This window comes from Nicotiana tabacum, chromosome 20 (genome assembly GCF_000715075.1).
Source record: "Nicotiana tabacum cultivar K326 chromosome 20, ASM71507v2, whole genome shotgun sequence".
Classification (NCBI taxonomy): Eukaryota; Viridiplantae; Streptophyta; class Magnoliopsida; order Solanales; family Solanaceae; genus Nicotiana; species Nicotiana tabacum.
The window spans coordinates 133,201,521-133,273,609 of NC_134099.1; the positions used below are offsets into that span (position 1 = coordinate 133,201,521).

Sequence of the window (72,089 nt, forward strand, 5' to 3'; positions counted from 1 at the left end):
ACTCTTTCCATAAAGATCAGAAAACCCAAGGGAAAAATAAACCTTCTTTTTCATCCTAACACTCTTTTCTGTTGTTTAAGAATATGTGAGGCATTAGCTTTTTGATTGAGAGACAAAATTACCAGCACAAGCATGACCGAATAAACAGACTTACGGACCGTTACATTAACGTTGTCAACATGGTCACGGTGAGACAAACCATTTATTATTACGATAGGTGTCAAAGTAAAAATGCAGTGATGTATCATACGGGCTAACAAATGTAGTAGCCGGAATCCGGAGGTCCGAACAAATGTTTGGAGAAGAAGCTAGTTTTAGCAATGTGCTTGAGTATTTATTACTTTTGGTTAATTTATGAGTGATCACTAAAATTTCTCTATCACTAAATTACTTTTTGCAATGAAAAAGGTATTCCAACTTTACCTGAGTTTCATGAAAGTCAATAAGCTATTGTTTGTAATCAAAAGGTCGTTCAACTTTGTCTAAGTATCACAAAAATTGATCTTGACAGAAATTGGTCGTCTAAAGGTTTAATAGAAAACCCAGCCCAGCTATCTCAACTCTCTATACATAAGTTTTGCCCGGGGGGGGGGGGGGGTGGCGAGAATTTGGAACCACATGTGATGAAGGGATTTAATTGAATACCTTTTTTCAAGACATTATAATGTATAAATAGGATAAAACATATATTTGTAATACAAAATGTGATAATGATGTAGGTAAAGGAGTTTTGAATAGATCTTAAGGACACATACCCTACCCGCTAGGGGTGTACATGGACCGGGTTGGTTCAGTTTTTATCAAAACCAAACCAAACCGATTATATCGGTTTGGATTGGTTCGGTTTTGTCGGGTTTTTTGGATTTTCGGGTTTTTTTGTTACATGAATATTATTTCAATCTTACTTTATTAAAATTATAGATAAAGCTTTAATAAGTGAATATATGTTTAGTAAATATGAAAAAAATTGACAAACATATGATCTATTAAAATATTCTAATGGGAGAATTTTTTTAGTAACACATGATAGTTATTTTCTTAGTCATTTAACAATAATTTTTCATTAATTTACGCTTTTAAGGTTAATACATGAGAGGAATCTCAAATATTTCTACATTTTCTAAAAAAAGATCACTCTAAAGTCTTAAAAATATAAATAAAATTTATATATTTATATGTCGGTTTGGTTCGGATTTTTTTACTCAAAATCAAACCAAACCCAATCGGGTTTTTTTATCGATTTAATTTGATTTTTCGGTTTGGTGCGATTTTCCGGTTCGGTTTGAACACTCCTACTACCCACACCCACCTTGGCTAAGACAATGCCACTCCTCCCAATTAATCTTGTGCATGCGAGCACGTACGAATACATAAATATTTGCCTCCTGCATTAATTTTACATAATTTATCTATCTATATCTATATATCTATATCTATCTATCTATATCTATATCTTCTATATCTATACTATATTAAAAGCACGAAGGCCCTTAGCGAAATGTCGTTCGCCTTTTTTACCCTTTAAAATTGGAGTTCACACTAGACAAAATAATCATTTAATTATTCTCCTAATATTTAGTTCTTGAAATTGACTAAAGTTTTTGTTATTAAATTATTTTCCATTGAACTAGGTAGGAAACCCTAAAATTTAGGACTTTAAAGTCAATTAAAACTTTACTTAACTTAAATATTTTCCTTATTTGAATTATATATGTCACATAATTATAATTCTTACATGTTGCTTTCATGGATATATATTCTATGAAAAATAAATAAATAACGTGTGTTTTAAATAAAATTAAAGTAAATAACTGATCCATCAATTTTATGCCTAATATTTAAAAAGGTACGTAAGAAATAGTGCATTTAAGTCATAGTTTTGATTTAAATAAAATGAAAACATTAATGATAATTCATATTAAGGTGGCATGAATTTAGACTTTAAAAAACAATTGTGACATTCTATTTTCTTTTAACAATAAGGACGTAGAATTTGAAATATACTTACAAGTTTTGTCCATTTTTATTGTCTAAATATTAAGAAATAATCAAATGATAATCTTTTTTAAATGTGACATTATTTTAAATGGTAGAATAAGTTAATCAATATATATTTTGTACACAAAAATAGGAATATAAAAAGAACATATATATGTAATTGGTCGCGAGTAAAAGTACTTTAGAAAGAAATTTTAGGTAAAATAAGATAATAATTGAGCAAAAAAGTAATAATATAAAAATTGTTAATAATAATCGAGTTCGGATGCCTATATGATTATTAAGTTATTAATAGAATAAGGTTACAACTTTAGCAGTACCGTAAAATGAGTAAAGATAAACAAAAATTAATTGTTGGTAAACTATCTTACATAAATTTTTTAATAAGTAACATGAAATATACATGCAATGTACGTACCCAAGTCCTCAAGTAAAGTTGAATGATTTTTTTACCTTTCAATCAAACACTACTCCTATAACTTTTTTTGTACAATAAAGCAAGCAAGAGAAACTACTGAAGGAAGAACTATTAGACTAGATCAAACTCCTAAGGAAGAACTACTCTTAATTTTATATAATAACATAAACATATTTTTGAATATTATTTATTTTATTTATAAAATTTTACTTTTCATTAACACGAGGGATTCGCGCAACGCGCGTATGCTAAAACTAGTTTTATTATAAAAGCACGAATAATTTAGGTTAAATATTGAACGATTAAAATATCTCCGAAATATTGATCGACTTTTATAACCTTAATCATTTGTATAATTTAAGGATATAATTGTAAATCAGCTAAGGCTGAAATTATTTTTGATTTAAATTATACATATGTGGAAAAAGTATGTCCCATCCAAATTAGCTTTGAATTCGTCCTTCCGCACCAATTTACTACTACCCCCATCTCCAATATTTACTCGTTCTCTCTTTGCAGAGTTTGTTGCATGCTTCTTCTTGGACAACATATCCTTCTTCTTTTTGGACAACAATATGCTTTCACTCAGTTATTTTTCTCCAATTTGTATGGGATTTAAATTTTTTGAATGAATTCATATACAAAAAGGATAAACCCATATTGTTATAAAAGAAGCCATTGTTCTACATTATTTATCACAAACTTTTTTGGGAGTATTAGATATAAATTGTGGATTGTTCTAGAAAGAAGCAAAGTTCTCCAAATATATTATTAGTTCTTTCTACGTGTGCCAAGAGGGCCTTGGGCAACCAAGAACAGCTATGTGTTGAGATTGATTAATCCTTTTTACTGTTTTTAGTTATATTGATTTCTCACCGCTATCGAGCCATGCTTGGTCATTGAGAATGGTACATGCACTCTAGTTTCTATTCTAGAACTCCAAAAATATGCTTTTATAACACATATTTATGTTGTTGAGAGATTTTTTAAATTTTGGAAATTATTTTATCTATGGCTATTATATATCTTCTATGTTCTTATAGAAGAACAAATATAATGTTGATCTTCCAAAATATGCTTGAAATTTTTTATAAGAACTCACAAGAAAAGGGCACAATTGAAAGTAGTACACTTTAGAATAAAGATTTGTATTAAAATAGGGACTTAACCGTGGAAGAAGTAGTATTTGAATGGAGTAAGAATTGGTTGTGAAGAAGGTATTTATCATTAATCTTGGACAAACAAACCTTATTTGAAATGAGATATTTGCGACAACGATCATTCCTTCTAAAAAGCTCAATCATATCAGGTGCAATAAGGAACTTCTAACAGCTTGAATTCTATCAAGGTAACTTTACCTTCTTTTTTTTTTGTACTTTTCCACTGGAATATTCATTGATTACTATCATTATTAATATATTATTTTGATTATTATTTCATCATCTGATAATAGTTATAGGGAAACATATGAAGTGTTGGGAAAGTTGGGCATGCACTGGCCACCATTTATCAGCTTGATTATGTATGTTTTGTGTCAAACAATTTTAGTATAAGGTTTTTCGTATTTTGACAACGAATCTGTGATTGTAAGGCAGTGATTTTATTAGTCTAATGTTACCCTTTGTGTTGAATGTTGATTAGCATATCTTTAGTCATATCTATTGGTCGAAAAGTTTTGTATTTTTAATTTGACAACTAAAGCTTGAATTATTGTTGCTAATTGCAAAAGTGTTTTTCTTTTTGGCTTTTGTTAATATTATAAATGTTCCAATTAACTTGACTTTTTATTATTAGACTTACATAATTTTTTGGAAGAAGCTGTGAGATGCACCTTATTTTGGAGATCTCACACGGGATTGAAGGGAAGATCGATTCTAGAAGGCATGCATAAAGAACTCAACAATATTTGTGAAGGAAGAGTTTTATAAATTGAGGGAGATGATCAAGTTGGAATATTGTTTGGTGGTGGGCATACACAATTGGAACGAGAAGAACTATTTAGTATTGGCTATTTTAAGGTAGTATTTATTTATTTATTTATTTATTTATTTGCCAAATATACCTTACTGTGCAATGAATGTCGAACATCGAAAACTAAAAGAAAGTCTACCTCATTTAAGCATACCAGAGTAGAAACCTTTTGAGCATTCAACAAGAATAATGAAACATGCATAGGTAGTCAATCACAATTTTAGATTATTTTAAAGTTAAAATTATTTAATTTTTGTAATTTTTATGAAATATGGATATAATTATTATTTTTGGCAATACAAACGCAAATATCTCATATAATGATCTATAAATTATAAAATAACGTTTATTTTATAAGGGGTAGTCGAGTTCTACAAATAACTAATGAAAAATTAGTGATGCAGAAAAGTCGCTAACCTAATAAGGCACAATGGTTCTTGTGGCTAATAGACATTGCAAAATAATCAGTTAATGACGTTACATTTAAGGGCGAGAATCACTCATTTCGTTTGACTGGAATACTGCTCACAGTAGTCTTTCTTTCCCACTTATTCATACAAACTAGTATTAGTACCCGCACGATGCGCGGGCAAAAATCATATCAAATTGTGATGTAGTTATTTGAATCATGTGCGAATAACCTTAAAATATAAACCTTTGAGATAAAAATTATATAATATTAGATATTAGTTATGAAGAAAGATATGAAATTATTGTTCAAATCTCCTAGTGGACAACCTATATTTTTTTTTATATTTGTATTAGCATAATCCTTAATTGTAGTACTTGCATTTCATTTTGCTGTCAATATTAAAGAATACTAAACATGTCATGTTGTGATCTGTCTTGTTTGAGCACATGAGATAATATTATTTTAACAAAATTCTTACTATCACTTTATTTTTATCTGAAAGACTGAAAGTCAAATATGTCTTATTTATCACATCATTTTTATGCAAATTCTTTTTTTTTTATTCTTTTCTTATAGTTATTGTCTATTTATTAATTAATATTATTATACTATCATATAAGTTTTTATTAGCTTAATAATTAAATTAATGTCTTGCTTATTATCCTTTAATAGTCCTTAATAAATATAAATGTTTTATTCTTGAAATTTGGTATATTTTTATGCTTGTAACCTCTTATTCGAAATTTTTTAATCATTTAAATTTATAAGTAATATTTTAAAATATATTTTAATTATTTTATTTATTTATTTTTATTTAATTTAAAGTATAAGTATCCTCACACTACCTCTATTTTTTATACACTCTTTTCTCTACTACAATATTTTAATTAGTTTTTATATTACTATTTCACCTATAACCAAAATAATATCATATTTTATTTTAAATTGTAACTTTGAATTAATTTATTTGATTATTATGTTCCAAATGTATTGAGTTCTCTTATAATTATTTTTGTATTAGCTGTAGTTAAATTTTCTTTCTTTTTAGCTTTAAGATGCAAATTTAGTTTTTAATTTTTATTAGTAAAATTACCTATATTAAAATTTTATTTTAATCATAAAAAATATTTTATAATTATTTTGAACACATTATAGCTGAATGTTGTAGCAATATTTTCACTATAATATTATTTACTTATGTAAATTGTCTTTCTCTTTTAGTTTTAAGATAGAAATTTATTTTTAATTTTTATTAGTATAATTGCCTATATAGAAATTTATTTTTTATTTTATATTTTATTTTTCATAAATAAGACTTCAATTTTGTGGTATTATCCCTAGTTTGAGCATTCTCATCATAGTTTTAAGAACTCTAATCTCAAATTCAAATAGTTTTTCCCTTTCATTTTGAATAGTAATTTTTTAGTAATTTAACGTAATTTAGATATTTTTTAATCTGATATATAGTCTTACTATGTTTTATGTGGCTTTTCATTAACTTGTAACTTTATTTAATATCATTATCAACTACTATTCTTTAATATAATATAGATAAATATATAATTTTTTAATCATAAAATAAATATTTATTTTGATTTAAAAATATTGCTTGAAAATTTTAAATTATTTAAATTTTAATAATATTTTTAACTATTATATATTTACTTTATTTTATTTTCTAAACTCATGATTTATAAATATCCTCACATTATCTCTAATTTATTTTTATTATTCAATATTTTTAGTTTTTGATTTTGTATATTAGACTTGAGTTACGTGGACTTACCCATATTATGACTTTTTTTATCACAATATAAAAGACTTTCTTATCTCAAATTTAAATTAGTTTTACCCCTTTTCTCTATGATAAAAAATCTGAATTTTTTTCTCTATTTAGTCTTTATTTTTGATATTATATTATTCAATTCCTAATATTATTACATTGTCATGTGAATTTTTATTAGCTTGTTCGAATTTAATATATATTTCTATCACACTCATTCTAATATAATATAGATAAAAATTAAATAACTTTCTCATCTCAAATTCAAATATTTTTTTATCATTCTACTTTCTAAATTGGACCGCATTTTCAAAAATTTATGTTATGCTTTCAAACTTAAACTAACTGTACTCAATTCAAATATTAATCATACAAAAATATTTTCTTAATTGTTTGAATAAAAACTTCAGCACTTATGCCGAAGTTATTTGTGCATTTTAAAATTTTAATTAATGTTTTATTTTTTTTTACCCAGTGTAATAGGAAAACTTCAGCTTTTAAATAATAACAAAAAAACTTCAGCACCTATGCCGAAGTTTTTTGTGCATAGGTGTTTTAAATATTAAAACACTCATATAATGTTTTAATATATTTTTTTTAGCATATTTGTCGGATTAGAATATTAGAATTCATTGTTAAACAGATTTAGAATGCAAATTCAACATATCAGTGAAGTTCGTCAAACAACTTTAATCAATCAATCAGAAAACATATAATTCAAAAACTATTTTGAATTCTGGAGATGAATTTGAATACTTACAATGTATTTGAATTTGAATTTGGAATTTGAATCTGGTTGCGAGAGGCGATCTCAGGAGAGACGGATTGATGGAGGAGATCTGGAATTTGAATTTGGGTATGCTTGATGCAACTTTTATATGTTTTGGAAGGGGTATAATGGTCATATTATTACAGATTTTTTGTTAGTTGGTTACGAAATCAATAGTTTTTAAAAATAGGGTATATGTTAAAAGGTGGCATAAAAATAGGGTACGGCTGCAAATCACATTATATCTAAATGTTGTAGTAATATTTATGTATAAGATAATTATTTGCTCGATTTATCAATATTAATATGACTTCATTATTATTGTTATTAAAATATTTTTATTTTACTGATTCTTTAGTTTTTTCCTTCCCTTATAAATAATTTGTATACTTTAATAAGATCTTATTTTGCAGCTTAAATTTATTAAATTTTTAAACTCAATAAATCTTTAATATCTTAAGTAAATTTTAGTTTTATTTATATTTTAACTTACTCCAAAATATAAATAGTCATAGGTTATCTCAATTTACGTATCTCTATATTTTTATTTTTTCTATTATAATTTTTTAATTAATTTGTTACCTCCATATTTCTAGCTTTAAGATGCAAATTTATATTTCTAGCTAATATAGAAGAAAATCTATGAGTTGATCAATATATAGATATACATTTGTATCTATATATTGATCAACTCATAGATTTATTTAGATTATGTATAAGATTCATTAAACTACTTCCATTGATTATGTTTCCATTTATAATTTCTAATTATTAATGTTGTCCTAAAATTGCCAAGTGGCTTCATTTTAGCTTGCCACTTGGCTTAACCACAATGCATACTACTCTCCTTTTAATATAACTAGTATTTGTACCCGCGCGATGCGCGGAGAATTAAAAAGAATAATTTACACTGTATATTTTAATTTATTAGTGTTGATATCATCTTTACAACCAAACATTAAATATATTTTAAGACTCTAGTAAAACTTTTATTCCGCATCCCTAATAGATATTCCATGAAAAATAATGATACTATACAATTTGTTTGATATGAATGTTCTATAATAAATAATGATGCTATAAATTTTACTTCATATAAAGCCTGTGAGTAACATCAGTTTAATGATCTCTTTAATTTTTCATCTTCTACATGCCCTTGATCAATTTTCTTAAATATGTTAGTATTTTTTTAGCAGATCTTGGACTTTAAGTTTATTACTTAATATACTATACTTTAACTTTGATTCATCATTGTATGCTCATTATGAAGAATACACACGCATAGGAGAAAAAAAGTGAGAAAAGATTAAAAATGTACGAAATACTGCAAAAACGAAAATCTCAATTCTCATAAGCATTCGAGATATATGAGTAATTAACTAAATGCCAGTATGTTACTATTCTCATGGAGTTATTGAGATAAATTTCAGCTTCCTTCAATTATCCACATTTAAAATACATATCAATGAGTGCAAATTCACTTTGCAAGTATGGATCAACCTTCCATATTTTATTAACTAACATGTTTGAGCTTATCATATTTTTTTGTATCCTCATTTCATTGACACCAATACTTAAAAGACGCCCTCTTCTATCTCGATTGGGAAATTGTATATGAACAATAATCAGTTTAGATAAGTTATATATGTACAATTATAGTAAAAAAACGATTACCTGTTTGGAACTGACCATTCGTTATATCACGCAAAAGTAGGATTGATTCTCTTCATTTTCGATTTTGCTCCATCTGCCATTTGTGAGATCAACACCTTATAGAAGAAATAGTGAAAGATAAAACAATTACCGAATAGTTCATTCTTATCAACATCAAGTTGATTTATCAAATGCTCACAAGGTTTAAAGTTGATGATATCCCAACTAAACTGCAGAACATTAATTTCAACCACATCCGTCCTATGAGAAAACGTCAGTTTCAATTTATGTTTGTTGATCTTAAATTTCATATCGTTTGGTCCAACTACAAAATTCTTCATAACATACAATCTCATTTCATGTATTTTTCTTTTAAAGATATGTATAACGGATCATCCAACAGTTTCATAAATTCGATCTCCTTAAAAGAAATTAAGTTAGTAGGAGGTCATGTCATATAAAGATTATGCATTATTTTGTTTGTAAAAACCCACAACATACTAATGCATCAATAGGCATGAGTATACTATCGCTAATAGTAAAACTGGATGACACATTGTAATATTAAACATACATCAACACCCAAATAAATTTTTTATCTTGGCAGCATGGATAAAATTTGATCATAACTCTCTGACTAATGGCTTAGCCGTTTGAATTCAAAATCTGCCAAGAAGAAAAAATCCTTTTCTGTTATGAATTAAGAGTAAAATTTGTACAAACTAACATAAGAAAACAATAGTTAATACCAAACTATAAAAGTAAAAACTCACAAAATCAGCAAATTTCATTTAATATGAAAAGAAATACAAATAAACTCGTCTGTAAATTAAAATCTTGAGTTATTTATGTATTCAATCACATATGAAGATTTCTTACATAACTCATAAAGAAAAATACATTGTCAATGATAAATTTATATTGCCTAACACCCGTTCAAATTGTAACTGAAATCATAATAAATCTCTATCTAGACCCTAACAAAACCGTAATTAATGTGGATTAAATATACGCATAAGTTGAAGAAAATACAAAACAACTTGAATATCCACATTACATGGTAATGGAAAAGTTTAATAGCACTTCAAAATATATGCACCTTTTCATGCTGAATAAGTAATTCAAGGGGCTGTCTAATTTATCACGATATGGAACGTGCTATATCTAACAACTCCAACCCATTTTGATACTCGATATTTCACTAATATAGTTAATGGTTGCAACCATATTTTGTAATTTCTAATTGATTGTAGGTTTGTTTATTATGAACTGTACGTAAGGTATTTTGTAGTAGGTCATATGATTAATATATTAAAAACTATAAGCAGCAAAACCCTAATTAAAAGAGATTTGTAATAGTATTTCCTTATAAAGATCAGTGTCAACTCTAATATGCAATATATAAAAAACAATTATTAAGTAAATACATAATTTTGAAGATTTTGCATAAGGAAAAAAATATTTAATACTAATTTCTTAGATAAATAAGCGACATCTCTAATATGCAATTCATTAAAAAAAATCAATTATTAAGTAGATACACAAATCTGGAGAATGTTCAAAAGGAAAAAGTATTAATTTTATTTCCTTATATAATCAGTCATAGTTCTAATATACCATTCATAAAAAAGTATTTAATTATTAATCAGGGAAAAAAATGGAGGACATCATTCAGTGACCCTGTGATCGCCTCTAGAGAATGTTTCTTCAAAAGGAAAAGATATTTAGTAATATTTTCTTATATTAATCGATGACAACACTCTATGCAGTTTATAATTATTAATTAAATTAGATAAACAATTTGGAGAATGTTCAAAAGGAAAAGGTATTTAATATTATTTCCTTATATAACTCGGTAACAACTCCAACACTTCTTTAACAAAAAAATTAATTAGTAATTAGATACAAAATTCTAGAGAATGTTCCTTCAAAAGGAAAAGATATTTAGTACTATTTAGTTATATAATTCGGTGACACGTTATGCAATTCAAAAAATCCAATTATTAATTTGATACAAAAGAATATCAATTAATAACTTTTATTAATGTTATAAATAGAATCCAACAAATTAAAGAATTATTATTTCACATTAAAATTAATGTGTAAGATACAAAATTAAATTTAATTGATTCTTTCTCAAAAAAGGATAACTACCATAACTGAATTATACACAAAATTTAATTAAAGATACTTATAATAATGTATATTGTACACAAATAATATCAGATTCAAAGCTTGTACTAAATAAAGAATTATTATTTCAACTTAAAATAAGATACAAAACAAAAATTTAATTGATTTTTTCTCAAAAAAGGATACCAATCATAATTGAATTATACACAAAAATTTAATTAAACATACCTACAGTAATGTATATTGTACCCAAATAAGATCAGATACAAAGTTTATTTGGTTATACACAAAACATTCTCTAGATACAAAATTATAGAGAATATTTCTTCAAAAGAAAAAGACATTTAGTTAATTAAACATACCTACAGTAATGTATATTGTACCCAAATAAGATCAGATACAAAGCTTATTTGGTTATACACAAAACATTCTCTAGATACAAAATTATAAAGAATCAAAAAACAAAAGAGGAAAAGATATTTAATACTATTTATTTATACAATTCGGTGACACTTTATGCAATTCAAAAAATCCAATTATTAATTAGATACAAAAGAATATCAATTAATAACTTTTATTAATGTTATACAAATAGAATCCAACAAATTAAAGCTCAGATTAGCGGTGGATTTCCATTAATTATAAAGCTTGATCAAATTAGCGATGGATTTCCATTAGTTACAAATATATAGATATATATATATATATATATATATATATATATATATATATATATATATATATATATATATATATATATATATATATATATATATATATATATATATATATATATATATATATATATATATATATATATATATATATTTGTCTAATATCTATTTAGATTATGTATAAAATTTATTAAAATACTTCCATTAATTATGTTTCCATTTATAATTTTTAATTAATAATGTTGCCTAAAATAATTTCCAAATGGCTTCTTTTTAGCTTGCTACTTGGCTTAACCACATGCTTCACTATTCTCCTTTTAATATAATATAGATATAGATGCATACTACTCTCCTTTTAATATAATATAGATTGCTTAATTGTCCGAACACATTATATCTAAATGTTTTAGTAATATTTACGTATAAAATATTCGTTTGCACGATTTATCAGTATTAATATGAATTTATTATTCTTTTTATTAAAATATCTTTTGTTAATTATTTAATTTTTCTCTTACCTTATAAATAATTTGTATACTTTATGTAAGATTTTATTTCAGCTTGAAATTATTTAATTTTTAAACTCAAATAAATCCTTAATATCTTAAGTAAATTTTAGTTTTATTTTATATTTTAACTTACTCCAAAGTATAAATAGTTATAGGTTATCTCAATTTACGTCTTTATATATTTTTATTTTTTTCTATTATAGTTTTTAATTAATTTTTCACCTCCATATTTCTAGTTAATATAGAAAAAAATTTATGAGTAGATTAATATATAATATATATATATATATATATATATATATATATATATATATATATATATATATATATATATATATATATAAATATAAATATAAATATAGATACAAATATACATATAAATTTAATTATAGATATATAGATTAGATTTATCTAAGATCTATTTAGATTATGTATAAGATTCATTAAACTATTTCCATTAATTATGTTTCTATATATAATTTTTAGTTATTAATGTTGTCCTAAAATTGCCAAGTGGCTTCATTTTAGCTTGTCATTTGGCTTAACCACAATGCATACTACTCTCCTTTTAATATAATATAGATATAGATAACCAATTAAAAACTAGCAGTAATAATAAAATATAAATGGTACGAAGTAGCTAATTAAAGAGAACCATCTTTAATATCTTCATATGTTGCATGAAATTAACACTTTTATGGTTATAAATTTCACATATCTTGCATAAACTATTAGATGCATCTATTGTTAAATATATATTTTTTACTATCGACTATCTTACATTAATATTTTAATTTACAGTTTTTCTCATCTTGTGGCTGGGTATTACGTGCAAGGCACGTACATAGAGACTAGTACTATATTAAAAGAACGAATACTTTTAGCGGAATATCTTTCGTCTTTTTTACCCTTTAGAAATAGTTTCACATTAGACAAAATAGTCATTTGATTATTTCTCTAATATTAGAAATATTGAATAGACATTTTATAGTTTCCTAATATTTAGGAATTTGATATTAACTAGATTTTGTGCATTAAATATTTCCTAATTTGAACTATGTAATATAACATATTAGTATAAGAAAAATTAATAACAAAAAAAATCACAATATTTTGTGAAGTGTTTCAAAAAAGTCGTTTACCAGTCCTTTTGTTTGTCATACATTTCAAGCATTAATTCTTTAAAAAATATTAGGTAATTTGGGTAAAGGTTTTGAGTACTTTCAATTCTTTAAAAAATATTAGGTGTCTTTTTATTTGTATAAGTTAAAAACTATTGAGTGTTTTGACCTTTTTTTAGGTTTAGGAATCTTTTTAATAAAAAAAAATTGACCAACTAATTTCTTGTAAGAAAAATATTACTAATTATTTATAATATGTTTGGTAAAAAATTCATTATTATATATAAATATATTGTTTAAATTTTTTGAGCACTTTCACTTCCATTTAGGTCTAGAATTTTTTTATTTTATTGTAAAAATCTCGACCACTTTTACCACAAGTTTAGGAGTATGCGTTTATATATGGAATCCTAATATTTAGGACTTTAAATTTATTAAAATTCTACTTTATATAAATCCCTCATTATATTTTGTAACATGACTATAATGCATCTTTTTTTTTTTCATAATTCTTTTCTTTTTGGTTACTTAAGAGACACAACAACATTGTGAATGAATATTAGAGCCATCCAATATGGTTTCATAACCCTTGTTTTTAGTATTTGTTAACATTAGCTCCCGTAGATATCCAATATACTGTCTAGCCCTTTCTTGGTTTAGGATCTTTTTAATTCCGTCAAATATTAAGTTTCTGATACCAACTTGTCACGACCCAAAAATCCCTCCAAAGAAGTCGTGATGGCACCTAGTTTCTAAACTAGGTAAGCCTAACATTTACTGTAATAATATGGGTATTCACTAACTTTAAATTAAATTACTCTGAACAAAATACAATTCCCAAAACCGGTAGTACAAGTCACAAGCCTTTCTAAGAGTAGTTATATAATATGATTACATCACTGTTCCGAAGCAAAGGGAACAAATGGAAATAAGTACAATTGAAGGTGACTCTGAGGACTGCGAATGCTATAGCAGGTTTACCTTGAGTCTCCACCGCAACAAATAGCTACCGTCGATCAAAGGCATGGATCTGTACACAAAAATGTGCAGAAGTGTAATATCAGCACAACCGACCCAATGTGCTGGTAAGTGTCTAGCCTACCCCGGCGAAGTAGTGACAAGGCTAGGACCAGACACTCACATAAACCTGTGCAGTTTATAACGTACAAAATAATATGAAGCAAATAATAATAATGACAATGATGATCAACCAATGATATAAATAGCTGGCAACAAGAACACCAAAATTGCTTCTCAACAAATAACAAATACAAGTGCAATCAATTAATCAAGTCCTTCAAATATAAGTCTTTCGCTTATAAATCCTTCAAGTAATAATCTCTAAGATAATATATTTTTAAATAAATATATTTTGAATATATTTCCTTCAAATAGATATCTTTCATATAAGCATCTTTCGAATATAATTCTTTCGAGTAAAGGTCACCTTGTGACACCTCATATCATAATCATAAATAATATAGGTCTCAGCCCACTTTCGAAATTTCACAGCACCTCGTGCCCACATTTATGTCACAACCGCACGGACAGCTCACGTGCCATTAAATAAAACCATAATATTTTCCCCGGCACCTTGTGCCCACATATTTCTGTCTCACATTGCACAACAATATTCTCATGTTACTCAACTTATAGGTTCCATAACCCAATACAATTAAGAATGTTCAAGGAGCCTCATTCACTTAACATAAAGTAGAGTACATCTCCCAACGCAATTAGGAAATCAACAAGAAAAGATGACGTTATTATTTATTTATTTCTGAAATCATTTGATAAAGAAAATACCCTTTTCAATTATTGTACAATATCGAATGAATTAGTACCTTTAACACGAGAAATCAATTGAGTTAAAAATGTGACAATTTTTTTGAAATTTGGAGTTTTGAACACAAACAAATAAATAAGGCAAGGAATCGTAAACACTAGGGATTCGATGGGTCACAACATTAAAGGGACCAAACTAGTTAATACACTTGAATTGTTAATAACAAGTAAACACATCAACAGTGAGTAGGAAAACAATAGTTGCACGGCATCATCCTTCGTGCTTTTACTCCCGTTCTCACCAAATCAATCATATAAAGTACACGGCATTTTCCTTCGTGCGTTACCTCACATAATGATGGCACAGAATGATCCTTCGTGCATTAACATTTATATCATGGCACGGAATGACCCTTCGTGCATTAACATTTATATCATGGCACGGAATGACCCTTCGTGCATTAACATTTATATCATGGCACGGAATGACCCTTCGTGCTTTACACTCTTTCCTCACAAACAATAATACACGGCATCACCCTTCGTGCTTTATCACTCTTCCTCACCCAAGCAACAATCACAAACAATGGGGCGAGGGAATAGACAAGGCTAAAATAGGAATCCCGGCAAGGGAACAATAAGTAAACAATTTAGATCCCGGCAAGGGGACAACATTAATAATATAAATTTTCCGGCAATAGAACAATTGATGCCTCTTTCTCTTTCTTTCACTTTCATTTCATAACTCACTCTAACACTTGAGCCAATGCTCCAAAGTATGCAATTATCTCATAAAATTTCACAATTCGTTTTATAACTTGAGTCATTGCTCTTCGAAGTTCAAGAACCACAATTACTTCATTAACTTTCCCGGCAAGGGAACAATGCTATCAAAACAACCATCCCAACAAGGGAACAATACTATCAAAACAAACATTCCAACAAGGAAACAATAATAATAATAACACATGAAGCGCAATAAACTACAACGGAGTCACAACAATTATAATACAAGACTCACGGGCATGTTCGACCCCCAACGTATAGAAACTCGTCACCATGCCTATACGTCGGACACATCACATAACAAGTAGCAAATATACTCAACTCCTATTCCCTCAAGCTAGGGTAGACCAAACACTTACCTCGAACTTCCACGGCCAACTCAAGCCTTTGCCTCGCGAATTCGTGTCCGAAATTCTCAAATCTAGTCATAAACAATTCGATTTAGTCAATAAAAATTATAAGAATTAATTACATATGAATTTCTACATTTTCCATTAAAATCCGAAATTTAACTCAAAATTGCTCGTGGGGCCCACATCTCAGAATCCGACGAAAGTAGGAAAATATGAACACTCATTCAACCACGAGTCCAACCATACCAAAATTATCCAATTCCGATACCATTTGGTCCTTCAAATCATCATTTTACATTTTTGAAAGGTTCCACAATTTTCTTCCCAAATTCCATCTCAAATCACGAATTAAATGATGAATTCAGTGATAGATTCATGTACTCTAACCAAATCTGAGTTAGAATCACTTACCCCGACCAATTTCTTGAAAAACCTTCGAAAAATCGCCAAAATCCGAGCTCTCTAGGTCAAAATATCAAATAAAAACCCAAAAGTTCGTATTTATAGAGTACCCCTCGGATTCCGACACCGCTGACCGCACAAAAATGACCGCGGTCCGCGCAAAATCAGCAGGGTCCGCGCAGAAACGTTTGCGGTCGCGCAGGCCTTGCTCTGCAGGGACATGCTTTAGTATTTTGGCCATAACCTTCTCTACAGATATCCAAATTGCGATATCTTTACCTTTATGGAAACTAGACACGAAGGACTACAACTTGTATTTTTGAATCACCTCAAAATTCCTTGTGAATAAAAAGATAGGAGCTTCCGAAGTAGGACGAGTGACCTGCAGATTCTTCCCCTGCGCGGCCGCGCGTCCAGCGCGAGAAGGAGCGCGGTCCGCGCCGCCACTGCTGCCCTATCCATTTTTCTAAGTTCCGGGATGTCTGTACTCGCTCAAAACTCACCCAAAATACACCCGAGACCCTCGGGACCTCAACCAAAAGCACTAACATGTCTGAAAATACATCACGGACTTAGTCGAGGCCTCAAATCACATCACATATCATCAAAATCACCAATTATGCATGGATTCAAGCCTAAGAACTTTTTTAATTTTCAAATTTCACAACCGATGCCAAAACACATGAAAACTAGTCCGAATGACCTCAAGTTTTGCAGACAAGTCCAAAATGACATAACGAAGCTACAGAAACTCTCGAAATTCCATTCCGACCCTCGGATCAAAATCTCACCTATCAACCGGAATTCGCCAAAATACTAACTTCGCCAATTCAAGCCTAATTCTATACCGTACCTCCAAAACCACTTCCGATCACTCTCCTAAGTCACAAATCACCTCCCGAAGCTAACCGAACCATCAGAACTCACATCCGAACCCTCTAACACATAAGTCAACATCCGGTTAACTTTTTCCAAATTAAGCCTCAAAATATTCTTTATATTTAGCTCCGAATCTTCCGAAAACCAAACTCGACCTCACATGCGAGTCATAATACATATTACGAAGCTGGTCGAGATCTTAAGTCGTTGAACGAGGCGTTAATTCTTAAAACGACAAGTCGGGTAGTTACATTCTCCCCCTCTTAAAACATACGTTCGTCCTCGAACGTGCCAAGAATTATTCTGAGGACATTAAATTGATGTTTCTACTTTTACACATATGCTCGTTGTTGATACCACATTACCACATTCAAATAAGTTTGACAATACCATTTCAATTGAGGCTATTTCTCTTACCCGTATTTGTAAACTTTAAGAGCAAATTTCTTACCCTCCGAACATTTCCAAAAAGGTCCGATTTTTTTCACATCATCACACGATCTTAGTCTCACCTGGCTATAGCAACTCGTGCCTACGCACGCATCAACCTTTTAATAGCGCTTAACGGTTGTTCCACACTCCCCCACTTCGGGTCATTCACCCTCAAATAAGAAGTAGAGTCCGCTCTCAAACACATAATGTAACTTATCCCTTTCTTCGCATATCTTAATGTCCCAAATGTTTCTAACTCCCAAAATTTTCAGAAATTTCGGCAGAGCCTCCCCTGTAATTGGGCATATCCACCTGTCAGAGTAACACCAAAATAACTCCTAACAACACATCTACAACCCAACAAGGCACTACAATGTATATATCAATAACACTAATCTCAGCATTACAAACATGACATTATCACAATGATATCTTGACATAAAACGCATCATATGTATGACCTTAACCACATCTCTGATCTCATTAGTTGTTCACAATCAATTACAAAATCGTCAATTAACCTCATGTTAACCAAAATCTCATTTCAATTCCCTTTTTTTTCCACAACACTGACAACCAATCGCGAGGCATGAAAACCTCATCATTATTTACCCAAATCAACGAATCACATTTAACGCCACCTGGGCACTCACCTCGTAGGTCAAAACTCAATAGTTACAACACAAATATGGCTAAATATGCACAGAATCACATAAGAAAAATTTATCAAATAAGCCTAACAGACATTACTACCTGTTAATACTACAGTACAAATTTAAATTTCACAAAGGGAGAATTTAAACATATAAATTGTTCACCACAAGGACCTCGTCCTTATATAACTTCCACTATGGCTTGTAGCCCGTTTTAAATATTTCACATCATCAAAAAAAATGTGAGGATCTCGTCCTCAACTCTGCATCACGAGTAATTGCACATTGTGCCAACTGAATTCTTTCCATTTCTTTTCTTTCTTCTCATAAATTCCGATAAACATCATAACACAGAATGAACCCCCATACCAATAGGGCGTACAATTCATAAAAAATGAAATCAATTATTCCGAAATCACATCAAATCCACTGTAGTGAGTAATAGAAAGTAATTTTTTTTTCTTTTGGAGTTATAGCCCTTAATAGTGTACAAAATAAAATGATATACATGGGCCAACATCATCAAATCTCCCAACAGGGATAAACTTAAAAGTGGGTCACAAAATTACGAAGCTCACCCATAAGCGGAGCATAATAGGAGGACTCGCCTCAATTTTTAGAACCAAATCAAATTAAGGAAAAATATTCTTTTTATAACAATCGGAATCGTACCTGTAACGACACCATCTGGTGTAGTGGCCTCAACCACATCATATCAATTATATCAATGGGTCGGGCCTCCACATCTTAGGCGTCATCTACCCGCTCGTCCTCTATCTCTAACTTGTAGTGTATGTAGATTAGTAACTATAATGGAGTGTGTGGATTGACTGTTCTGATAAAGTAGGTTTCTCCCAAGTCTGGGACAATTTCTCATGATGTTCCTAGTATCACCACATTCATAACAACTCATCTACAGTTCGGCTGCTCATTCTGAGTCTGTGCCGGATAACTAGAATAACCATTGAAGGAATCATATGCCAGTGGTGCATTAAAAGATGACTGTCCCATGAGAGTGCCATGATTAATTGGAGCACTACGAGTATTCTGAAATTGTTTCCATGTCCCTGCTAATACCGAAATGTAGAATTATTATGGACACAGGAATATCGAAAGTCCCAGCATCTTCCTATACAAATCTCAGCTCTTACTCATATACAAGTTTCAGAGAACCTTTGAATACCACATAAATACATCTCAGGCCAAAACTGATATGACACATGACCCCACAATTTGATCGTTGATAGTGGACTCCCTTCACTTAACACGAAGCCATATGAAACATTCCGATGATTCACAATACTAACCTTTATCGCTCGTACGACACCGGTCATGAGACACCTCAAGCTATTTATTTGGCGCATGTCATCCTCGTGACAATTAAACTTGCTTCCTCCAGTGTCTTGGCTTGCTAATATGTACCCTCCGCCAAATAGAAATCCCATACAAACCACATTATCTCTAATACCACCAACTATCTTCGGATCTACATCCACCCCGTGACCATGCCACGATTGTGATGATTAGGCAACTAATTAAGCCCTCTTGAGATATTACTTATCAACCAAATGTCAGAATCTGATGCACCCCCATACGCGCAACTGAAAGATCTTTTTGCGCTTCTATATCTTCAATTCTGAACGACACGTGGTAACAATGGTTAAGTAGCCCTGACTCTCTTATAACCTTTTACGGTATCACAAACCATTGGCGTAGTGCGCAATTCCATACATGAGTGGATGCAAAATAACATAAGATATATGCTTCAAGATGAATAAATGTTGCACGATAAGGGATGAATGAAGTAGAAATTTTTCCTACTAGTTCTGTAGCCTCTCGAAGATAAGTACAGACGTCTCCGTACCGATCCGCAAGACTCTACTAAACTCGCTTATGACTTGTAGCACCTATGAACCTAGAGCTCTGATACCAACTTGTCACGACCCAAAAATCCCTCCAAAGAAGTCGTGATGACACCTAGTTTCTAAACTAGGTAAGCCTAACATTTACTGTAATAATATGGGTATTCACTAACTTTAAATTAAATTACTCTGAACAAAATACAATTCCCAAAACCGGTAGTACAAGTCACAAGCCTTTCTAAGAGTAGTTATACAATATAATTACATCATTGTTCCGAAGCAAAGGGAACAAATGGAAATAAGTACAATTGAAGGTGTCTCTGAGGACTGCGAATGCTATAGCATGTTTAACTTGAGTCTCCACCGCAACGAATAGCTACCGTCGATCAAAGGCATGGATCTGTACACAAAAATGTGCAGAAGTGTAGTATCAGCACAACCGACCCCATGTGCTGGTAAGTGTCTAGCCTACCCCGGCGAAGTAGTGACAAGGCTAGGACCAGACACTCACATAAACCTGTGCAGTTTATAGCGTACAAAATAATATGAAGCAAATAATAATAATGACAACGATGATCAACCAATGATATAAATAGCTGGCAACAAGAACACCAAAATTGCTTCTCAACAAATAACAAATACAAGTGCAATCAATTGATCAAGTCCTTCAAATATAAATCTTTCACTTATAAATCCTTTAAGTAATAATCTCTAAGATAATATGTTTTTAAATAAATATATTTTGAATATATTTCCTTCAAATAGATATCTTTCATATAAGCATCTTTCGAATATAATTCTTTTGAGTAAAGGTCACCTTGTGACACCTCATATCATAATTATAAATAATATATGTCTCAGCCCACTTTCGAAATTTCACAGCACCTCGTGCCCACATTTATGTCACAACCGCACGGACAACTCACGTGCAATTAAATAAAACCATTATATTTTCCCCGGCACCTTGTGCCCGCATATTTCTGTCTCACATTGCACAACAATATTCTCATGTTACTCAGCTCATAGGTTCCATAACCCAATATAATTAAGAATGTTCAAGGAGCCTCATTCACTTAACATAAAGTAGAGTACATCTCCCAACGCAATTAGGAAATCAACAAGAAAAGATGACGTTATTATTTATTTATTTCTGAAATCATTTGATAAAGAAAATACCCTTTTCAATTACTGTACAATATCGAATGAATTAGTACCTTTAATACGAGAAATCAATTGAGTTAAAAATGTGACAATTTTTTTGAAATTTGGAGTTTTGAACACAAACAAATAAATAAGGCGAGGTATCGTAAACACTATGGATTCGAACACAATGGGTCACAACAGTAAAGGGACCTAACTAGTTAATACACTTGAATTGTTAATAACAAGTAAACACATCAACAGTGAGTAGGAAAACAACAGTTGCACGGCATCATCCTTCGTGCTTTTACTCTCGTTCTCACCAAATCAATCATATAAAGTACACGGCATTTTCCTTCGTGCTTTACCTCACATAATGATGGCACGGAATGATCCTTCGTGCATTAACATTTATATCATGGCACGGAATGACCCTTCGTGCATTAACATTTAAATCATGACACGGAATGACCCTTCGTGCTTTACACTCTTTCCTCACAAACAACAATACACGGCATCACCCTTCGTGCTTTATCACTCTTCCTTACCCAAGCAACAATCACAAACAATGGGGCGAGGGAATAGACAAGGCTAAAATAGGAATCCAGACAAGGGAACAATAAGTAAACAATTTAGATCCCAGCAAGGAGACAACATTAATAATATAAATTTCCCGGTAATAGAACAATTGATGCCTCTTTCTCTTTCTTTCACTTTCATTTCATAACTCACTCTAACACTTGAGCCAATGCTCCAAAGTATGCAATTATCTCATAAACTTTCACAATTCGTATTATAACATGAGTCATTGCTCCTCGAAGTTCAAGAACTACAATTACTTCATTAACTTTCCCGGCAAGGGAACAATGCTATCAAAACAACCATCCCAATAAGGGAACAATACTATCAAAACAAACATTCCAACAAGGGAACAATAATAATAATAACACATGAAGCGCAATAAACTACAACGGAGTCACAACAATTATAATACAAGACTCACGGGCATGTTCGACCCCCAACGTATAGATACTCGTCACCATGCCTATACGTCGGACACATCACATAACAAGTAGCAAATATACTCAACTCCTATTCCCTCAAGCTAGGGTAGACCAAACACTTACCTCGAACTTCCACGGCCAACTCAAGCCTTTGCCTCGCGAATTCGTGTCCGAAATTCTCAAATCTAGTCATAAACAATTCGATTCAGTCAGTAAAAATTATAAGAATTAATTACATATGAATTTCTACATTTTCCATTAAAATCCGAAATTTAACTCAAAATTACTCGTGGGGCCCACGTCTCAGAATCTGATGAAAGTAGCAAAATATGAACACTCATTCAACCACAAGTTCAACCATACCAAAATTATCCAATTCTGATACCATTTGGTCATTCAAATAATCATTTTACATTTTTGAAAGGTTCCACAATTTTCTTCCCAAATTCCATCTCAAATCACGAATTAAATGATGAATTCAGTGATAGATTCTCTAACCAAATCTGAGTTAGAATCACTTACCCCGACCAATTTCTTGAAAAACCTTCGAAAAATCGCCAAAATCCGAGCTCTCTAGGTCATAATATCAAATAAAAACCCAAAAGCTCGTATTTATAGAGTACCCCTCGGATTCCGACACCGCTGACCGCACAAAAATGACCGCGGTCCGCGCAAAATCAGCTGGGTCCGCGCAGAAACGTCCGCGGTCGCGCAGGCCTTGCTCTGCAGGGACATGCTTTAGTATTTTCGCCATAACCTTCTCTACAGATATCCAAATTGCGATATCTTTACTTTTCTGGAAACTAGACTCGATGGACTACAACTTTCATTTTTGAATCACCTCAAAAGTCCTTGTGGATCAAAAGATATGAGCTTCCGAAGTAGGACGAGTGACCTGCAGATTCTTCCCCTGCGCGTCCAGCGCGAGAAGGAGCGCGGTCCGCGCCGCCACTGCTTCCCTCTCCATTTTTCTAAGTTCCGGGGTGTCTGTACTTGCTCAAAACTCACCCGAAACACACCCGAGACCCCCGGGACTTCAACCAAAAGTACCAACAAGTCTGAAAACACATCACGGACTTAGTCGAGGCCTCAAATCACATCAGATATCATCAAAATTACCAATTATGCATGGATTCAAGCCTAAGAACTTATTTAAATTTCAAATTTCACAACCGATGCCGAAACACATGAAAACTAGTCCGAATGACCTCAAGTTTTGCAGACAAGTCCAAAATGACATAACGAAGCTACAGAAACTCTCGGAATTCCATTCCGACCCTCGGATCAAAATCTCACCTATCAACCGGAATTCGCCAAAATACTAACTTCGCCAATTCAAGCCTAATTCTATACCGTACCTCCAAAACCACTTCCGATCACTCTCCTAAGTCACAAATCACCTCCCGAAGCTAACCGAACCATCAGAACTCACATCCGAACCCTCTAACACATAAGTCAACATCCGGTTGACTTTTTCCAACTTAAGCCTCAAAATATTCTTTATATTTAGCTCCGAATCTTCCGAAAATCAAACTCGATCTCACATGCGAGTCATAATACATATTACGAAGCTGGTCGAGATCTTAAGTCGTTGAACGAGGCGTTAATTCTTAAAACGACAAGTCGAGTCGTTACATAAATAATGCCAACTGTTGCATTATATTTGTAGGCTCAAAACTAATGGTTATGGTAAGTTTGGCTAGAGTACGGATTTGGTTTTTAAGTGCGCTTTTGTATTGTCTGCATTAAGTATGAAGGTTGCGTTCGACAATTCTGAAGAAAGTTTGAATCATTCTTTTTCTCTTTATTATGATCTTACCACTTGCGATCAATTGCAGTGCACTAATTTTAGTGCTGGACCTAATGAAGTAGAACTACATTGTGTGCTCCTAGTTATAATTCCGTTTCTACTATTCAAACTAATGTTTGAAATTAACTATTTAATTTATGTTTTTAGGAATATTTTCTTCTTGAATTGATGCTATTAATCTTTGCATTATATGTTTATACATTCATAAGTTTGACTATATATAGCTGAAGTTATTATGTTCTTCATTTTTCATTTTCTGTAAATTTACTATTTTGGAATTTTTGTTCCTTTTACAACTTTAAATCATTAATTCTATCTAAATACGGTGATTAACCAAAGAAAAAATTTCATAGTTTCTTTGATTAAATATTTTACTTGTAAGTTATTATTATTGTAAAGTAATAAACATCTAAATGATTAAATGATAAAGAGTCATCATTTTTGTTTCAGCATTAAATAAATATTTTGAAATGTTTAGGATCGACAACATCGTTAATGAAAGAGATATTAGATTAGATTCAATAATATACTAAGATATTATTATCTCATACAATAAAATACCTATAATTAAAATAATATATAACTAACTTAAATGATCTGTTTATCTTTGCAAATTCTGAAAATATCCAATTACTACATCTATGTAATCACGTTTATTTTTTTCACTTAAATAATTCTTATTTTAACGTTATTTTTTTATTTACATAATTAATTTTCTTGTATAAAGTTTTAGTTTACTGACGTTATATACACGTACACTAAAACTAGTCTAACTAAATTAAAATATCTAAGTTTTCAATTACCATATTTGAACGATTTTTTAAAGTGTTATGTCCAACAAAAGTCGGATCGCACGAGCTAAATTGTAGCCCGATTGGTTGGTTATGAACAACGCTTTATTGGGAGTTTATATTTTGAATCTTGTAATTTCCTCCCCTAAGCCCTTGCAATGCATAATTAAAAAAAATGAGTAAAATTTTACGTTCATGTTACATAAATAATGTAAAGGGATCAAATTATTGGAAATTTTTTGCTTATGGAGAATAAGAATGAACTTGAGGCGTGTCAAGGACACTGTCCTTAAGGATATTTTGTCCACACAATAATGAATAAAATTAGGCGTATCCCCCAGGATTCAACAAGCTCTTCCAGTTATGAAACTGGGAACAGAACTAGCAGAAAATTCAATAGAGAAACCCAGCATATAGAAGGAAGATGATGAATTAGAAAGTTATGTTTGAAAGTGTATCTTTATCTCTCCAAAGACCATATTTATATAAATGTTGCTCCAACGGCTAAATAATAGATAGTTAACGGCTAATAATGGCTAGTTTGACTCTATTAATTCTAATAATAACTTACTAAATAATAATTATATGTAAATAATATTTCAAAGAGAAAAGTTTTTTCAAGTCAAGAAGAACATTACCTTTTGAGATATCACGAATTTCCCAACAATCTCCCACATACCTCAAAAGGGATATAGAAAATAAATAGTAAATAAAGAAAGAATGAAAGAAAGAGAGTATAATTTGCTCGGTTTCGGTATAATGAAATTCATTTGGTGTCTTATAGACTATGAACCAGATACATATAAAATAAGATTTAACTTAGAGGATAATTAGTGAAGCTAATAACTTCTATGAACCAAAAAATTCTTGTTGTAAGTTAGGGACCTTATTCATCATATTACATTCCCACAATTCCTGCTGTTATCGCGGTTTTGCGTTAATAGGCCATGCGCGCGCCTGGTTTTCATGAGTGCTCTAGAAATTTTGCCACAAATTTCATAGGAGCGGCCCCACTCCACACTCATATAGGTCCATCCATCAAGTGTATTCTGCAACGCAATGCACCACCTACAAAAGGCTATGGATTATTGGATTAAGAGTTTAATAACTCAACCACACATTCCTTGAAGTCTTGCACTATATACACACATGCACCATTCGAAGAAACATAATTTAATAGTGCATATTTGATCAACTAATGACTTGTTATTACCCATATGAACCTACTTCATAGGATCTCCAATCACATAGGTTGGGTTACCATCGTTGTTAATATATCTCAAATTGGCAAAAGTCTCAACCCCTCGATATTTCACTTATAACTCAAAGGATCGACCAAATCCTTTTTGACTACATATAAAAATTCTCATCTCTAAATAATTGCTTTATGACATTATATCTTAAGAAAATGTGTCTACTCTTCCCATTGGAAGATTTATTTTCTTACAATGGTTATTGCGCCTTGGAAATCACAATTTATCAACATTATTATTGTCGGTTTAACTGTAACAGCCCAGCCCGCTAGTGATATTGTCCGCCCTAGGCCTAGGCCCTCACGGGTTTAAAATGCGTCACTAGGGTCTAAGGTTTGTTAACTTATACACCCAGCATCCCTCTTGTATTTTGTCGATGTGGTACTCTGTCTGAAGTCTGGGATGTTACATACACCCCCTCTTATGGACTCAGCGTTCTTGCTGAGGTTTGCCCTATCGCATGGGATTTGCCTAGACTCAGCACTGAGGTTTGCCCAGCCTAACCGGATTTGCCTAAACTTAGTTGAACTCTGACCCACATCGGTATGGCTGACACAAGAGTGGCTCTGATACCATCTGTAACAGCCCAACCCGCTAGTGATATTGTCCGCTTTGGGCCTAAGCCCTCACATGTTTAAAATGCGTCACTAGGGGCCAAGACTTGTTAACTCATATACCAAGCATCCCTCTTGTGTTTTGCCGATGTGAGACGCTGTCTAAAGTCTGGGGTGTTACATTAACTCACCAAGAGGTTGGTCAATCAACCTCACTTCTAGGAAATTTTAATACCACAACACCCACCAAAAGGTGATAACACAATCACTATTGAGCTTTTCTCATCTGAATCAGAGATTCAATATCATCACTGTATCCTTCTAATACAGTAAAAAATTTGCACACAAAATACTAAGTCATAGTATTTCTCAAATAAGGCAAAAAATCATCTCAAATTAAATAAAACTTGACTTTTGTACAAGTGCCTTTTGAAACATCTTTCAACACATAAGAATTTATTTTCATTTTGTATCTTCCATAGTCAAGTACCAAAGTAAAATTTTCTAAATATAAAAGCAACTTTAACTTCTACAGAAATATCTCAAATCAATAGAAATCGGGTCATAATTTAATGATTTCTACATCACCCAAATGGCTAAAAACCGAAAGAAAAATAACTTTTCAAGGCCAAAAATACAACATATTTTTTATCTTTCAATATAAATTTTCACTACAAAAAAATCTTATTTTTTAGGGCGTCATTATAATTTTAATGAAGAATTTTTCCTAAGTTTTTCCGTCTCAGGATCAGGCTATATAACTCTGGACATGGTCCCCCACATTTTCGAAAATTTAAGGTTAAGGAGATTGTGACGACCCGGCCAGTCGTCTCATGAGTTACCGCTTCGTTTTCCCCATTTCAGCTTCTTTACGCTTCGTTATCCGTGTTTTATGTGATCGAGTTGATTAGTTCGAGTTCGGAGAGGATTTGGTAAGAAATGAGACACTTAGTCTCTTTTAAGAAGGCTTAACTTGGAAAAGTCAACCGGGTGTTGACTTATGTGTTAGAAGGCTCGGAAGTGAGTTCCGATGGTTTGGTTAGCTTCGGGAGGTGATTTGTGACCTAGGAGCATGGTCGGAATGGGTTTTGGAGTTGTAGAGAAGATTTAGGCTTGAATTGGCGAAATTGATATTTCGTCAAATTCCGGTTGATAGGCGAGATTTTGATATTGGGGTCGGATTCTAATTCCGAGAGTTGTAGTAGCTTCATTTTGTCATTTGGGATGTGTGTGCAAAATTTCAGGCCATTCGGACGAGATTTGATAGACCTTTTGATCGGAAGCATAATTTAAGAGTTCTTGGAGTTCTTAGGCTTGAATCCTATGTTAAATTGGTGATTTGATATTGTTGTGAGCATTCCGAAGTATTGAGCAAGTTTGAACGATGTCATGGGATGTGTTGGTGCAATTGGTTCGAAGTTCTGGGAGTTCCGGGATGTTTTAGTGCAAAAATCATAGCTGTAGCAGGTCTACAGGGGTTGCAGGCCCCGGAACTCACTCACGCGGTCCGCACAAAAGTAAGTGCCCCCGCATTGAGTGCTGTGCGGACCGCACAAAAGCGGGCGCGGGTGCGGTAGGCGTCGCGCGGACCGCACAAAAGCGGGCGCGACCGCAGTGGCTGAAACCTGAGGGGTACCAATAAATACGAGGTCTTGGATTTTATTTAATATTTTAACCTAGAGAGCTCGGATTTTGGCGATTCGAAGGTTTTTCAAGAAATTCATCGGGGTAAGTGATTTTAACTCAGATTTGGCTAGAATACATGAATCTATCACTGAATTCATCATTTAATTCTTGATTTGAGATGGAATTTGGGAAGAAAATTGTGAAACCTTTCAAAAATGTAAAATGATGATTTGAAGGACCAAATGGTATCGGAATTGGATAATTTTGGTATGGTTAGACTCGTGAGGGTATGAGGATTCTGAAAATGTAAATTTTACCCGATTTCGAGACGTGGGCCCGGGGCTCGGGTTTTGCTAATTTCGAGATTTTTGATATTTTTCGAATGTTTTCAATTGGGCTTTGTTCCCTTAGTATATTGTGACGTATTCGTTCTGATTTTGGATAGATTCGACACGCGTGGAGGCCAATTCGAGGGCCAAAGGCGTCGCGAGCTAGAGAATTAGCAGTTCGAGGTGAGTAATGGTTGTAAATGATGTCCTGAGGGTTTGAAACCCCGGATTGCACAACGTAGTGCTATATTGAGGCAAGATATGCGCTGGATAATGAGCATGGGGTCTTTCACTACTGGGGATTGTGACTTGGTCCATCCCGATTGATGATTTTACCGAATATTTGACTGAAATTCATTTGTTATCATCATGATTTGGGCTGATTGCCATATTTGGGCTTCGTGCCAACTATTTGAACCCTTCGGGGATTTTTATCATTGTTTTCCTCACTGCTTGACTTATTATTTGAACTCAGTCCTATTGATATCTACTGTTTTACAAACTCAGCCACTTTTACTCAGATTTGAAACTTAAATGATATTTCTACATCATGTTTTGGGCTGAAAACTACTGTTTTACTAATGCCCAAGGGGCTTGTGATGATTTTTGGACTGAGTGAGGCCGAGGGCCATATGTGAGGATATGCTGAGTGATATGAGGCTGAGGGCCTGAGATACTTTATATGCCACGAGGTGGCTTGAGTGATGTGAGGCCGAGTGCCAAGTGATGATGCCACGAGGTGGCTTGATATAGGCTTGGGCCGTAAGGGGCCCCTCCGGAGTTTTCACACCCACAGGGAGTGCGGGTACCCATTGTTCTGAGTGATTGATGTTATACCCGAGGGGCTGATATGAGTGATTGTGAGGTAGCCCGAGGGGCTGAGAGTGAGCCCGAAGGGCTGATACTATGCTGAGCGATTGATACTGTGCCCGAGGGGCGAATTTCTACTTGTTATTTACCTGTTAAATTACCTGTTTTACTTGTTTTAAAAGGGAATATCATTTGATTCTTCACTGATTTACTACTTTAATTGATTTTACTGCTTAATATGGAATTGCTTTGTGTCTTTACGTGTTTTTATACTTTCAGCCATTATTTATAATTGTTACTCACTGAGTCGGAGTACTCACATTACTCCCTGCACCATGTGTGCAGATTTAGGCATTGCAGAGTCCGCTCCTGAGTGCTGATTTCTCCCAGTCCAAGCAGTGATTTGGAGACTACGAGGTAGCTGTTGGCGTTCGCAGCCCCGTGCCTCCCTTATCCTATCATTTCCATGTTTTTTTTTCTGAACTATTGTATCGGATTTTATGTTCAGTAGACTTGTATTCGGACTTCTTAGTTGCTCATGACTTGTGACACCCCGGTTTGGGCTGCGTCGGGATGGTTCCTGCTGTTGTTAACGTTAAAATTCCGCAATTTATGAGTGTTATATTATATATTATTACTGTTTATGATGATTAACTGTTTAAAAGAGGTGTTCCATTTTGGTCTGGCTGGCCACGAGAGGCGCCATCACGACCGGGTTCGGGGATTGGGTTGTGACAGAGATAATATTTTCCCAACTCATACAGAATTCTACTTTATAAATAACAAGCTAATATATAGCTTCACCTTGAAGATTATCATACGGACCAATACGCATGCAATTTATTAATAATAAATATTTAAATCCAGTATATAATCACAAGAAAAATCAAACCATTTAATCTTATGTTATTTTCCAATTCTCCTTCACCCAAATCACTAATTACAGGAATAAAATTAACCTGTCCAAGAGATAGAAAAATTTATGTAGGAAAAAATTTTCGAAGCACGTATGTCTTGATAAAAGGTTAGGATAAATATTGTTCATGTGATTTCAAAGAAAATGAAAATACTTCAATTGAAAATTTGTCAAACTTGGCATAGCAAATTTTGTAAATTTTTGCTATTGAAGAGATTCATCATTAACCCACTTTTTCTATTAGCTGGTTACCACTCTTCAATGTAATTCTTAATTAACAATAAAAATTAATATAACAAGAATAAAATAATTCATTGCAGGAAAGTCCTACTATTAAATTTGTGCTGAAGTTGAACACATTAGTTCTCGAAGAAATTACAGTGAGATATGAATGCTAATATAAAACATGAAAGAATATTTTTTGTGAGCTTTTAGAATAAAATGATTCTTAAATAAACATTAATTTTGTACCCACGATATAATTATATAACTATAAAAAAATCTACACTTACATAGGCTTAAGCGTATTCAAATACTAGAAAAAACGTACCTTAATTGTGTGGTGTAATTTATCCTTCATGATGTGATAATGCACAAAATTGAAACAATAACTTGATTAACATTTCGTAGCTCACAAAATTAATTTGAATAGAGAGTGGTGTAATTTATTCTCCATGAGATCGTTGCGCAAACTTGAAGTATAGGTCCCATTTTAGAATTAGAACAATAACTTGGTCAATGTCAAATTTGATTCTCCATAACAATGTGAAAATATCCTTAAGATTGTTAGAAAAATATTGGTTATGGAGAATAAGAATTAACTTGAAGCGTGTTAAGGACACTGCCCTTAAGGATATTTCGCTCACACAATAATGAATAAAATTAGGCGTATCCTTCAAGATTCAACAAGCTCTTCCAGTTATAAAACTGAGAACAGAACTAGCAGAAAATTCAATAAAGAAACACATTATATTGAAGGAAGAAGATGAATTAGAAAGTTATGTTAGAAAGTGTATCTTTAGCTCTCCAAATACCATATTTATATAGATGTTGCTCCAACGGCTAGATAACAGCTAGTTAACGGCTAGTAACGGCTAATTTGACTTTATTAATTCTAAAATAACTTACTAAATAATAAGCAGATATAAATAATATTTTAAAAAGAAAAGATTTTTCAAGTCAAAATGAACATTACCTTTTGAGATATCACGAATTTTCCAAACAAATTTACCAAGAAAATAAAGAGTTAAAGAAATGTTTGACGATTGGGGGTGATGTTCACTACTAAAAAACAACACCATTTGTAGTGATTCAAACTTTTGCAAAAACTAAAACAAGGTGATGACTTGGAAATATATGTTGCAACATTTATTTTACAATGTACTAGAGAACAGATGATCATTAAAGTGGCCCCCCAAAATAGATGCAACAATGAACAATTACCAGACGATGGCCATTGCACCAAATTTCAGACACTAGTTTGCAGAGAAATGACACCGAAAAGTAACGATAATAATAATACTGTAATAATATTATTTGTGAGCGAAAATACACCAACTGACTTGAGTTGTGCTGGGCACTATCCTAAGAAACTATTTCAGGAGTGTGAAATATTTCTCCAGGATTAAACAAGCTTACTGTCACACCCCTTTTTACCCCTCCAAGAGATATGTACAAAATGTTATGGATGTGGGTTAAAGAGTTTTTTCAATTAAAGTGATAAAATTTGAATAAAGATTATTTTATTTACAGAGTCGCCACTTGGAATTGATTTTTTCCGGTGTTCCAAGTCACCTTTTATTTGAATCCCTATTCAAAGGAAGGTTTGACTCTATTATTATTGTTCTGCAAAAACAAGTCCGGGTAAGAAATTCTATTGACCAGGGAGAAGGTGTAAGGCATTCCCCGAGTCCCGTGGTTCTAGCACGGTCGCTTTATCGACTACAATTGGCTTGAATTAATCTTGAATAAACTGTGGTTTATTTGATTTTTATGCTTTTCTTATGTCCATTTTATTTATTTATTTAAAAAAATTAAATTAAAGAAAAGATTTGAATAATAATCTACAACTTAACTAATGAGAGAAAATTATTGTTATGAGTACTAATTTAAAAGATGAGAGTAACGAGAGAAAATTATCAATTGACATTGCTTAAAACTAGTAAGATGTGGGCTTGTCTTGACATTGAATGAGGCAACCCACTATTGGGTTGATGGAGTCAAATGGGCTCATGTCCAAGACAAAATCCAAAAGCCCATATGTTTTTGGACTTTAAATCTGCAGATATGGCCTTTTAAAGCTATGTTACAAATTTGGCCATATCTTACTATTTGCAATCCATAGCCCATTATTAACAAAAATAAGTTTACAGATTGTCTTTCTAATCTACAACTTAACTACCTTACTATATAAGTATTTTTTAAGAGATAAAAAAAAGATTATTGGGACTCTAAAATATAATAATAATAATAATAATAATAAAAACTTAGCTTGGTGACAACAAAGGGACAAACATGGCTACAAGGGTTCAAATTTTAATATATATGCTCCTTTCAGACAACCAAATGCCAGTGGAATTATATCTAATGCTTTGCAAAAATAAAAATAATTAAAGATGCTTAACACAATTTAATTAACTAACATATCGTTATAACATTATCAAACATTCAAGAGCATATAAAAATGAATTACAATAGAAGGATAAAGCTACTAATATTTCCCAGCGTCATTATCTTTCATTCCAACTCGATTTTATGAGTTTACATGGTCCGAAAATTACCTGGACAGCAGAAAGAAGAACAAATACAGCAGAGTCAGCTCTTTCCAAAATCAACAGTAAAACAATTAAACGGGCAGCAACAACAGCAAAAGACAGCGACAACCGGCAGATTCAAACCCAAGAAAATAAACTAGAAATACCCCAGCAAAACAGTACAATTATGTAACTCCAGAAAAATCTTTCAAGACTACTCTATTTTCCTTAAACAAGTTTTTCACTTAAGAATCAACTAACAAAAGCTGCTAAGGGATATTATAGCTACTGATTTTTTTTCTTTTTTTTGTGTGTAGAGCCCCCTTAGTAAGATGGAGTGTCCTCCTTCTTGTTCTTTTTTTTTCCTCAGAAACAACCAGCTATTTCAAGATTAAAAATCAATCTTTCTGGCAGATTTTTCCACAAAATCTGCTCTTAAATTCAAAAGTAAGACTTTTTTGGTTCAATCTTGTCCAACAGAGAGTATTTCAAACAAAATCTGCCCTTCACTATTCAAAGACAGACTTTTATTCAAACACTGTCCTAAGGTCTACATTTTCTTACCAAACAATTTGACTTTTGAGTGTTGTACTCAAAGAGTCTTGAAACAGTAAATAAACAACCAAACAAGTACCATATACTCTTAAGTATTTTTCACTACCTCACTTTTATCAACACAAAACTATTTTACTACTTCAACAAGTGCAAAAACAGAAAATTTAATATTTCAAACTTCAAAAACTAATGCTAAAATAATTAATAATAGACAAAAATAAAATCTGAAAAAATAAAAATAAAATAGACAAAAACAGCCACAAAAAAGAATAGAATTTTTACCATTTTATAATTCAAGTGGCCGAAAAAATGGTGGTATGCTCAAAGAGGGTGTTCGGGGAGGTCGCCGAAATTTGGCCGGATTTTGATCGCCGGATTTTCAGGGTAAAATTGGCATCAATAGCTAGGTCTTGGGGAGCTCTATCCATTGATGTAGGTATTGTGGGGCGGTAGTGGTTGGAGCTTCAAAAATTTGGGCAAAAAAGTGACGGAAAAGTTTCCTAAATCTAAGATTCAAGGAGTTTGAGGAATTTTTGAAGGATTTGGTTTGGAGATATGGAAAGAGGAAGTTGTGGAGATTACATGGTGTGAATTTGGAGGTGTTTGGAGGTGGTCCGCCGGCGGCAGCGATTTCCGGCCGGCGGCGGTGGGCGGAGCTGGGGCGGCGTAGAGAGAGTGAAGAGAGAGAGAAGAGAGAAGAAGGAGAAAAGAATTATGGGTGAAAATGAGGACAATTTTCAGATTTTTGAGGCTTTAAATACCTAAGCCAAGAGTGAATGAGATCCATTGGATCAAGATGGAATGGATGGGTATGATTTGATCTTGTTTCATTTAGTGAAACGATGTAGTTTTGAGGCAAAACTACGTAGTTTCAGACCCTTTCAATGGAAGCCCTTTATAATGCACTCTTGGACACTTTTTCTTTCAAAATTTGCCAAATTTCTTCCTTAATCCTACTTATTAAACTAATTTTACACAAATAAATTAATTAAATAACTTATTCTAATGATCAATTAACTAGATTAATTCACCAACTGAACAGCTAGTTAATTCTTAAAATGCACAAATGAAGAAAGAACTATATTTTTAGTACTTTATGATAGGAAATATGCAATTAAAGTCACAAAAATTGAGAAAAATAATTAAAATAACAAAACACTAATAACTTTAGGAGGTGTTAAAATAGTGCAAAAATTAGGTGTTCACAGCTGCACCTCTTTGCTCGAGAACATGAAGAGTTTTCGTGCAAAGAAAAATGAATGCCATAGCTAATTTTTGCTCACATGTCACTCCAATGGAAACAATTTTTTTTTTGAAAAAAAAAGGTGACCAAACCTTGCTTCCGAGGCTGCCTACATATCCTTGGCTATAAAGGAATCAGGTCAGTGTAGTTCTGGAAAAATTTGGTAGCTGGAATTACCGGATACTAGAGTTAAGACTGTTGCTGCTGTTGTTGTCGCTGTTGCTATTGTTGTTACTCGCTTCTTACATCAAAAAAGAAAAAGAGAAGAGTACTATATATGTCTGCAAACTAAGAGTACAAAATTCCTATCTATGCGTCTTCTGGAGTCAAATCTTGATTCTTGTCCTGCTCGCTTGCGTTGACCTTAGATTGGATTTTGATACTCTTTGAAGAAACGATTATGACTCAATTTCAGTTGCTTGCTTTCCTGATCTGAAATTGAGAAGATGAATCTTGAGAAGCTGGGTTACTGACACATTGTCAAAGTTAACTCCGACTATCCTGTGATCGAAAAACTTCTTCCTTCTGATGAGAAACTGAAACTGCAAGCTTTAATCTTCACTTGTGCTATACGGCCGAGCCCGCAAAACCATCAAAGACAAACAAAGAAATTTTTTTGCCCCAGTCTGGCACTAGAAAATTTTTGTGAGTTATTAGAGAAATCTGTAAATTATCTAATTTATTGAAAAGGCAGACAGAAATAGTAGTATAAACTAGCTAAAAGAGATAAAATTTGGTAACAAATGATTGTGTAACCAGGGATCGGTATCCCGTACTACTGAAAGGAAATGTAATCAGGGGCTGGTACTTTCTCTTACTAGAAGGAAATAGAATCGGGTGTTAGCACCATGTATTATTGATAAAGTGTTGAATCCTTTTAGGTGAAAAAAGGTTCGATCTGAGTTAAACTGTATTAAACAACCTGAGCGAAGATTACTTCTACCCAGAACTACGAACTGGATCCCCCTAGGCGAAACAGTTCTACCTGGGTTAAGCTACGTAAAACACCCTGAGCGAAGATTACTTCTACCCGGAACTACGAACTGGATCCCCCTAGGAGAAACGGTTCTACCTGGGTTAAGCTACGTAAAACACCCTGAGCGAAGAGTACTTCTACCCATAAACTAGGAGCTGGATCCCCCTAGGCGAAACGGTTCTATCTGAGTTAAGCTACGTAAAACACCCTGAGCGAAGAGTACTTCTACCAGAAAACTATGAGCTGGATCCCCCTAGGCGAAAAGGTTCTACCTGGGTTAAACTATGTAAAAACAACCTGAGCGAAGAGTACTTCTACCCAGAACTATGAGCTGGATCCCCCTAGGCGAAAAGGTTCTACCTGGGTTAAGCTAATGTAAAACAACCTGAGCGAAGAGTACTTCTACCCGGAAACTATGAGCTGGATCCCCCTAGGCAAAATAGTTATACCTGGGTTAAGCTACGTAAAACACCCTAAGCGAAGAGTACTTCTACCCGGAAACTATGAGCTGGATTCCCCTAGGCGAAAAGGTTCTACCTGGGTTAAGCTAATGTAAAACAACCTGAGCGAAGAGTACTTCTACCCGGAAACTATGAGCTAGATCCCCTTAATCGAAAAGGTTCTACCTGGGTTAAGCTACGTAAAACACCCTGAGCGAAGAGTACTTCTACTCGGAAACTATGAGCTGGATTCCCCTAGGCGAAAAGGTTCTACCTGGGTTAAGCTAATGTAAAACAACCTGAGCGAAGAGTACTTCTACCCGGAAACTATGAACTGGATCCCCCTAGGAGAAAAGGTTCTACCTGGGTTAAGCTACGTAAAACACCCTGAGCGAAGAGTACTTCTACTCGGAAACTATGAGCTGGATCCCCTTAGGCAAAATGGTTCTTCCTGGGTTAAGCTACGTAAAACACCCTGAGCAAAGAGTACTTCTACCCGGAAACTATGAGCTGGATCCCCCTAGGCGAAACGGTTCTACCTGGGTTAAGCTACGTAAAATACCCTGAGCAAAGAGTACTTCTACCCAGAAACTATGAGCTGGATCCCCCTAGGTGAAACAGTTCTACCTGGGTTAAGCTACGTAAAACACCCTGAGCGAAGAGTACTTCTACCAGAAACTATGAGCTAGATCCCCCTTGGCAAAACGGTTTTACCTGGGTTAAGCTGCGTAAAACACCCTGAGTGAAGAGTACTTCAACCCAGAAACTATGAGCTGGATCCCCCTAGGCAAAATGGTTTTACCTGGGTTAAGCTACGTAAAACACCCTGAGCGAAGAGTACTTCTATCCGGAAACTATGAGCTAGATCCCCCTAGGCGAAACGGTTCTACCTAAGTTAAGCTACGTAAATGGGAGGTGTGAATAATATTGATGCATGATGAAAACAAAAAATGGAGATATTAAGGATCTTACGTTTGGTGACGTTCATTTTTTTTTTGGTTCTTTATTTCATGGAATGTGGGAAAGAACTTGGAGGGGACTTCCCTTTTGGATTGATTATTGCTGCAAAGCTCTTTCTAGCCCTTGCGCAGTTTCTCTTTGGTTGCACCTGCTTCTCACAAGGTTGCTTTGGATCGCACCTGTTTCATGTTTTTAAACAAAGAACAATTGTTAGTTTGAAACGGTGGTTGGTTTTGTGGCCTTGGTTGTTTTGATCACTTGATCTTGGCCCTTTCAACTGCAACTGGTTGCTTCCTGAATACCAATTACCTTTCTGACTCAGGAATAACTCTAGCTTTTCTAGACTTTGTCATGGTGATTGGTTGGTGGAACTCAACCTTTTCGACTTTATCTTGCCTTCGTAGGCCTTTTCCTTCTACTTTCTCTTCTTTTTTTTCTTCTTTTTTTTATATTCTTTTTTTTCATCATTTTTTTTTTCTTTTCTTTTCTTCGGAGCATTGGGGAACTTTCGGCTCCTCAAACTTTGCTGCAATGGCTAGTTGCGTGGGACTTAACCTTTTCCAGTTTTATTTCGCCTTCGTTGGCCTTTCTTTTCTGGCTTCTTTCTCCCAACTTCAAATTCAGAGCATTTGGGATGCCTTGGCTTTTTCAACTCAATGCCGAGACGGTTAGCCACGTGGGACTCAACCTTTTCAACTTCATTTTCCTTTATAGGCGCTCCATTTGATTTTCTCTTTCCAAGAGTTTTGATTTCGAAGCATCGGCCGTCATGGCTAGTCGGGGTCGACTTGATGCCCGTACGAGGTTGGGTGCCTTTCTGCACATTAACTCGCGCCAAATGAGAACCCTATAAATCAGTCTTGTCATCCTTTCTTTATCTTAGTTTCAGAACAGTGTTAGATCGAAAGGGATTCAAAGAAAACAAACAATGGAATGGAGAATGAGTTTAAAACAATAAGTGTCCCTTTTGGGGAAAGGAAAGAAGGACTTATCTGGAGTACATGCGGACTTCAATGAACATGACATGCCTTTTGGACAGGGTGCCCGATCTGTGTAAACCGTCCGACTCTCAGAAATTTATCACAATTTTTTCCTCAAAATCGAGAAACCCTGCCAGGACTCTGTCAATGCCGATGGCTGTGAGGATCCTCTTTTCGATCAGGGGCGCCTTTTGCGGGTTTTCACGAGCTGACCTCTCTCATTTTTCTTCTCGCCTTATAGTGCTCTTTACGAGTTTTCACTAACAAGACTCTCTTATTTTTCATTTCTCTTCTTACCATCGCCTCATGGTGCCCGTGTGGGTTTTCACCAATAAGACTCTCTCATTTTATTTCTCTCATTTTTATTGCATCGGATCCAAGTAGTCGTATTCTCTGATCCTTGAACATTCTCACCGATTGATCGGAAGGACTTGAAAGGATTTGGGTAAAAATGATTTGGATCGAATTACAACTTTGGAACCATTCAGGCGGGATTATCGCCGGACCATTACAACATCTGCCCCAGTTTCACTTTTGGGGGAATTTGAATTTTTTTTTTGGTGTGACTGAACCCCTGAGAGAGGTTGCCTACGTATCCTTTCGGAATCAAGTCGAACGTAGTTCAAGGTGACTTGAACTTGTTTTGATTGATATTTTTTGTTTCATTTTTCATTTCATTTTTTTGCTTTTTTTTTTCAATAACACCTTTAGGTTCCAAAGAGGGTGATCAAAGAATGGGAGCCGACTCAAAGGGTTTACAAAGGGTTGATAGTGTTTGGGTAGCGAGAATGAAAGCCTTCGTCATCCCAATTGGAGAATATTAGTACTATATGGAGGATCCAACATAGTACCTTTTGACTGCATTTGCATTGACAGTTATTTCAGGGATATTTCCTTCGATGTGTCCCAAGTGCAACGCACTCTTTTGGCAGTACTCTTGTTGCAATGTACGGACCTTTCCAATCCGAGAACCAATTTTCCTTCAGTTGTTCCAACTCTTTGTTTTATTTCCTTAAACTTTATCTTTATTGCGATCTAATCCTTGATTCATTATTTCGAGGCCTAACAACTTTCAGGATTTGGGCATGAAGTCCGCAAACATGTCATGTTATTGAAATCTGCATTTAACAGAACTAAAAAGAGATTAAGAAAGAAAAATGACAAGATTAAGAAAAGAGACATTCGTGGAAAATGAAATATTAATTTCATTTGATTTTTTGATTTTTGATTTTTTTTTTGATTTGATTTTTTTTCAATTTTTTGAAGATAGAAGGGTTTGCATCAGAAAGTAAGATAATACGGTAAAACATCCGGATCACACCCTGAGATAATCCAGACGCATAAAGGATAGCAAGACTGACCACTAAGACTCCCGTTTGATGGGGAACTTTCATGCTTGGCGACCATTTTTGGCTTTTCTTCTATCTTGGCAAAGGCTGCAACGGCCTTCGGTGCCGGATCAAAATCCTCAGCTTCACAAATCATTCTGACCATTGGCCCAATGTTGTGGGCAGACAACAGATTGTTCATCACATCAGAAGCTTCTTCATCCCGAAAAACGATTCTTTCAGTTTCAATCAAATCTTCAACTACCCTTTTGAGGGTCCAACGGTCCTCTGTACTGTGTCCTACTGTTCTAGAGTGGTATTCACATCTAGCATCAGCTCGGTGCGAGAGGGACTCGGGGTTGGGCTATTTCGGGGCCACTGGCTGCAACAGATCTAGCCTGATTAGCTTTTGGAACAAGCTTGAATACGATTCACCAATAGGGGTGAACTGATTCTTTCTGAAAGGCTCTCTTAGGCGAGGATTGTATCGGAGATCATTTGGTTGGGGATTATATGGAGCTGGGTAAGGATGTGCATTTCTGGGAGGTGGAGCTCAGTTTTGTGCATAATGTTGTGGCCGCGTGCAAGGTTGCGCGTTCATCACTACATACCAACAAAACCAACCACCTGAACAGAACCTGACTAATTTGCTCACACCACAACCTCGTTAGTTTTGAGACATTTAACACATAGGAAATCGCACATTGGGGATGCAATGCACCTAATAGTTAAACATTTCTACCATGTGTTTGAACGGTTGCATGTTTCATCCCGGCCTTAACTAACCCTTTAAGTATGTACCTCTTTTCTTTTATTTCTACCTCTATTTAATCACTCTTGATTTTTTTCGTCTCTGTCGCTTTTTATTTTTGGCATTCTCCTTTCTTTTTTATGTCACTCTTTTATTTTTTGTCACTCTCTTTTTTTTTCTCTTTTTTTTTCTTTCTTTTTTTTTTAGTTTATTTTTTCCTCGGTTAATTCTATGGATATGATCGAATCCGATGGAGATTGCCTACGTATCGTGACGCCGCATGAATCAGATCATATGTATTTCAGAAAAAATCAGGAATAAAACACAATCTAACTCTCGTTTTTTACTCATATACAAATAACTCCACGAAAGCTCCTAATAAGGAAAATAATTTTGGATTTTTTTTTGGTAGAAAGAAAGGATTCAAAAGAAGAAAGAATTTTTTTTATTGAATTGTTGAAAGTGAGACTTCTAAAGAAGAGCGATGTTTTTTTGAAATTCGATTTTTTTTTCATTTTGTTTTTGGAATTGTTGAAAGAAATAATTAAAAAAAAGATTTTTTTTCATTTTTAAAGTTTCTTTTTTTTTAGAATTTTTGTTTTTGGAATTTTTTGAAATAAACACTTCTAAAGAAGACATAAAATATTTTTGAATTTCGAATATTTTTTTTAAAATTTTTGAAAGAAAAACTTCTGAAGCTGAAAAAATATATATTTTGGAATTCAACAATTTTTTTTGGAATTTTCGATTTTTTTTTCTTTTTCATTTATTTATTTTTTTGTGATTTTTGAAGAAAAAAAATCTGATTTTGATTTTTTTTTTGCGGAAGAAAGACTTATAAAAGAAAAAAGAAGAAAATATTTTTGAATTTTTTTTTTTGTTTTTTTTTTTAAAATTGGGGTCTCTAAGAAATTATTTTCTAAAGAAGGAAGTAAAGGGAAATATATTTGAATTTTTTTTTTTTGAAAATTGGAGGCCGGAACCGATGAGGTTTGCCTACGTAGCTCACATCCGATGAGAATCAGATCTGCGTAGTTCGGTAAAACTGGGTACCTTTTTTTTAATAATTCTACTACACTAATTTTCTAAAGTCGGTCGACAATGCAAGTAAGTCTTCCAAATGATGTATTAAGTAGCACATACGTGAACATGATGGTCTCAAATAGGATACCTGTCTTATACGGACCCGACCCCTGTGCCGAGTTTCGCTAAGTCAAATGCATGTGATGCACATAGAGCGAACCTACTAGGAAAATCCGATATGAGGTTTGTTCTTCTAGGTTTAAATCTTGGTGGAAAAGGTATCTAGACTGGCTTACTCGAGCGGACAGCTCGAGCCGATGAGGGTCAGTGTACCGGTAGCATTGCTTTCCGGCTTAACTGGTGGTGCTCCCCGCCTAAAATAGGTGTGACTAAAATCCTTCACCGGGTGACAAACACTTCGGCTATCTCAAAGAAAGCGGGCTATGTCAAGAAAATGCCCAATTTTAATTCAAGAAGACTCGGAGGGGGTGCGTGAGAAGACAGTTTATATGTACCGTTCAAAAATATCAAAGCGGTAAAAAGAAAACAAGTAGCACAATATACCCAAATAAATCACAGTATATACAAAATTAATAAAGCCAAATAAAAGTCAACATGTACAAGCTCGAATTCTGGTTTTCCCCAGCAGAGTCGCCAGAGCTGTCACACCCCTTTTTACCCCTCCAAGAGATATGTACAAAATGTTATGGATGTGGGTTAGAGAGTTTTTCCAATTAAAGTGACAAAATTTGAATAGAGATTATTTTATTTACAGAGTCGCCACTTGGAATTGATTTTTGTCGGTGTTCCAAGTCACCTTTTATTTGAATCCCTATTCAAAGGAAGGTTTGAGTCTATTATTATTGGTCTGCAAAAACAAGTCCGGGTAAGAAATTCTGTTGACCAGGGAGAAGGTGTAAGGTATTCCCCGAGTCCCGTGGTTCTAGCACAGTGGCTTTATCGACTACAATTGGCTTGAATTAATCTTGGATAAACTGTGGTTTATTTGATTTTTATGTTTTTCTTATGTCCGTTTTATTTATTTTAAAAAAACTTAAATTAAAGAAAAGATTTGAATAATAATCTACAACTTAACTAATGAGAGGAAATTATTGTTATGAGTACTAATTTAAAAGATGAGAGTAATGAGAGAAAATTATCAATTGACATTGCTTAAAACTAGTAAGATGTGGGCTTGTCTTGACATTGAATGAGGCAGCCCACTATTGGGTTGATGGAGTCAAATGGGCTCATGTCCAAGACAAAATCCAAAAGCCCATATGCTTTTGGACTTTAAATCTGCAGATATGGCCTTTTAAAGCTATGTTACATATTTGGCCATATCTTGCTATTTGCAATCCGTAGCCAACTATTTACAAAAATAAGTTTACAGATTGTCTTTCTAATCTACAACTTAACTACCTTACTAAATAAGTATTTTTTAAGAGATAAAAAAAAATTATTGGGACTCTAAAATATAATAATAATAATAATAATAATAATAATAATAATAATAATAATAATAATAATAATAATAATAATAATAATAATAATAATAATAATAATAATAATAATAATAATAATAATAATAATAATAAAAACTTAGCTTGGTGACAACAAAGGGACAAACATGGCTACAAGGGTTCAAATTTTAATATATATGCTCTTTCCAGATAACCAAATGCCAGTGGAATTATATCTAATGCTTTGCAAAATAAAAATAATTAAAAATACTTAACACAATTTAATTAACTAACATATCGTTATAACATTATCAAACATTCAAGAGCATATGAAAATAAATTACAATAGAAGGATAAAGCTACTAATATTTCCCAGCGTCATTATCTTTCATTCCAACTCGATTTTATGAGTTTACATGGTCCGAAAATTACCTGGACAGCAGAAAGAAGAACAAATACAGCAGAGTCAGCTCTTTCAAAAATTAACAGTAAAACAATTAAACGGGAAGCAACAATAGCAAAAGACAGCGACAACCGGCAGATTCAAACCCAAGAAAATAAACTAGAAATACCCCAGCAAAACAGTACAATTATGTAACTCCAGAAAAATCTTTCAAGACTACTCTATTTTCCTTAAACAAGTTTTTCACTTAAGAATCAACTAACAAAAGCTGCTAATGGATATTATAGCTACTGATTCTTTTTCTCTTTTTTGTGTGTAGAGCCCCTTTAGTAAGATGGAGTGTCCTCCTTCTTCTTCTTTTTTTTCCTCAGAAACAACCGGCTATTTCAAGATTAAAAATCAATCTTTCTGACAGATTTTTCCACAAAATCAGCTCTTAAATTCAAAAGCAAGACTTTTTTGGTTCAATCTTGTCCAACAGAGAGTATTTCAAACAAAATCTGCCCTTCACTATTCAAACACAGACTTTTATTCAAACACTGTCCAAAGGTCTACATTTTCTTACCAAATAATTTGACTTTTAAGTGTTGTACTCAAAGAGTCTTGAAGCAGTATATAAACAACCAAACAAGTACCATATACTCTTAAGTATTTTTCATTACCTCACTTTTATCAATACAAAACTATTTTACTACTTCAACAAGTGCAAAAACAGAAAATTTAATATTTCAAACTTCAAAAACTAATGCTAAAATAATTAATAATAGACAAAAATAAAATCTGAAAAAATAAAAATAAAATAGAAAAAACAGCCACAAAAAAGAATAGAATTTTTACCATTTTATAATTCAAGTGGCCGAAGAGGGTGTTCGGGGAGGTCGCTGGAATTTGGCCGAATTTTGGTCGCCGGATTTTCAGGGTAAAATTGGCATCAATAGCTAGGTCTTGGGGAGGTCTATCCATTGATGTAGGTATTGTGGGGCGGTAGTGGTTGGAGCTTCAAGAATTTGGGCAAAAGAGTGACGGGAAAGTTTCCTAGATCTAAGGTTCAAGGAGTTTGAGGGATTTTTGAAGGATTTGGTTTGGAGATATGGAAAGAGGAAGTTGTGGAGATTACATGGTGTGAATTTGGAGGTGTTTGGAGATGGTCCGCCGGCGGCGGCGATTTTCGGCCGGCAGCGGTGGGCGGAGCTGGGGCGGCGTAGAGAGAGTGAAGAGAGAGAAGAGAGAAGAAGAAGAAGAAAAGAATTATGGGTGAAAATGAGGACAATTTTCAGATTTTTGAGGCTTTAAATACCTAAGCCAAGAGTGAATGAGATCCATTGGATCAAGATGGAATGGATGGGTATGATTTGATCTTGTTTCATTTAGTGAAACGACGTAGTTTTGAGGCAAAACTACGTAGTTTCAGACCCTTTCAATGGCAGCCCTTTATCTTGCACTCTTGGACACTTTTTCTTTCAAATTTGGCCAAATTTCTTCCTTAATCCTACTTATTAAACTAATTTTATACAAATAAATTAATTAAATAACTTATTCTAATGATCAATTAATTAGATTAATTCACCAACTGAACAACTAGTTAATTCTTAAAATGCACAAATGAAGAAAGAACTATTTTCTAGTACTTTATGATAGGAAATATGCAATTAAAGTCACACAAATTGAGAAAAATAATTAAAATAACAAAACACTAATAACTTTAGGAGGTGTTAAAATAGTGCAAAAATTAGGTGTTCACACTTACCTCTATTTTATTTAGAGGATACAGGAATCAACAAAATTAAATATTATACAAATCCAGCTATTAGGAAAAAAGGAATAACAACTAATGTGTAATGTTAATTAAATATTATAGAAAAGGAATTAGAAGGAAGAAGAGAGAGACTGATAAGTTATGGAACTTTGAGTTTTGATGATTTACCAAATAGTCTTGAGGAACCAGTTGTGCTCGGCTCCTTAGGTTCGGTTTTCATAGGGAATATGACTGATTCGTAAGGGGAACAATATGGAGATCTGGTTCTCGGGGGAATATCAATTCTAAGTTTGTCGTCATCAAAAAGGGGGAAATTGATAGGTTACAAGTACCTTGGGCACAAGTACTTTACTTTATGTTTTAATGATCTAAAAAACTTACCATTCAGAACCAGATAAGGAACCTGTTACACATCTACAAGACCTTGAGATCACAAAGTTCCAGGTTAGGATCCAGCCCTTGGGAAAGCAAGGTGAATGTTATTACTGAATCAAAAGGCCTACATGACCTAACCATAGAAGAGCTGGTTGGAAATCTGAAGACCTACGAGATGAAGAGCAAGATAGACAGTGAAAGAAGAGAACCAAAGAAAGAGAAGAACCTGGTACTCAAAGCTGATAGCAATGACTCAAGTGAGGAAGAGTGAAAGGAACAACTGAGGAAACAGGTCCCTACCAGTTTCCGAGGAGACTGTATGAAGTCAACTCTCCAGCAGGATAGTTGCTGCCTGCACACGCCATTGTACAGGAAAAGTGCAACAATCAACTTTCTGTGGAAGGATTTTTACCTACCTTTCTTACATCATTGTAAGTGATGTCACACACATAAAAATACAATCAAGGAAGGTAAAATGACTTACTTCATGAGAGAACCAGATAAAGGACCTGAAGCATGTCTGGTACAATCATTCAAGTTAATCGACTCAAGATAATCTATGCATTGTGATTTAGATTCACAGGAACCAGATTAGGGACCTGATACCTTGTTGTTCCCCTGACAAAAGTATAAGTCAATTGTACAGCTAAAAAGTAACTGCAAAAAGTGACTGTCTGCAATAGTGCAAGCAGACAATGCAGCAGACAGTGCAACAATCACTTTCCAATGAGATTAGACATCACCATTGTGAATTGACATCACTAAGGTAATGTTTTTTGTAGTATAAACCTCTTGCAAGGCACAATATTCAGGTTCAACACTTGCAAAATCAGAAACGAAAATATTCTATCAAGTGCAAGAACAACCTCTCTCAAGAATAAAGCTGTTTCAACCTCAAGGACCGGATCCAAGATTGAAGATGTCTTAAGTCTTTAGGTTTGTTGAGTCTTTGTTATTTTTTCTTCAATTATAACTCCTATCTTGCTTTCTTAGAAGTTGTTTTAGAAAATCCAAAATTACAAATCCTCCAAGTTTGTGTCTTAGCTAAAGTTAGTCGAGTTGTAAAGCCTTTGTAGTAGAGTTATTACAAGTGGCTTGTAATAGGGTTATTACAAGTTAGAGTGACAAAAGTCTTTGTAACTGTAGAGTAACAAAGTGACTTGTGGTGAGAGCATCATAAGTTAGTAAAATCCTTCGTAACTAGGGAGTCACACAGTGGCTTCTGGTAAGAGTACCACAAGTTAGTTGGGTTAAATTCTTTGTAATGGAGTCATTACAAAGTGGCTTGTAATAGGTTTTTACAAGTTAGTGAAGTTGAAAGCCTAAAAGTATAGGTCGTGATTTTTGTCCCCTTGAATTGGGATTTTTCCACATAAAAATCCTCTATGTTCTTTACTTACTGCCGAGCTGCTGTAACAATTAGAGAAGTTGATTCCCCGTACTGATTGGTTGCACAGTCTGTTGCTTACAGTAGGAACTGCTAGAGAATCTGGTTCTCTATACAGTGGAAACTTATCCTGTATCTCATCTATATACTGATTCCGCAGTTAGCACTGTACCAAATTGATATAGGACCAGATCGCTATACAGTTTGGTTCCTCAGTATTTTCAGTAGAAACTCATAGAGAACCCGGTTCTCTATACAGTCTGGTAAATGCTAAGTTTCTAACAGAGATGTATAATAAGGATTTCTGATGATGAGAATGAATGGCTAATGAAGGCTATTTATAGCCATACGTGCATGTTTCTATCCTTGTGAATGATTGCAATGTGGCTATCTTCATTTGTCACTTCTCCAAAGGAATGTGTCATTTATCAAAAGGTTTAAAGGTTGGTTGCCACATTGATAGTAAGACAGCTTGTCTTTTACCTTTTCATGCAAAGACATTTGTCAACTACTAATTATATAAATTCTTTTAAAATACTAATACAATTTGGCTGATAATCCCCCACAGTATTTTAAAAGAATTTTTGGGAAAAAAAGTAAAATTTGCTGGATTTATATGATCTAAATGTAATAGGTTTGGTGTCTTTTGGACTATGAACCAAACATAGATCAATAAAACTTAATTCACAAAATTACTGGTGAAATATAAAATTTCTATGAACCAAATAATTCTTATTGTGAGCCAGAGATTGTATCAATCACATTTCGACCCCGGTAATTTTGCTATTCAATGCGGTTTTACGCCCAATAGGCCATGCACGTGCCTGGTTATTCATGAGATCTCTAGAGACTAGGCCAAAATCTCATAGGAGCGGCCCACTCCACTCTCATACAGGTGAATTCATCAAATGTATACTGTTTTTAAATACACCATCCATAAGGACTATGAATTTCATTAAGAGTTATAACTCAACCTCTCAATAAGTAGCAGTCAAGCACTCTCTTTTAGTGCATCAGTGCCAAAATTGACTTGTTATTACCCATATGAACCTACTCATGGGATCTCCAATCACATAGGTTGGGTTACCCTCTCTATTGACAATATGTCGGCCTTAACCCCATCTCTTTTGAGGTTTGAAGAGTTAATTTTCTTCCTATGGGTTTAGTCAAAGGATCGGCCAAATTTATCTTTGACTTCACATAGTCAATGCAAATTATTCCATCTCTCAACAGTTGTTTTATGATATCATATCTCAATTTCATGTGTCTACTTTTACAATTATAAGATTTATTCTTTGCAATAACTATTGCCGCTTGACAATCACAAGCATAGTCACATGAGGCAATATGTCCTTTATTAAAGGGATATTAGCTAAGAAGTTTCTTAGCCACTCTATCACGACCCAAACCAAAGGGCCGCGACAAGCACCCGGTGCCTTACTCAACCGAGTACCAACGCAACATATCTTTCTTATCATATTATCATGAGTAAATGAGCCAGAAAACTCGTCATGAGATAACAAGAATAAAACATAAGGGAATACTCAACATATGAAGACCCAACATGATATACAAACTTATATATGTGACATACGAGCCTATAAGGCCGACATGACCATTAGTAAACTCGAAACATAGGCCGACAAGGCCATACAAGTATCCATACACCTGATATCTGTCTACAAGCCTCTAAGAGTACATAAAATCATAAAGGTCGGGACAGGGCCCCGCCATACTAATCAATACATATCCAAAGCATACTGACCAAATAGGTAACTCCGAAGCAAGTGGAGTGCACCAACACCTTCGCTGAGCTGATAGCCTACTAGGAGGACTGTCAACCTATCAATCGGGACCTACGGGCATGAAACGCAGCGTCCCCAGGCAAAAAGGACGTCAGTACGAATAAAGTACCGAGCATGTCAGGCAGGAAAGCATAAACAAGAACAGTAATGTAAAGAGAGAGATAGAGGAGATACAACCTGTAACATCAAAGTGCCTCTGGGGGTTACTGATATGAAATGCATAATACATATATATACATAAACTTTTTAAAACATTCGCCTCTGTGGGCATCATCATCATCATATCGTACCTGACCTCAAAGAGGACTCGGTAAAAGCGTACCCGACCATCATAAGGTTCGGTAGAATCGTAACCGGCCACGTGGAGCTCGGTAAACCCAACTGATCAGTGGTTGCACAATAGGTGTCGTACCCGGCCGACTATAGCGCGGCTCGGTAGAGTAAAATAGATACATATATATAATGCATGCTCAACTCATAGAATCACCTTCTAAACCTTTTGGAGTGACTTAAGAGCACTATGGACATCCATACCCTCAATATGAACCTTAGTAGGATTCAAGGATCATACACACTTGCTTAGAATAATTTTATAAGGATAGAACAACATGGACAACCTTAGTTGCTAGGAGTAGATCCGTTATGAAGTAGCGTATTCATTTCACTTTAGATCATGCCAAAAGAAAGAAGAAAGTGCCTTAACATACCTTAAACCCGTTGAGTCCTTAATCACTTCCAAGCAACTCTTCAAACAAGTCAACTCAATCTATCATAGTATAAGGAGATTCAAAATCAGTGCTGAGCAAAGGCTAAGTCTATAACTTAAGCTAGTAGCTCGTTTACGTAAATTTTGGCAGCATCTCCCTTGTAACAAGGGCCTCCTCCAATACTATATACAAACAACAATGACCAGAGCAATCCATCAATACATAATTATCAATATCAAGACACCATATAACAACAACAAGTCACAACTACATTACGACGAGCGGCAAGCTCCGATTGGAATCCGTATACCCCTTATCAATCCTTATAGACTTCTTACTTCAACATAAAAGTATCATTAACTTGATAATGAAGTCATTAATCAATGATTCCAGCCTTATACCATATATTTATAACAACGAAAATAATCCACAACTTCAACTATCCCCAACTAGCAACTTTATTCACTAGTTCATGTCTAGCCCATCCATTTAACTTAATCAATATCAAGATAACCTTAGGAACAAGCAAGAACACAATATACATACCTCCTACAATAACTTCAAGTCAAAATCCAAGTTATATTCATTTTACAACAACCCTTAATAGCAATACAACACCATAGAAGTGACTTAAGCTAATCCAAGTATTATCTTGTAGTTTATCATCCTAACAACTTAACCAACATACAAGCAAGCTTAAGCACAATTAGTAGGCTGTTATAATCACCTTAGACAGCAGAAACAACTTGGAATTTCATCCAAATACAGCCCACAACAATCCTCAATGACAACACAACCTCAAAGAGGTGTTGTTCTTCACTAGAACTAAGTTTTGATGTTGAAATATGGTGTAATTACTTCAAACCCTTGTGGTATATGTTTAGGAGGGTTAAGAGAAGTTTGGAGACGAATTGTAGTTGAAAAATGAGCAAAAATAGGCGTCCAAATCGTTTATAAATTGAAGTAGGTCAACCACCGCCTAAGTGGGTCCCATTGGGAGCTGCTTGCGCGGTCTCGCGAAAACGCGAATATCTCTCTACTACGATGTCGTATTGACAAACGGTTTAATGAGTTAGAAACTAGACTCGTAGAACTTCAATTTGGTAGGTAGAAAACACCATTATTCCAAGTATATTTGGAGAAATTCTCAGATACATTTGACCTAAATTTCAGCAAATTTATGAATGTAACTTGTGATGACCTTTGCCAACTCTTGTTCCACAACTTGCTTGCCTTCAAAATGTAGAAAATGAATATCATACGGCTAAAATAACTCATAGAATAACCTGCTTATCATGTTAATAACCCTAGTCTCACCCCAAAGTACATGTTATAACATTCGAAACTTGTCGACTTTCGACGAAACTTATTTTCTTCAATTGGTTTAGCTTCTAAGATTTCCAACCCTCTTGGTACTCGTTATTCATGATCTTAAATATTTGTAACCTCCAAGGTAACATGATTAACTTACTTTATTTGCTTCCAAATAGAATATCATTTCCGAGCTTACATCAATGACTTACGATGTACTCTCACGTATGAAAACTTGGGGTGTAACATCATTCCCCCCTTTGGAACATTCGTCCTCGAATGTTGACTGATGCGCTTATCATTTTCATAAACTATGGCTCTTACGAATACTTTAATATTCATCTTTCCATCTAAGCAACAGTTTTGTGAATAAATCCAAACACTTGGGCATTCCCCCCTTTTAGGCCTCTTTGTCACGCCATGACATGTGGTCGGAATTTTTCCAACATCGTAACATTTGCTACCTTATATCATGCAGTATGTATGACTGTGTCCTTATATGAGTGCCAAGCGACTCGTCTTCCCTTTTTCCTCCATCTTTTATCCAATCTATAAGCCTCACTGTATGAACATATACAGAATTATGACAAGCTGTCCCTCTAGGCATCTATAGGTGTATTGATGTCTTTCGCTTGGTACTTTATCGAACTTAAGACTATTGCTATCTCTTATTTCATAGTCTTGCATATCTATCTTTATGGATTTACTACATCTATGCAGGTTATACTATACCATAAAACTTACTTCGTTTTATAATTACCGAGGCTTGCTACCCAACTCCAGGTTACTCTCTCGCTGCTTATCCTATATGTATAAATCTAAGTCCTTTAGTGCTTCCTCAGTTTTATTCATCTTAAGAATAACAAACAAATCTCATCTCATACTTTGGAACTTGTACCCATCTATTGTTTATTCACCTTAATGTTGATCTATAATCTATCACTGATAACTTGCAACCTCTTACGTAATACACTGTCACTAGGGCTCACATCTTATCAGGGAACATATGAAGTGATTTTCCTGATCCACCTAGGGATAATACTATACTTCAATAACCGTATTTCATTGCATCCCAATGCAATTCATCTTATGTGGGTATTCTAATCCCGTGCAATTAATAAAATCCCTTTCTCGTGAAATCGTTACTCAATCAAAGGCCTAAGCATCATCCTCTTATCTATCAAAATTAGACCCTTATTCTACTGCCAGGGCAACATTCCATCTCTTCTAAATGCACTTAGTCTCAGACTCCTCTATGTTCATTCAGGCTGTACCGAGCTTTTTATTACATATGGAAATCATCAGCTCCCTTGTTTTGATGGGTTTAATCACGAGGACATACATATTCTCGTCACCTTCTCACTTACCTTTTCATATCCTTACTCCTATCTACCTAAAACCTCGTTGCTCTACAATACTTTACCTTAGGATCTACACTGATCTATTTATACTACTCGCAACCTTCCTTAAACTTGCTAGCACCGTAAATTTCCTTTCGTGCCTTTCTCAGTTGTCCTTAAATGTAAGCAATTACTTTTGCTGGTCGTTCTATCACTTGTTGCATGAATACTTAGCTTGTCATTTTGCCCACGAATACTATAATTTTCTGTACCTCATATGATCTCAAACATCACCTTTGATGGCTTTTTTTTACCATTCATTAGCCATGATAGGTGCCACTTTCTTATGGAGTGTATACAATATTGTAGTGATACTGTTGTTACAGGATAATTTACTCTTTAGCTCACTATGCTTAGGTGGAAACCTTCTTCCTTATTTCCTCAGCTAGTCTTTCATTGTAGTACTTAGGGAGACCTTCTGGCTCTTGTAAAGTTGCGAACTTGATATATCGTACACCCGAAGGTAATTTTCGTTATTCTTACTCGCCTATAATAATCCTTAGTTACATAAATTTATGCCTTTGTGCTCGTAGGGTTACTTCTAAGCTCAAATTTTTATTGTCTCCTTAGTGGCACTCTCTCTTATTTTTATTACCTTTAAAAATGGTACCTTTAACTGCCTCAACTCCTATCTGAAAGTTTTTTCAAATGATTGCGATCTCGTATCTGCGAGACTGAATTCACTATGCCGCGGTTCACTACATTTATCTTGCATGATCTATTGATTTATCTGTGACTTCTTGTCTAGCCATAACTGGGCTCTTCTTGAATCAACTATTAATTACCCGTTGGTCCATACTAATTACTCGTTGGTCCATTCTCATATATATATATATATATATTCTGCATAATCCCTCTTGGGATATATCCTTTGTCTTAACTTATCTCTCACCACTAGCTCCTGATGTATCAAGTGTCCATTCACACTTATTTATCAATAACATCCTGGCCGGAAACTTTTACTGCCTCTCCCCGGTGTCGTGATTGTATAAGGTTCTGGAGTCGCAACATATCTGCAGGAACTGAATAAATGCAACATCATCCCTTTCTCCTTTTTACCACATTCTTCCTTTTCCATTCCATAGTTAACTGAACCGCTTAACTCCGACTTAATACCATATCACACCATATTCCCCCCTTCAGGGGAGTACTAAGATTTAGTACTACGACGATCTACCTATAGTTGTTTTACCTCTTCATCTTTGACGTCTTTTCACATTATCAATGAACCTTAATCACCTTATGGTAACCTTCTGTACCAGAGATAACTAAATTTTTTACGCACGAAGGTGACACCTACGGTAACTGGAACACTTAGTCCCTTAAGATTAACTCTGCTCAGAGTGCTTGCTTTAGGTAAGCGACTTCCTAAATAACCTTTAAAGGTTATTCGTCTGTTGTCTATTCTATTATTGTTGGAGCACGATCTTTGAAATTCTCACGATGTCGACCATTATCAAATCCTCCGGTCCCTAATTCATGTTCGGTTTTATCTTGTTCACCAGCCCATACTGATTTTTATTACTCTGGGGTCTAACCTTTCCTCCTGGTAATCACGTTGAAGTCACCAACTCATTTATCGAAATAAGAATATGACTTTATGGCTTATAATCTTTTATTGCCTTAAGGCTTGTCACCTCTTGTATTTTCCTTCACTTGACTATAGACTCTATGATCGTGTCATATTTTGATTTACTGTTATTACCCATATATCACATCTTACTCATGATGCTTCATTTATTTTCTTCTTATTCTCCGGATAATATTTCTTTTGTCTATCACTTTATTCTGAAAACTTCAACAAAAAGTTCTTTCCCTATAAGCTCCCCTAGCTTCATCTCACTGGCTCTTGGGAATGCCTAATATTCTTTTTTTTACTCGGGGCTAGAGTCATACTAAGGTAAATATTTGTCCCTTCTAGGATCCCACTGCCTATCTTCTGAAATTTTTGAATATTCCAGTATTCGTATCTGATTGTACTACTCTAGAGTTCACCATCTGGGTATCTTAGAAGGAGATCTATTACCACATTTGCACCATCTTTCGGAAACGTTAGTTAATGATAACAACCTATCCACAATTTTTGGGTTACTCTAACTCCAACTGGATCCTGATATCCCATATTTCTCTTAAATAATATCTGTTAGCTCCCATAGAACATAACTAAGATGGGTGTGGCCAATTGTACTTACCTCTATCATTGATGAAGGTACCAAAATGCTTATATTTCTCTGCCTGATTTGAAAATATTGATAATCTTCATTATCTGGGTGCCTTGTACCCCTCTTCACCTTACTTCTTTTACTTGTTGAAACTTGTATCTAGCTTCTGAATCCCTCATAGATTTTCACCATATTCATGAATAGATATCCTTGCCTTAAGACTCCATACACATCTTAGTACACACATGATCTGTTGAAGACCTCATATTTACTCATCATAAGCATGATGTGAAATCGAGTTCCTCTGACTCAACTCTTTCACATCCACATGCAATCTCTTACCAACTATCTTTGTGGAAGTAGGTATCGTTGTATTACGACTAAAGTCGAATTTAGGAGTTTGAATTCTTACAACCGAGCTCTACTGCACGATCTAGAGTAAGAAGAAAGAGTGACAGACCTAAATGCCCTGTAGCCTCCTGCTTATAAGTGTGGTGCACAACACACCCATAAACAAGACTCTACTAGACACGGCTTGTAGACTCCCTAGGACAGAACTGCTCTGATACCACTTCTGTCACGACCCAAACCAAAGGGCCGCGACAAGCACCCGGTGCCTTACTCAACCGAGTACCAACGCAACATATCTTTCTTATCATATTATCATGAGTAAATGAGCCAGAAAACTCGTCATGAGATAACAAGAATAAAACATAAGGGAATACTCAACATATGAAGACCCAACATGATATACAAACTTATATATGTGACATACGAGCCTATAAGGCCGACATGACCATTAGTAAACTCGAAACATAGGCCGACAAGGCCATACAAGTATCCATACACCTGATATCTGTCTACAAGCCTCTAAGAGTACATAAAATCATAAAGGTCGGGACAGGGCCCCGCCATACTAATCAATACATATCCAAAGCATACTGACCAAATAAGTAACTCCGAAGCAAGTGGAGTGCACCAACACCTTCGCTGAGCTGATAGCCTACTAGGAGGACTGTCAACCTATCAATCGGGACCTACGGGCATGAAACGCAGCGTCCCCAGGCAAAAGGGACGTCAGTACGAATAAAGTACCGAGCATGTCAGGCAGGAAAGCATAAACAAGAACAGTAATGTAAAGAGAGAGATAGAGGAGATACAACCTGTAACATCAAAGTGCCTCTGGGGGTTACTGATATGAAATGCATAATACATATATATACATAAACTTTTTAAAACATTCGCCTCTGTGGGCATCATCATCATCATATCGTACCCGACCTCAAAGAGGACTCGGTAAAAGCGTACCCGACCATCATAAGGTTCGGTAGAATCGTACCCGGCCACGTGGAGCTCGGTAAACCCAACTGATCAGTGGTTGCACAATAGGTGCCGTACCCGGCCGACTATAGCGCGGCTCGGTAGAGTAAAATAGATACATATATATAATGCATGCTCAACTCATAGAATCACCTTCTAAACCTTTTGGAGTGACTTAAGAGCACTATGGACATCCATACCCTCAATATGAACCTTAGTAGGATTCAAGGATCATACACACTTGCTTAGAATAATTTTATAAGGATAGAACAACATGGACAACCTTAGTTGCTAGGAGTAGATCCGTTATGAAGTAGCGTATTCATTTCACTTTAGATCATGCCAAAAGAAAGAAGAAAGTGCCTTAACATACCTTAAACCCGTTGAGTCCTTAATCACTTCCAAGCAACTCTTCAAACAAGTCAACTCAATCTATCATAGTATAAGGAGATTCAAAATCAGTGCTGAGCAAAGGCTAAGTCTATAACTTAAGCTAGTAGCTCGTTTACGTAAATTTTGGCAGCATCTCCCTTGTAACAAGGGCCTCCTCCAATACTATATACAAACAACAATGACCAGAGCAATCCATCAATACATAATTATCAATATCAAGACACCATATAACAACAACAAGTCACAACTACATTACGACGAGCGGCAAGCTCCGATTGGAATCCGTATACCCCTTATCAATCCTTATAGACTTCTTACTTCAACATAAAAGTATCATTAACTTGATAATGAAGTCATTAATCAATGATTCCAGCCTTATACCATATATTTATAACAACGAAAATAATCCACAACTTCAACTATCCCCAACTAGCAACTTTATTCACTAGTTCATGTCTAGCCCATCCATTTAACTTAATCAATATCAAGATAACCTTAGGAACAAGCAAGAACACAATATACATACCTCCTACAATAACTTCAAGTCAAAATCCAAGTTATATTCATTTTACAACAACCCTTAATAGCAATACAACACCATAGAAGTGACTTAAGCTAATCCAAGTATTATCTTGTAGTTTATCATCCTAACAACTTAACCAACATACAAGCAAGCTTAAGCACAATTAGTAGGCTGTTATAATCACCTTAGACAGCAGAAACAACTTGGAATTTCATCCAAATACAGCCCACAACAATCCTCAATGACAACACAACCTCAAAGAGGTGTTGTTCTTCACTAGAACTAAGTTTTGATGTTGAAATATGGTGTAATTACTTCAAACCCTTGTGGTATATGTTTAGGAGGGTTAAGAGAAGTTTGGAGACGAATTGTAGTTGAAAAATGAGCAAAAATAGGCGTCCAAATCGTTTATAAATTGAAGTAGGTCAACCACCGCCTAAGTGGGTCCCATTGGGAGCTGCTTGCGCGGTCTCGCGAAAACGCGAATATCTCTCTACTACGATGTCGTATTGACAAACGGTTTAATGAGTTAGAAACTAGACTCGTAGAACTTCAATTTGGTAGGTAGAAAACACCATTATTCCAAGTATATTTGGAGAAATTCTCAGATACATTTGACCTAAATTTCAGCAAATTTATGAATGTAACTTGTGATGACCTTTGCCAACTCTTGTTCCACAACTTGCTTGCCTTCAAAATGTAGAAAATGAATATCATACGGCTAAAATAACTCATAGAATAACCTGCTTATCATATTAATAACCCTAGTCTCACCCCAAAGTACATGTTATAACATTCGAAACTTGTCGACTTTCGACGAAACTTATTTTCTTCAATTGGTTTAGCTTCTAAGATTTCCAACCCTCTTGGTACTCGTTATTCATGATCTTAAATATTTGTAACCTCCAAGGTAACATGATTAACTTACTTTATTTGCTTCCAAATAGAATATCATTTCCGAGCTTACATCAATGACTTACGATGTACTCTCACGTATGAAAACTTGGGGTGTAACATCATTCCCCCCTTTGGAACATTCGTCCTCGAATGTTGACTGATGCGCTTATCATTTTCATAAACTATGGCTCTTACGAATACTTTAATATTCATCTTTCCATCTAAGCAACAGTTTTGTGAATAAATCCAAACACTTGGGCATTCCCCCCTTTTAGGCCTCTTTGTCACGCCATGACATGTGGTCGGAATTTTTCCAACATCGTAACATTTGCTACCTTATATCATGCAGTATGTATGACTGTGTCCTTATATGAGTGCCAAGCGACTCGTCTTCCCTTTTTCCTCCATCTTTTATCCAATCTATAAGCCTCACTGTATGAACATATACAGAATTATGACAAACTGTCCCTCTAGGCATCTATAGGTGTATTGATGTCTTTCGCTTGGTACTTTATCGAACTTAAGACTATTGCTATCTCTTATTTCATAGTCTTGCATATCTATCTTTATGGATTTACTACATCTATGCAGGTTATACTATACCATAAAACTTACTTCGTTTTATAATTACCGAGGCTTGCTACCCAACTCCAGGTTACTCTCTCGCTGCTTATCCTATATGTATAAATCTAAGTCCTTTAGTGCTTCCTCAGTTTTATTCATCTTAAGAATAACAAACAAATCTCATCTCATACTTTGGAACTTGTACCCATCTATTGTTTATTCACCTTAATGTTGATCTATAATCTATCACTGATAACTTGCAACCTCTTACGTAATACACTGTCACTAGGGCTCACATCTTATCGGGGAACATATGAAGTGATTTTCCTGATCCACCTAGGGATAATACTATACTTCAATAACCGTATTTCATTGCATCCCAATGCAATTCATCTTATGTGGGTATTCTAATCCCGTGCAATTAATAAAATCCCTTTCTCGTGAAATCGTTACTCAATCAAAGGCCTAAGCATCATCCTCTTATCTATCAAAATTAGACCCTTATTCTACTGCCAGGGCAACATTCCATCTCTTCTAAATGCACTTAGTCTCAGACTCCTCTATGTTCATTCAGGCTGTACCGAGCTTTTTATTACATATGGAAATCATCAGCTCCCTTGTTTTGATGGGTTTAATCACGAGGACATACATATTCTCGTCACCTTCTCACTTACCTTTTCATATCCTTACTCCTATCTACCTAAAACCTCGTTGCTCTACAATACTTTACCTTAGGATCTACACTGATCTATTTATACTACTCGCAACCTTCCTTAAACTTGCTAGCACCGTAAATTTCCTTTCGTGCCTTTCTCAGTTGTCCTTAAATGTAAGCAATTACTTTTGCTGGTCGTTCTATCACTTGTTGCATGAATACTTAGCTTGTCATTTTGCCCACGAATACTATAATTTTCTGTACCTCATATGATCTCAAACATCACCTTTGATGGCTTTTTTTTACCATTCATTAGCCATGATAGGTGCCACTTTCTTATGGAGTGTATACAATATTGTAGTGATACTGTTGTTACAGGATAATTTACTCTTTAGCTCACTATGCTTAGGTGGAAACCTTCTTCCTTATTTCCTCAGCTAGTCTTTCATTGTAGTACTTAGGGAGACCTTCTGGCTCTTGTAAAGTTGCGAACTTGATATATCGTACACCCGAAGGTAATTTTCGTTATTCTTACTCGCCTATAATAATCCTTAGTTACATAAATTTATGCCTTTGTGCTCGTAGGGTTACTTCTAAGCTCAAATTTTTATTGTCTCCTTAGTGGCACTCTCTCTTATTTTTATTACCTTTAAAAATGGTACCTTTAACTGCCTCAACTCCTATCTGAAAGTTTTTTCAAATGATTGCGATCTCGTATCTGCGAGACTGAATTCACTATGCCGCGGTTCACTACATTTATCTTGCATGATCTATTGATTTATCTGTGACTTCTTGTCTAGCCATAACTGGGCTCTTCTTGAATCAACTATTAATTACCCGTTGGTCCATTCTCATATATATATATTCTTCCTGAATCAACTACTAATTACTCGTTGGTCCATTCTCATATATATATATATATATATTCTGCATAATCCCTCTTGGGATATATCCTTTGTCTTAACTTATCTCTCACCACTAGCTCCTGATGTATCAAGTGTCCATTCACACTTATTTATCAATAACATCCTGGCCGGAAACTTTTACTGCCTCTCCCCGGTGTCGTGATTGTATAAGGTTCTGGAGTCGCAACATATCTGCAGGAACTGAATAAATGCAACATCATCCCTTTCTCCTTTTTACCACATTCTTCCTTTTCCATTCCATAGTTAACTGAACCGCTTAACTCCGACTTAATACCATATCACACCATATTCCCCCCTTCAGGGGAGTACTAAGATTTAGTACTACGACGATCTACCTATAGTTGTTTTACCTCTTCATCTTTGACGTCTTTTCACATTATCAATGAACCTTAATCACCTTATGGTAACCTTCTGTACCAGAGATAACTAAATTTTTTACGCACGAAGGTGACACCTACGGTAACTGGAACACTTAGTCCCTTAAGATTAACTCTGCTCAGAGTGCTTGCTTTAGGTAAGCGACTTCCTAAATAACCTTTAAAGGTTATTCGTCTGTTGTCTATTCTATTATTGTTGGAGCACGATCTTTGAAATTCTCACGATGTCGACCATTATCAAATCCTCCGGTCCCTAATTCATGTTCGGTTTTATCTTGTTCACCAGCCCATACTGATTTTTATTACTCTGGGGTCTAACCTTTCCTCCTGGTAATCACGTTGAAGTCACCAACTCATTTATCGAAATAAGAATATGACTTTATGGCTTATAATCTTTTATTGCCTTAAGGCTTGTCACCTCTTGTATTTTCCTTCACTTGACTATAGACTCTATGATCGTGTCATATTTTGATTTACTGTTATTACCCATATATCACATCTTACTCATGATGCTTCATTTATTTTCTTCTTATTCTCCGGATAATATTTCTTTTGTCTATCACTTTATTCTGAAAACTTCAACAAAAAGTTCTTTCCCTATAAGCTCCCCTAGCTTCATCTCACTGGCTCTTGGGAATGCCTAATATTCTTTTTTTTTTACTCGGGGCTAGAGTCATACTAAGGTAAATATTTGTCCCTTCTAGGATCCCACTGCCTATCTTCTGAAATTTTTGAATATTCCAGTATTCGTATCTGATTGTACTACTCTAGAGTTCACCATCTGGGTATCTTAGAAGGAGATCTATTACCACATTTGCACCATCTTTCGGAAACGTTAGTTAATGATAACAACCTATCCACAATTTTTGGGTTACTCTAACTCCAACTGGATCCTGATATCCCATATTTCTCTTAAATAATATCTGTTAGCTCCCATAGAACATAACTAAGATGGGTGTGGCCAATTGTACTTACCTCTATCATTGATGAAGGTACCAAAATGCTTATATTTCTCTGCCTGATTTGAAAATATTGATAATCTTCATTATCTGGGTGCCTTGTACCCCTCTTCACCTTACTTCTTTTACTTGTTGAAACTTGTATCTAGCTTCTGAATCCCTCATAGATTTTCACCATATTCATGAATAGATATCCTTGCCTTAAGACTCCATACACATCTTAGTACACACATGATCTGTTGAAGACCTCATATTTACTCATCATAAGCATGATGTGAAATCGAGTTCCTCTGACTCAACTCTTTCACATCCACATGCAATCTCTTACCAACTATCTTTGTGGAAGTAGGTATCGTTGTATTACGACTAAAGTCGAATTTAGGAGTTTGAATTCTTACAACCGAGCTCTACTGCACGATCTAGAGTAAGAAGAAAGAGTGACAGACCTAAATGCCCTGTAGCCTCCTGCTTATAAGTGTGGTGCACAACACACCCATAAACAAGACTCTACTAGACACGGCTTGTAGACTCCCTAGGACAGAACTGCTCTGATACCACTTCTGTCACGACCCAAACCAAAGGGCCGCGACAAGCACCCGGTGCCTTACTCAACCGAGTACCAACGCAACATATCTTTCTTATCATATTATCATGAGTAAATGAGCCAGAAAACTCGTCATGAGATAACAAGAATAAAACATAAGGGAATACTCAACATATGAAGACCCAACATGATATACAAACTTATATATGTGACATACGAGCCTATAAGGCCGACATGACCATTAGTAAACTCGAAACATAGGCCGACAAGGCCATACAAGTATCCATACACCTGATATCTGTCTACAAGCCTCTAAGAGTACATAAAATCATAAAGGTCGGGACAGGGCCCCGCCATACTAATCAATACATATCCAAAGCATACTGACCAAATAGGTAACTCCGAAGCAAGTGGAGTGCACCAACACCTTCGCTGAGCTGATAGCCTACTAGGAGGACTGTCAACCTATCAATCGGGACCTACGGGCATGAAACGCAGCGTCCCCAGGCAAAAGGGACGTCAGTACGAATAAAGTACCGAGCATGTCAGGCAGGAAAGCATAAACAAGAACAGTAATGTAAAGAGAGAGATAGAGGAGATACAACCTGTAACATCAAAGTGCCTCTGGGGGTTACTGATATGAAATGCATAATACATATATATACATAAACTTTTTAAAACATTCGCCTCTGTGGGCATCATCATCATCATATCGTACCCGACCTCAAAGAGGACTCGGTAAAAGCGTACCCGACCATCATAAGGTTCGGTAGAATCGTACCCGGCCACGTGGAGCTCGGTAAACCCAACTGATCAGTGGTTGCACAATAGGTGCCGTACCCGGCCGACTATAGCGCGGCTCGGTAGAGTAAAATAGATACATATATATAATGCATGCTCAACTCATAGAATCACCTTCTAAACCTTTTGGAGTGACTTAAGAGCACTATGGACATCCATACCCTCAATATGAACCTTAGTAGGATTCAAGGATCATACACACTTGCTTAGAATAATTTTATAAGGATAGAACAACATGGACAACCTTAGTTGCTAGGAGTAGATCCGTTATGAAGTAGCGTATTCATTTCACTTTAGATCATGCCAAAAGAAAGAAGAAAGTGCCTTAACATACCTTAAACCCGTTGAGTCCTTAATCACTTCCAAGCAACTCTTCAAACAAGTCAACTCAATCTATCATAGTATAAGGAGATTCAAAATCAGTGCTGAGCAAAGGCTAAGTCTATAACTTAAGCTAGTAGCTCGTTTACGTAAATTTTGGCAGCATCTCCCTTGTAACAAGGGCCTCCTCCAATACTATATACAAACAACAATGACCAGAGCAATCCATCAATACATAATTATCAATATCAAGACACCATATAACAACAACAAGTCACAACTACATTACGACGAGCGGCAAGCTCCGATTGGAATCCGTATACCCCTTATCAATCCTTATAGACTTCTTACTTCAACATAAAAGTATCATTAACTTGATAATGAAGTCATTAATCAATGATTCCAGCCTTATACCATATATTTATAACAACGAAAATAATCCACAACTTCAACTATCCCCAACTAGCAACTTTATTCACTAGTTCATGTCTAGCCCATCCATTTAACTTAATCAATATCAAGATAACCTTAGGAACAAGCAAGAACACAATATACATACCTCCTACAATAACTTCAAGTCAAAATCCAAGTTATATTCATTTTACAACAACCCTTAATAGCAATACAACACCATAGAAGTGACTTAAGCTAATCCAAGTATTATCTTGTAGTTTATCATCCTAACAACTTAACCAACATACAAGCAAGCTTAAGCACAATTAGTAGGCTGTTATACTCACCTTAGAAAGCAACAACAACTTGGAATTTCATCCAAATACAGCCCACAACAATCCTCAATGACAACACAACCTCAAAGAGGTGTTGTTCTTCACTAGAACTAAGTTTTGATGTTGAAATATGGTGTAATCACTTCAAACCCTTGTGGTATATGTTTAGGAGGGTTAGGAGAAGTTTGGAGACGAATTGTAGTTGAAAAATGAGCAAAAATAGGCGTCCAAATCGTTTATAAATTGAAGTAGGTCAACCACCGCCTAAGTGGGTCCCATCGGGAGCTGCTTGCGCGATCTCGTGAAAACGCAAATATCTCTCTACTCCGATGTCGTATTGACGAACGGTTTAATGCGTTAGAAACTAGACTCGTAGACCTTCAATTTGGTAGGTAGAACATACCATTATTCCAAGTATATTTGGAGAAATTCCCAGATACATTTGACCTAAATTTTAGCAAATTTATGAATGTAACTTGTGATGACCTTTGCAAACTCTTGTTCCACAACTTGCTTGCCTTCAAAATGTAGAAAATGAATATCATACGGCTAAAATAACTCATATAATAACCTCCTTATCATGTTAATAACCCTATTCTCACCCCAAAGTACATGTTATAACATTCGAAACTTGTCGACTTTCGACGAAACTTATTTTCTTCAATTGGTTTAGCTTCTAAGATTTCCAACCCTCTTGGTACTCGTTATTCATGATCTTAAATATTTGTAACCTCCAAGGTAACATGATTAACTTACTTTATTTGCTTCCAAATAGAATATCATTTCCGAGCTTACATCAATGACTTACGATGTACTCTCACGTATGAAAACTTGGGGTGTAACACACTCAGCCTCAGAACCAGCTAACTCTAGAGCTACAAACTCTGATTCCATAGTCGATCTAGCAATGATCGTCTGTTTAGCTGATTTCCACGGTATTACACCACCACTAAGGGTGAATACATAACCAGTAGTGGATTTTGTCTCATCTGAATCAGAGATCCAGTTTGCATCACTGTACCCTTCTAAAGTAGAAGGAAATCCACTATATAGGATACCTTAATTCATGGTTCCTCTCAAATATTTCATTAGTCTAGGTAATGCAGACCAATTCTCTCTGTTGAGATTATGAGTATATTTACTCAATCTACACACTGCATAGACTATATCAGGCCTTGTAAAATTCATTAAATGCATCAGATTCCTAATAATCTGAGCATATTTAGACTGAGCAATTGGGTCACCATTATTCTTTTTCAACTTAGAGTTAGCATTAAAAGGAGTGCTCACAGATGTGACATTAAAATATTCAAACTTCTTAAGACGTCTCTCAATATAATGTTCTTGTGACAACATTATTCCATCTTCACTCCTTATAACTTTAACTCCCAATATTGTATTTACTTCACCCAGATCTTTCATATCAAAATTAGCAGACAGAAATAATTTTGTACTTTGCAATATATTTAAATTTGTACCAAATATAAGCATGTGATCAACATATAGATATATTATCATATAATCATTGTCTACCATTTTAGTATAAATACATTTATCCACCTCAACTGAAGAAAAACCGTCTCTCAGTAATACTTGTTCAAATTTCTCATACCACTGCTTAGGAGCTTGTTTAAGGCCATAAAGAGATTTAATTAATTTACAAACTTTATTTTCTTGTCCAGGAATGACAAAGCCTTCAGGTTGAACCATATAAATCTCTTCTTCTAAATCACCAATTAGAAAAGCAGTTTTCACATCCATTTGGTGGATAAAAAGCTTACGGATTGAAGCTAAGGCAATTAAAATTCGAATAGAAGAAATTCTAGTCACTGATGCAAATGTATCAAAATAATCTATATTTTTTTTTTAGAAAACCCTTTTGCTACTAACCGAGCTTTATATTTATCTTAAGATCCATCAGGATTAAATTTCTTTTTGAAAATCCATTTACAACCAATAGGCTTTGCACCAGGACGTAAATCAGTTAAAATTCATGTATTATTTTTCTTAATAGAATCAATTTCAACTTTTACTGCCTCTTTCCAATATTTAGCATCTGAAGAAGATATAGCTTCAAAATAATTTGATGGTTCATTATCGACAAGAAAAGTTTGAAAATCATTTCCATATGAAAAATATTATTTCCTAGGCCTTTTACTCCTTCTCAATTCTTCATTAGAGGTAATTTCACTATTTGTTTCAACATGTGTATGAGAAATATTTATCAGATAGTGGAAAAATATGTTCAAAGAATTCCGCATTCTTTGCCTCAATTATAGTATTTTAATCAAGCACATTTCTTTTTAAAATAAGAAATCTATATGCAGCACTATGTTCAGCATATCCAATAAGCATGCAATCAGAAGTTTTAGAACATATTTTTCTCTTTTAGGTTCAGGTAAAAGAACTTTAGCAAGACACCCCACACTTTTAAATATTTCAAGTTAGGTTTATAGCCCCTCCACAATTTATATGGAGTTTTGCCAGTTCTTTTATGTGGTATTCTATTTTGTAAGTGATATGCAAATAAAATAACTTCATCCCACAAGTTATCAGGAGCATTAGAACTAACTAACATAGAGTTCATCATCTCTTTCAATGTTTTATTTTTCCTTTCAGCTACTCCGTATGACTCAGGTGAATAAGACGGAGTTATTTCATGAATTATTCCATTTTTTTCACAAAAATCATTTAAAGATAAATATTCTCCACCTCTATCTGATCTAATTCTCTTGATTTTTCTACTAAGTTGATTTTCAACTTCAGTTTTATAAGAAATAAAAGCATTAAATGCATCATCTTTATTTCTAAGTAAATACAACTTAGTATATCTAGAAAAATCATCAATAAAAGTTACATAATATCTTTTACCACCTCTAGTTATAGTCTGCTTCAAGTCGCCTAAATCAGTGTGAATTAAAGAAAACAATTCAGTTTCTCTATTTATGGAAAAATATGTTTTTCTAGTACTTTTGGCTTCAATACATATTTCACACTTGTCAATATTATTTGAGTCTAACCAGATATTAATCCGAGTGATTGCATTTTCTTTATATATGCGATATTAATGTGTCCTAATCTAGCATGCCATAAAGAGATAGACTCAACCATATAAGCAGAAGCAGATACATTTTCATTGATAACATTAGAAACATTAAGTACAAAGAGTCCTTGGTTATAATAGCCTTTTTCCACAAACACATTATTTTTGGTCATTATGATCTTATCAGATTCAAATGACACTTTGACTCCGGCTCTTCCCAACAAGGATATAGAGATCAAGTTTGTCCTCATAGTAGGAACATGCAGTACATCAACAAGGGCTAAAAATTTTCCCGAAGTGAATTTCAAGAGAACTTTACCCTTACCCAAGACTTTAGTAGTACTTGAGTCTCCAAGGTAGACTTCTTCTCTATCATCCTCTACAGGAGTATAAGAGGTTCTCGATTTGCACAAATGTGCAGAGTAGCCCCAGAGTCTAACACCCATTCTTTTGCATGTGCTATAATGTTTACTTGAGAAATGACAGTGTCACAACCCGGATTTCTAATCCCCAGGAGTCGTGATGGCGCCTACTAGTGAAAGTTAGGCAAGCCGCCCTTTTAATCCTTTAACAATTAATAACCAACAGTAGATAAACAATGGAATTTAATAAAGCGGAAGACTGAAATGTAATATTTTAATAAAGATGCCAATACCAATCCATACATAAACTACCCAGAACTGGTGTCACAATTTCACAGACGGTCTAAGAGTACTACAAATAAAGGTCCAAAGAAATAAATACAATATTGTCTCGGAAATACATAAATGAAACATGATGAAAGGATAGAAGGAAACGTCAAGGCCCACGAACTACCTCGAATCTCCGAATGGACTAAAGGCAGCAACTCAAGCTAAGGTCCGTAAGCTCTAGTATCGGGATCTGCACATAGTACAGAGTGCAGTATCAGCACAACCGACCCCATGTGTTGGTAAGTGCCTAGCCTAACCTCGGCTAAGTAGTGACGAGGCTAGGACTAGACTACCAAATAAACATGTGCAGTTAAATCAAATACAGCGAAAAATAAAAGCAAAACTTGACAATTAAAGATAGGAAGGGGGAATCATGCTGCGGGGGACAATAAATAGCAACAGAAACCAACAGTTAAATGTAAAGAACAACGTAACTCAATTATCAATATAAATCAAGAAAAATCAAAGACAAGTGCATGACATCACCATTCGTTCTTTTACTCTCGTCCTCACCATAAAATTAATAAAATCGGCACGGCATCACCCTTCTTGCTTTTACCTCACACAATCATGGCACAGAATGATCCTTCGCATATTAACACTCATATCATGGCACGAAATTGTACATCGTGCGCACAGCATCACCCTTCGAGCTTTAATACTCTTCCTCACCCAAACAACAATTACAAAGCAATAAGGGCAAGGGAATCAACAAATTCACAATAAAATCCTAGCAAGGGAACAATAGCACAACAATCGTATCCCGGCAAGGGAAACAATATCAAGACAATAACATCCAGGAAAGGGAGATAACATTAAAACAACAACATCCCGGCAAGGGAGACAATATCATAATCCTCTTTTCTTTTTCACATTTATTTCATAACTCAATTCACAATTTGAACCAATGCTCTATAAGGTTCAATTACCAATTATACTTCATCAAATCATTTTACAACTTGAGCCAACACTCTTCAATGTTCAAATACCTATATTACTTCCACAAGCCTTGCTCAACAATAGAAATCATCACATAAGACATGAACAAAACAAACGGAGTCACATTAATCATAGTATAAGACTCACGGGCATGCTTGACACCAACGTATAGATACTCATCACCATACCTATACGTCGTACTCAACAACTAACACATAGCAAATGGGACACAACTCCTAATATCTCAAGCTAAGTTTAGACCAAACACTTACCTCGATGCCACGAACACAATACAATCCTCAACTATCGCATTACCTCTTGATTCCACCACCAATTTGCTTGTATCTAGCCATAAGTTACTTAACTATATTAATAAATGCTAAATGAATCAATTCTAATGCATGAAAATAGGTTTTCTAAAGTTTTTTCCCAAAAAGTCAAAAATCGACCCTGGGCCCACATGGTCAAAATCCGAGGTTCGAACCAAAACCCGATTACCCATTCACCCACGAACCCAAATATATAATTTGTTTTAAAATCGGACCTCAAATCGAGGTCCAAATCCCCAAAATTTGAAAAACCTAAGTTCTACCCAAAACACCAATTCCCCTCTTGAAAACGCTTGATTTTGAGTTGAAATCATGTAAAAAGATGTTAAAGATTAATGAAAACGAGTTAGAAATAACTTACAATCAATTTGGAAGAGTACTTGTCTTTGAAAAATCGCCCAAAGGTGTTTAGGTTTTGAAAAGGGTTGAAAAATGGTTGAAAATGCATCTAAGTTATGATTTAGCAGGTTGCAGATGTCGCAATTGCGACCAAGGTTCGCAATTGCAAACCCTTAAAGAACCTGCTATCTTCGCATTTGCGGTCATTTTTCGCAATTGCGAACTCGCATTTGCGAAGGGGGTGTTGCATTTGTGACAACTGGGGACAACTGGGGGTAATCATATTTGCGAAGAATTTCTCGTAATTGTGAGGAAGGCTGGCCAGGGCATACTGCGCAATTGCAAAGTGACCCTCACAATTCCCAAGCATGATAGGCTCGCAATTGCGACACCTGACCTCACAATTGCGAGATCAGGGCCTGCAACACATACCAGCTGAAAACCTGCAACTTCCTAAGTTCAATTCCACTTTGTGCCCTATACAAAACTCACCCGAGCCCTCGGAGCTCCAAACCAATCATGCACACTAACCTAAAAATATCATACGGACTTGCTCATGTAATCAGATCATCAAAATAATATCAACAACTATGAATTAAACCCCAAAGTCATGAAATCATTCAAGAATACCAAAATTTCTAATTTTCTCAACTTTAAGTCCGTTTTATACCAAATCAATACCGATCTTTACCAAATTTTACAGATTCAACCTAATTATTATTTCAAACTTGTACCGGGCTCTGGAACCAAAATATGGGCCTGATACCATCAATTTCAAACAAATTTCATTACCAAAAACTCATATATATTCCAGAAAATAATTTTTCTTTAAAAATTCATTTCTCGGGCTTGGGACCTCGGAATTCGATTCCGGGCATACACCTAAGTCCCATATTTTCATACGGACCCTCCGGGGTCGTCAAATCATGGGTCCGGGTCTGTTTACTCAAAATATTGACTGAAGTCAACTTAAATTCATTTTAAAAGCAAAATTTATCATTTTTTTACAGATTTTCACATAATGGCTTTCCGAATACACGCCCGGACTGCGCACACAAATCGAGGTAAGGCAAAAAGGTGGTTTTAAGGCCTCGGAACATAAAATATATTTCTAAAACAAGTGATGACATTTTGGGTCATCACATTCTCCACCTTTTAAACAACCGTTCGTCCTCGAACGGACATAAGAAGGAAGTACCTGAGTCGGAGAAAAGAAGGGGATAACGGCTCCGCATATCGGACTCGGACTCCCAAGTCGATGCCTCAATAGGCTGACCACTCCACTGAACATGAACAGAAGGGAAACTCTTCGTTCTCAACTGATGAACCTGCCGGTCCAATATAGCTATCGGCTCCTCCTCATAGGACAAGTCCTTGTCCAACTGGACAGTGCTGAAATCTAACACGTGGGATGGATCGCCGTGATACTTTTGAAGCATGGATACATGAAAAACTGGATGCACGACTGATAAGCTCGGCGGCAATGCAAGTCTGTAAGCCACCTCTCTCACTAGATCAAGAATCTCAAACGGGACAATGAACCTAGGGCTAAGCTTGCCCCTCTTTCCAAATCTCATCACGCCCTTCATAGGCGACACCCGAAGCAACACCCACTCACCGACCATGAATGCCAAATCACGAACCTTACGGTCAACATAACTCTTTTGCCTGGACTGAGCTGTACGAAACCTATCCTAAATGATCCTGACCTTGTCTAAGGCATCCTGTACTAGATCTGTACCTAACAACCGAGCCTCTCCCGACTCAAACCATCCAACCGGTGACTGATGCCACCTACCATATAAAGCCTTATAAGGAGACATCTGGATGCATGACTGGTAGCTGTTGTTGTAGGCAAACTCTACTAAAGGCAAAAACTGATCCCACGAGCCTCCAAAGTCAATGACACAAGCTCAGAGCATATCCGCCAAAATCTGAATAGTACGCTCGGACTTTCCATCCGTCTGAGGATGAAATGTTGTGCTCAACTCGACCCGTGTGCCCAACTCACACTGGATTTCTCTCCAAAAATATGAGGTAAACTGCGTACCTCGGTCCGAAATGATAGACACTGGCACACGATGAAGACGAACAATCTCCCGAATATAGATCTCAGTTAACCTTTCGAAAGAATAGGAGACTGCCACCAAAATGAAATGTGCTAACTTGGTCAGCCTATCAACAATAACCCACACTGCATCGAACTTCCTCTGAGTCTGTGGGAGTCCAACAACGAAGTCCATAGTGATGCGCTCCCACTTCCACTCAGGAATCTCAATCTTCTGGAATAAACCATCAGGTCTCTGATGCTCGTACTTTACCTGCTGACAATTCAAATACCGAGCCACATATGCAACAATATCCTTCTTCATCCTCCTCCACCAATAATGTTGCCGCAAATCCTGATACATCTTAGCGGCGCCCAGATGAATAGAGTACGGGAACTATGGGCCTCCTCTAAAATCAACTCCTAGAGCCCATCCACATTAGGCACACAAACTCGACCCTACAGCCTCAAAACTCCATCATCTTCTAATGTAACCTGCTTGGCACCACCATGTTGCACCGTGTCCCTAAGGACACACAAATGAGGATCATCATACTGCCGATCTCGGATACGCTCCAATAAAGAAGAACGAGAGACTGTGCAAGCTAGCACACGGCTGAGCTCTGAAACATCCAACCTCACGAACAAATTGGCCAAAGCCTGAACATCCAAAGCAAGCGGTCTCTCACCGACCGGAATATAAACAAGACTGCCCATACTGGTTGACTTCCTACTCAAAGCATTGGCCACCACATTGGCCTTTCCCGGATGATATAAGATGGTGATATCATAGTTTTTCATCAGCTCCAACCACCTTCTCTACCTCAAATTTAGCTCCTTCTGCTTGAACAAGTACTGTAGACTCTTGTGATCCGTGAACACCTCACATGACACGCCATATAGATAATGCCTCCAAATCTTCAACGCGTGAACAATGGTTGCTAACTCCAAATCATGAACTGGATAGTTTTTCTCATGAATCTTCAACTGCCGTGAAGCATAAGCAATGACCTTGCCATCCTGCATCAACACCGCACTAAGTCTAATACGAGATGCGTCACAATAAATTGTATATGGCCCTGAACCTA

The 72,089-nt window shown here is 34.8% G+C and overlaps 1 long non-coding RNA gene across 1 annotated transcript; it reads right to left on the reverse strand.

Annotated features, from left to right (window-relative positions):
- Positions 1-33,344: 33,344 nt before the first annotated feature.
- Positions 33,345-34,849, reverse strand: LOC107804137 (uncharacterized). The gene is made up of 2 exons (XR_001652187.2): positions 34,417-34,849; positions 33,345-33,606 (listed from the first exon to the last, which is right to left on the reverse strand). It is a non-coding gene; the product is annotated as an uncharacterized LOC107804137 (long non-coding RNA).
- Positions 34,850-72,089: the final 37,240 nt, after the last annotated feature.